The sequence below is a fragment of the Rhipicephalus microplus genome, chromosome 7 (assembly GCF_043290135.1).
Source record: "Rhipicephalus microplus isolate Deutch F79 chromosome 7, USDA_Rmic, whole genome shotgun sequence".
In the NCBI taxonomy this organism is placed as follows: domain Eukaryota; kingdom Metazoa; phylum Arthropoda; class Arachnida; order Ixodida; family Ixodidae; genus Rhipicephalus; species Rhipicephalus microplus.
In genome coordinates, this window is record NC_134706.1 from 140,506,197 (window position 1) to 140,578,285 (window position 72,089).

At 44.9% G+C, this 72,089-nt stretch overlaps 1 protein-coding gene and 1 long non-coding RNA gene across 5 annotated transcripts; one reads left to right on the top strand and one right to left on the bottom strand.

Moving 5' to 3' along the window:
• The first annotated feature begins 2,121 nt into the window (after positions 1-2,121).
• On the top strand, positions 2,122-55,239 carry LOC119179480 (uncharacterized). 2 transcript variants are annotated; one of them, XM_075869800.1, is made up of 15 exons: positions 2,122-2,302; positions 3,410-3,541; positions 5,415-5,533; positions 16,283-16,387; positions 19,195-19,290; positions 25,038-25,118; positions 25,297-25,389; positions 27,269-27,331; positions 38,271-38,394; positions 39,519-39,592; positions 41,271-41,453; positions 41,537-41,624; positions 42,082-42,158; positions 45,296-45,449; positions 55,113-55,239. In XM_075869800.1, the coding sequence occupies exons 1-12, from the start codon at positions 2,260-2,262 to the stop codon at positions 41,543-41,545; spliced, it is 1,122 nt and encodes a 373-aa protein (XP_075725915.1). In that variant the 5' UTR covers positions 2,122-2,259; the 3' UTR covers positions 41,546-41,624; positions 42,082-42,158; positions 45,296-45,449; positions 55,113-55,239. The 2 variants fall into 2 exon arrangements, with proteins under 2 accessions (XP_075725915.1, XP_075725914.1); XM_075869799.1 differs by lacking the exon at positions 41,537-41,624 and having other exon boundaries at positions 2,123-2,302.
• An 8,150-nt stretch (positions 55,240-63,389) lies between these two features.
• LOC142767656 (uncharacterized) lies at positions 63,390-65,816 on the bottom strand. Of its 3 annotated transcripts, none has more exons than XR_012885079.1 (4): positions 65,562-65,816; positions 64,747-64,973; positions 64,578-64,691; positions 63,390-64,279 (listed from the first exon to the last, which is right to left on the bottom strand). It is a non-coding gene; the product is annotated as an uncharacterized LOC142767656 (long non-coding RNA). The 3 variants fall into 3 exon arrangements; XR_012885078.1 differs by lacking the exon at positions 63,390-64,279 and having other exon boundaries at positions 64,425-64,691; positions 64,747-64,851; positions 64,914-64,973; XR_012885077.1 differs by lacking the exon at positions 63,390-64,279 and having other exon boundaries at positions 64,425-64,691.
• Positions 65,817-72,089: the final 6,273 nt, after the last annotated feature.

Sequence of the window (72,089 nt, forward strand, 5' to 3'; positions counted from 1 at the left end):
TTACTTATGTGATTCTTAAAGAGAAAATAAGAGAAAAATGAGCCCCGTAACTGTCCGCATCAGAGTGTGAGACCTCAACAGTAGCTCACAAGGGATGGGGGTGAGGAGGGATTAAAAGGATAATATTAAAAGTTATATATAGAGAGGGGAAGGAGAGAGTGAGGCGCAGGGACAGCGAGCAACGGAAGCAAAAAGGAGATAGGAAAGATGGACACAGTCGCAGGAGTCCGAGGACGGGGCACCACTCGGCGAGAGCTCATGTCGGTGGCAGGAGATTACGTAGGGGGAGCCCAGTCGGCCAGAACTGCGCTGTCGTCGGAGATCGTGGGGGCACAGCCAGTCGGCACGCAATCTAGAGAGCAAGTCTTACATCTCGCTATACATACGATTATTCATGTTACTTACCTCTGTAGAAGAGATTGCCTGAATTCGCGGAGCTCGAGTGAAGCGACCTGAATCTTTCGCGTGACTCTCTTCTTCTTCTTCGTCCAACGTGCAACTCATTTACGCATTCATGACGATGACGATGATGACTCGTTGTTCATAAATTCAGTATGTATGATCCGCCCGACTCATGGCCGATCCCCCAGATTGGGTAGGTGCCATTGATCCTAGGGGCATCATCATCGTCATCATCATGGGCTGAGTATTGGCGAGGTGAAGATGTCTTACGGAAAAGACATAAAATCTAAATTACAATAAAATATCAAATAGACGAACATAGAGTTACGTAGTGAAGCGGGTATGCAGTCAAGAGATTACAAGTTGCAAGAAATGGTAACCACATGGATGATAATTCAAATAAAGATCATCAGTTTTTCCATGATAAATGTTGCGAAAATGAATGAAGTAAAATATCATAGCCAGCCGACATTGTAACGTTTTTTTTTCACAAATACGGTACAAAAGAAGAAAGCAATAGCGAGTAGTGATAGGGCGAGTGCAGAGATCTCTTGTTGTAGGCGTTACGTATCATGTGATAATATTACGAGCTGGCAGCTGACAATCATTCCTCGCGTACTACCTGAAGTCAGAAAGTTTGCCTGAACGACACAATCGCAAAGAAATGAAAAAAAAAAGCTAAGGGCTTGTTTTCTTTTTGTTACACACAATATTATTGAGTGCTAATGGTCAATGACGCTAAGAAATTTATAGAGGATGTTAACAGTCAGTGGTAATTGTAGTGTAAAGAAAAAAAAAAAAGGACGACAAGATAACTTGCCGCTAGCAGAAACCGAATCTTCGATCTTCGAATGTAATAATATTGGTCAGCTACTAGATAGCTGTAAGATTACGTGATACGTGACGGCAACAGGCAGAAACAGTGTTCCACACTCGCCGTCATAGGTACTAGAGGCGCTGACCAACATTTAAGGGGTTTCGGAGGCGCTTTCTACAGCAAATGCGAGCCAGTGTCTACCAGTGTCTCGGGAAAAGAATTATTTTGTTATGCTCTATTGCACAGATAGCAGCCAAACTTGGTGAGCATATTTTTAATGAACAAGTAATCCAAAACAACTCAAATGTGAAAATGGGTACCCCCCCCCCCCCCCCCCCCGAGTATGGCTATTTTATTCCCGCATATTACTTCTAAACCTCGGTGCATTTCCCTCACATTTCATTCTCCTTCTTAAAGGTTGTAGGTACAACACAATACGTTTCTTGCTTGTCAGAAAGTGATTGATACGTCAAAGTGCGGAGTGCGGGAACCATTTACATCCGCTTGATATCGGAATGATTCTCGAAGCGTCGAACATAGCGGCATAGGTCTTTCCGCAGGGGGATGACATGGAGCAAAATTAGCTAACAACTTTTAGAACTAAGTATGAGTATAATGGTCAGACATAAATAAAGCAGAATGGATCATTTAGTCTCATATTTCTTCAATTTCAGTATTCCGCATGCACTCGTATATGTTCAAAATTCGCGCGGTCTAAAACAATAAACTTTTCTGGTTAAAACCAAGCAAACACTGCGTTCAAGCACAACCTATTTTAACAATATTTAACGTATTTAAAAAATTTTTTGCATTGTGAGAGCTTTACGCCTATGTTTACTTTCGTGGTAAAAACGTTGTTGGTAAATATGGCTGATAAAGCAACGGCGTTGGATAATGCCATTTTCCCATCAACATCGTCATCAAACGCGTGTTTGCACAGTAGTTTTGCATGTTCAAAACTCTATGCGCGAGCGTCAAGCAGTTTGTTTTCATTGCCTAGTTTGTTCTATGCGCAACTTTTCAAGCAGCAATCGGGGACAATGACAGCTCGAGCTGAGAAAGCCGTACGTTTCCTCGTGTCTGGTAAGTGGAGCCCGAACCATGTAATCTAGAAGAGTGTTTCGTGCTGAGGGATACAAGAAGCTGTGAGACTTGGCGAGCGATCGAGTGGCGTCCCTGCCAGCTTAATTATTACGTTGAAAACGGTGCTCGTCATTTAGTGAATGATAGGCGTTTATTGCATACGTGTTCGATGTTTATCCTGGCCCCGGTACTTCTCGCAAAGTACGCTACGCACGTGGTTTGGGTTAACGAGGTCCGGCGCAAGCGTCGAACGTTGGAACGCGTGCTCAAGCACTTTCCGTGGCCGTGTCACGACGTGGAATCTACCCTTTTTGGCAAGGGATCTTAGCTTCCATCTAATACTCTGTTGATCGCCCCGTGACGTTGAACTGTCATTTGTTGACAATATATCTCTAATTCCATCACAGATATCTGGACGAGAGAGGGCTCTTTTCACCGCCTTCCTTACAAAATTGAGTGGCTTGTTTATTGCGCGGGCTGGTGCACGTGGCATGGTATGCACCAAGCGTGCGTTTCATTCTTACTTCCTTCTAGTTATTAACAGCAACACGTCTAGTTCCTGGTTTCTCTTTAATTAAATCGATTGGCTTACTTTCACGTTCACAACTGTGATATCTCGCATTGATTATTTTGACAACTAGTCAGAAGTTGTGCGTTATGCTTTTGCGTATTGCTGCCATTTGTGTGCTGGAACATAGTTCGTATTGTTTTGCCAGGCCTTTCCTTGCAGGCTTTATTTGAAAGCATCGCTATTTTTATTTATTGATTATCTATTGAATATTCTGAAGCATACATAATCATTTTGCATGTGTCATAGCATGCTAATGCAAGAATTTCAAAGTACTATAGTGATGTATTATATGTTGTCATTTCTTTTTTTTTTTTGGTACTTGTGGAGGAGAGAGCTTTCAATCCTTTGTTCTAGATAAGACTTGCTAAATTGGTTTTTCATAGATGCAGTAACACTTGACTTCGTATCTGCAGAGCATCTTTTTAATTTAAGGCATATTACAGCAACGCATTGTATCTATGACTTGTGACTTCTGATTTGAGATGTAAAGAGTTTGTAAAAACTTAGCTAAAACGTACTGTCATCTGACATTGAAGGAAATGGGAAGCTTGAGAGTTCGGGGCAAACGATGGAGCACATTCGCAAACTGCGGGCACTTGCCAAAGAAGCTGGTCTCTCGGCAGATCACATGCTGCAGCTGAGCACAATCATCACTGCACCTGACACTCGTAAGTTTTCTGCATCTTCTCATTGCTGAGCAAAACAAACAAAGTTGCGTGAGTTCGAGATCATGTGCTTTGTTGGGAATTTGAGTATCTGCCCGAATGTGCCAGAGTCTCGACACTGTGCGTTGGCAGAGTCCTGCTATTTGTATGGCAGTTTTTAAGGGCACTCTCTTGTCACTGCTGTGTATGTCACGGGCATTTTTTTCCACCATAGTTACTTGTGATTTTCAAATCGACAATGCATCAGATTACCTTCTTTCACAGAAAATTTTTGTTTTGCTAACATGCAGACAGACTGATTTGTGGAAGGGCTTACCTGTCTCAGTATCTTCACACACGTCATAATTGCACAATTCGTTCAGCATGTAAGACTATAAAGTAGAAATATTTCAATCATTTAAGAATAGTAGACGATGGGAAGCCTTTGTCGAAAACCAGCGTACTATCAGGGGAAACGTCTATTTCCTTATAAAAACAATGCCTTTGTAAAAATGTTGACTCACCCTTGATTCAGCTCTGCGGCTCTTGGCGTCCAACTGCTGCTACTCCATCATTGCCATACACCTGATGACCGCAGAAAAATGAATAGTAACCAAGAAATTTTTAATGAAAAAAGGTAGAATACATAACTACCTAACCACAATGTGTATGTGAGGAAGGTCACTGCACATAGAGCTAATCGCTTCCGCACAGTGGGATCAGATATCTTTGAGACAGGTTCGTGCTTGGCATGCAATTTATCCGGTCACCTGACTCGATTGCTTTGCCTGTTCGACACTTACCACAGACAGAAGGACAACTACTACTATGTCTGCCAGTGCTTACCATTTTATGAGGTCTTGTTTCTTGACAGCATTGAACAATGCATTTGGCACTATTTCATTTATTATTATTAGAGAAAAATCTTAGAGGCCCTGTTGAGCATTGAGTAATGGGTTCATTATTTAAATAACAGGTGAAATACAGTGGAATCAGCTCAAAAATACATATAAAGCAAATGTACAATGAAAACAAACAACAAAAAACATGGTGAGTAAGCAGAACAGCAAAAGAAATTGAGGCAGATTAAGTAGGACCTGTGCACAGATAAGGAGTGTGCACTTATCATGACAATTTGGTCAGGAAGATCATTCCAGTGAAGTATAGCTGATAAATTGAAGCACGAGATACAGCTAACAAATTGAAGGCAGTAGTTTTGCTGAAAATGCGTTTGAAGCTAAGATGAATAATTATTCTGGATGACATGTGTGTCGGTTTCTTGTGTGTTCTGTATGATTTTTGAGTCATCTTCAGCAACAAAACCTTATTGTGTCTTTACTGCACAGTACTAGTTTGGTAATGGCCTGCACTTGATTGAGTGATTTTTCTTTATATTTGCTGAAGGACATCTGTGGCACAGTGTGCACTGCATAAAAACCCGCCATTATTGTAAGCCTGTGTGGTCAAAATCCGGTGGCCAATTTTCTTGTACAATGTGCTGTAATTGTCCGACAGTTTCCTAATTCGTTACATCAGCTTTAGTAATTGGTGTTAGTGTGGTTGCTGGCTATAGCAGCCATACTTCAAAGGGGTGGGAATGAAAAATAAAAAACAATCTCATGTACTCAGATTTAGGTGCATGTTAAAGAACACCAGGGAGTATCCATTAATACGAAATTGTTCGTTACACCATCGTTGGTTGTAGTCATGGTTCCGGTAGCTTGCGTAAAGAGTCTCACGTGTGTATTGAAAAATTTTAGAGCCTTGAGATTGTTGGAAAACTCTTCACTAACATTCCACTTGTTATATCTGTAGTCCATGAAACGATGGCATGGGTAATTGGACCACCTGAACTTGGGAGTTGTTCTCAGGGTCTGAATTGCAATGCGATTTCCAGGATCCTCCTTGGCAAAGCCCCTTCTCCAGTGCTTGGTGCCAGTCGAGAATGTCACCAAGCAACTCATTCTTGCTTTCTCCGGGGCTCTCTGCAGTGATTCGTTGTCCCCTGCTGTCAAGGTGAAAACCACTTTTTTTCTCTTAGCTTATATGCAGGCTGTGCCATAAAGCTAGCACCTTCATTGATGCATGCAATTGCTTGAGAGGGCTTGTGCAGATATTGTAGTAGCTTTAGCAGGCACAGACTGTAGTGATTGTCATGACTGCAAAGTTAGGTTTCATGTGTGATGTAGACAGCAGCTTGACCATTATAAAAAGTGTTATCAAAAGTTATTTTTGATGGGGCTTCCATGACACTCTTAAAAGTGGAGGCTAATTATTACGCAAACCAGGCTGGTAAAGTACTACTACAGTTGATAAAGTATTACAGTATTGCCAGACTGCCTTGATGCCCTTGATACCTTTTCTTTGCCCCACAAAGCTTCCTGCATAATTTCTGATCAGCTTAGTTATCGACCTTACAAGGTTGACATAAGCACAGGAAACATGATGCGGCATCCATAGACACATTTTGATATGCTTGAGTGAATCTTTAAATGCTTAAAGATTCACTCAAGCCATATTTCACGTAAACATGCGCATTGTGTACAGAATATCATCGTGGTCAGTGATTCTACACATGACAGGGCTACAAGTCGCAAGCGCGCCACAACTTCTAAAAACAATTTCGCCTCTTTTCCGGGCCTTGCAGTCCTCTACGTGGCGTTGAGAAGTTGAATCTCTAACGCACAGCGCAAATGGGCTGTGATTGGTAGAGCAGTCCAGTTAGGTTGCATGCAGCTGTCTGCGCTGCTTGTTGTTGTTCGTCCTGTTGCCCGCGTAAGTGCGCGCACTTACGAATCAGCTACTGCGGCCCATAACGCAGGGTTCATACTGGCACGATTCGTACAAGCATTGCTAGGCATGGCAGCAGCGGTTTGCCAACAAGCACGCATTCTCCGGAGGGACAGGGTCACGGCAATCAGAAGTAGATGGCATTTCGAGCAGCGCGTCGGTGATGACGAATGCCGCGTGATTGAAAGGGAACACTCGGTGGGAGGGCGGGGTGGCTTTGGGAGTGAAGGGCAACTAAGGGCAGTGAAGGAAAAAGCGAAAGGAAAGTAATTGCCACATTTCGAAAATCAAATGCACCTGACTTCGTTATTACTGCATTGATTGAAGAAACTTGAATTCTCATGGCTCAGTGGGGGGCGCTGCTGAGCGCCCACGATGGCAGACGTGCCTGACCTCGGCTCCTTGTTTTCTTGTCAGTTTGACAAGTTTTTTCGCCTGATAGACCACGGTTCGTTGCCGCAGAAGTGAACGTCAGTTACACGGTGAGCCTGTGTCGCACAGACAGCGTTTTTGGAGAACCTTTTCCCCTTTTTCTCTGTGTTTTGTGAACTGACCATCCTAAGCCTAGTGAGCAGCTTCGGACTGGCCTAGGGCACAGCTGCCAGCGGCCGCGTTCACACCGCGTCCGTGCGGCCGTGCCGTGCCTGATGAACCTGTTACGCCTGGCGCGTTTCACTCCGAATCTCAAGACGCCTACTATGAAAACGACCGCGGCATGCACAAGCGTTTCAGTGAACTCAAGTGATTTTCCAACGCTATCTGACGAAAACGAGACGATGGATGCAAAGCAGTCTATGTTGTCATCAGAATCGTCTACCGAACCACGTGTCCATGACACGGCAGCGGGCTCTTCTACCGGCACCACCGAATTTCTCGACAATGGGGTACAAAAGAATAACGCCGTGTACTACCGACACCAAGTGTCGCCGAACAGACTGCACACCGAATGGGTGAGTCGGCCCCGCTATACTGTTTTGATCAGGCCGCTAAACAAAGGGCATGTGACAGACATTCCGAAACAAGCCCTTACAGACACCATAGAGCAAAGCGCTCCGTCAACCTTTATTGTAGAAATTTCAATTCTCCGCTTTGACATAACCAGTAACTGCGTACGGATCACACTTCGTGGCGAAGGTCATTTTCGCAAACTATGTACACTCTCGCGCTTAGTGGCAACAGTCAATGGTAGCGTGCAAGTGATTGATGTCAACACATTGCCTCTTCAGCCACACGCAGTCGGCAGCTCTCGTGGGGTAATAAAGATCAGACCTGGCCTAACAATTCAGTACATCTAAGCGCATCTGCGCTGTGAACAGGCAACAATCACCGATGTGCGTAAAACACAGCTGCTGCTTTTGACACTTGATACAGACTCCTTACCAAAACGCTTGGTGTTTGAATATGAGGTCATCCGTGTTCACGAATATCGGCCTCGCCCGGTCGCATGCTACAACTGTCACCGGTTGGGACATGTTGCCAAATACTGTACCTTCCCATCAGTATGCCGGGACTCTGGCAAAGCTCCGCATGAGGTCGACCCAAACTAAGCAGTTTCCTCATTGCGGGGCTTGTGGAGCGTCCACACACATTTCACTCAGCCCTCATTGTCCTGAATGCAATATATCTGAATCAGCCCTTCCCCGCAACACTAATTATTCATCATCTACGACATCTGCCACACAGCCCACCACTACGACGCCTCGGAAAGTAACCCGGGCTCAAACAGCCGCTTCTTCCGATTTGACTCAGCTTATCAACAGGCTCCGCCAAGAAGTACAGGAATTACGGCAGGAAAATCAGAGACTTCGCGACCTCATGCCGGACCAAAAGAAACGGAATCGGTCCCCAACGCCAAGCCGCAGTCGGTCTCGAAATAAAAGAAAGAGCCGTTCTCCGACACGTCGTTCTAAACTGGTCACAGACAAGGACTCCGCCTATTCTCACATTATTGGGCTCCTGCGACAGAAACGGGCTCAAGAATCTAGTAAGCTGGAGCATGCGATTCGGTCGGAGATGGTTAACACTCCAACACAAGCCCTTGATACCATGCAAACTCGGTTTCAAAATATGTTTGATGAACTGCAGCGCAATGTCCTCGCTGATGACAATAAGCGCCGCAAACCAGGGCCTTCCTCATGAGCTCTTTCGCTCAGGGGGTGCAGTGGAATTGTCGTAGTTTTAATCATACGTGCTCCACTATCCGTAATTATGTTCAAAGGCATCGCCCCTTATTCCTTCTTCTCCAGGAGACACGCAGCACATGCTCGCTTCTTGGTTACCGTGCTTTTCAGACACCAACCGTAAAACATAAGCCGCAGCTTCCCAAAGGCCAGGCAGCGCTTCTGGTGCGTAATGACTGCCCGGCCACTCAATTAGACATTCCTGATCTCAGTTCTAATGCTCGCGAAATAGTAGCTGTTAAAATTTGTCCTCCTGGCCAAAAGACCTTCGTGGCCGTGTCTGCGTATTTTCGCCCAGGGAATATGTCAGTTGAACCATACACATGGCTGGAGACGCTTAAGCAAATCTGGTGATCGGAATCTTCCGGACAGCTACAGACCAATATCTGTTCTGAGTAGTATTAACACTACGCTTGAAAAACTAATTTCGTCGCAATTAAGGCGCTTCCTGGGTGAACAGAATGTACTTTGTCCCCAGCAACACGGCTTTGTTGCAAACAGGTCCACTTCAACTGCTGTTTCGATGCTTACGCAATATATTAATTCCGCGCTACATGAAAACAACATAGCAATAGCAGTATTTTTAGACATACGAAAGGCATTTGATGCTATTAGTCATTCCATTTTACTGGAAAAAATGCATTCTTATGGGATAAAAGGTAACTCGCTTGATTTTTTTTCTAGTTATCTATCGGCACGCAAACAAAAGGTAGTCATTGGTGACATCAAATCATCCTACGGTTATATTAAATGCGGGGTGCCACAGGGTTCAGTTTTGGGCCCTATATTGTTCTCTCTTTATATTAATGATGTCCCGCGATCCCTACAAAGGTCAAGGGCACTGATGTACGCGGACGACACTGTTTTAGTTTTCACAGGACACTCCTTAGCAGATTTACAAAATGACGCGATGACCGATTTATCGAACATTTCGGAATGGTTTGCCAGGAATCAGCTGACTGTTAACTGTACTAAAACAAAGTATATGGTGTTTCACTCTCGTAGGAAACATATTGATGCTGAATCTCTTAACCTAACAATAAACAACACTCCTATTCAACAAGTTCCTTGTTTTAAATATTTAGGCGTCACTTTTGATGAACACTTACACTGGCATGAGCAAGTACAAAGTGTGTGCGCAAAGCTAGCCTATGGCTGCTATTCTCTAATAAAAGCTCGCCAATATTTTCCACAAGCTATACTCCGCACACTCTACTTTTCATTGTGTCATTGTCACATAGGTTACTGTCTGGAATCGTGGGGTGTGACGTACAACAGTTATCTAAAAACTCTTGAACGACTTCAAAAGCGTACACTGAAAATCATAAGCCAAGGTGAATCAGTAAGTAATATTTTCCAATCACAACGCATTCTCTCGGTTCCGATGTTGCGTGACTACAAAATTGCTGTTTCAGTAAATAACATAATTAATAGAAATTCACCTTTGCCTGCTGATCTTTTTTCAATTCCTAAACGCAATACGCGACATGCTTCGAATGGTAATTTCAATCTGCCCAAATGTTTTAATGTTTACGGAGAAAGACTGATACAGTTTAGTGGAACAAAAATATGGAACACGGTCCCCCTAGAGATTAAAACGGCACGTAATTTCAGCATGGCATGTAAATCATTTTTTCTGTGGAGTCAAGACATGTAAGCATGTGTGTGTGATTCGATTTTCATTGTATTTCTTTAATAAGTGCCTATGTATAGAAACTAGCTGCAAGCTAATAAGTATGCATATCTGCAAGAAAAAATGTATTACTGTGTTATCTGTATCACATGATTGTTTTTTTTATGTTGTTACCTCAGAGCTGACCTGTACACTTTTTTATGTTGCACATTGTATTGGACCGTCCACTAGCCACTTTAGGCTATCGGTCCAAATAATCCCTGTAATTGCATATATCTATTTATGAAAATAAAGCTTCATTGATTGATTGATTGATTGATTGAAAGCAAGCATCTAAGAACCTTCCTCTGCTTGTTGGAGGTGATTTTAATGCTCATCACCCTGCCTGGGGTGCCCGAAAGGCGAATAAACGCGGAAAATATCTTTATGACGCTATTGAACTCTCTTCTGTAGAAATTTGTAACGCCCCCGACACCCCTACAAGAATAAGACATCAAGCGCAGAGAGACACGGCCCTAGATCTTACGCTCGCCAGCCCCCAATTTATACGGCACTGGACAGTCTCCAGCCAGTCATGGGGCAGTGATCATCTCCCGATATTCATGGCACTTACTAATAGAAAACACCGCCGGATCAAAACAACAACAACGATGACTAATTGGAATACTTTTCGTAGTAATGTTACTTGATCATTCTCGACAGTTGAGGGCCTTCTGGACATTGTTCAACAGGCCTGTGAGCTGGCACACGAAACAGTGCCATGGGAAGACCATACTCAGCCGATAGATAACCATTTAGGCAATTTATGAAAAACAGCAGACTATTTAGTGAGAAGATACCACTCGCACGGCAAACGACACTCTGACTTTATGAAAATTATGCGCCAATTTAAGCTTATCAATGCATATCTGCTCCAACTTCAAAGTGAAGCCTGGCAATCCACTTGCGAACGCCTTGGCCGTGTACTGGGCCTCCAAGGTCTATGGCGCATTTTTCGTGGCCTCAGTGGGAAAGGAAAAGGCAACTCTCCTTTGGTCGAGCTGTTCCTCAAAGCAGATCTGTCCGTTGTGCAAGACGAAGTTATTACCACTTTCTTTCCTCACGCTTCACTCACTCTGCCTACATCTCCAAAAGCCTGCACCATAATGTCACCCGATCCAAATCTTGATCACCCATTTAGCGTGGGAGAAATGCTAGCAGCCATCAAACACGGGCGTCCTCGATCGGCGCCTGGCCACGACCAAATCACATGGCAAGAACTCCGCAGCCTCGGAGATGAAGCCCAGGACGCACTTTTGGCGGTAATCAATGACCTCTGGGCCTCAGGAAATGTTCCGGAGAACCTTAACCTGTCTCTCAAATATCCTATTCCGAAACATGGAAAAGAGAAGACCCTCTGCAAGAACCTTTGGCCAATATCTTTAACGTCTACTTTATGTAAGCTCATTGAACGCGTGATTCACAGACGCATCTCCCATTACCTCGAGATAACCTGGCCGGGATACCATCCAGCCCAGGCGGGTTTTTGCCCCAACCTCGGCACCCATGACTGTCTTCAGCTGCTACGGGGTGTTATCAATCCTACTTCAAGAAAATGTTACCTGACTACTTGCTGGCCGTCGATATGCAGAAAGTGTTCGATAATGTTCACCATAACGCTATTTTTGAAGAACTAGCTAAGCGCTACCCAAGTCAGCGTGTGCAGACGTTGATTTGAAATTTCCTTGCCGCTCGGCCCATTCGTTTAAGCAGTGCATCACCTGGATGGAGCCCGAAGGCTTACTACATAAACAGAGGTGTTCCACAGGGATCTATTTTAGGACCGACGCTGTTTAATCTGGCCATGAGCAGGGTAGCAGAAAACCTTGAACGGGACACCACAGCAAGATTTGCCATCTACGCCGATGATATTACTATATGGATAGAGGCAGTGGATTATTCTGACAAAGAATCAATGCAGACTGAGCTGCAGGCAGCCCTCCTTAGTTTAGAGTCCACTCATAAGGAAGTAGGCCTGCAGCTGGCCCCACATAAGACAGAACTTATAGGCATAGACAGCAAGGATCGCACCAACCAGAAAATGTGTATCTCACTCCATATTGGATCACACACTATACAATCAAAAAACGGACAAATCAAAGTTTTAGGTATACCTATAGCCAGCTGCAACAGCTCACAAAAGTGGGTACGTGGACTGCGGCAGGCATGGCCAGCCACGTTATATATGATACGTCGTCTGTCCAACAAATACGGAGGTGCACGACAACAAGCCTGTCGCACTCTAGCAAGAGCTGCAGCTGTTGGAAAGATTTTGTACGGTGCACCCATATACACGTTCTCTCCAACGGAAATTCTAAATTTGGAACGCCTTCATCGGGCTACTCTCCGTACCATCACGGGGCTCCCTAAACACACTAAGATATCCGCCCTTGAAAGCGCTTGGGGCTTGCCCCCTCTGCAAGACGTCATCCGTGAAGCCTACACTCGACACCACATCCGCCTGGAAAACACGCCACAAGGTCATTGCCTTCTGGCCTGGGATTGTCAGCGGCATGATGATGCACTGCTTAATCAGTCCTTACCCCCATGAGAAACTCCAATAGCCTCTCAACTGTTCCGTCGCCTCATATCTAGTCACAATAATACTGCCTGCCAGTTTCTTGCCACCCGACAACTAAGGGAAGCGAGCTTAGATACCATCGACATATACACGGACGCTGCCATTACCGATGACGAAGCTTGTGTAGCATAGATCTGCACGCAGACCTCCGATTACACTGGGGCCTACTGGTGCCATCTACCGAACGGTACCCCTATGCATGCCAAACTACTTGCCATATGGGGAGCGACTGCAAGCCTCCCATACTTCATACAGAAACCCCTTCATGTCTTTACCATCTCGCATGCTGCCTACTCGGAAATATTTCGCCCAGCGTCCGAGGATGCTACAGCTGCTGCTATTCAAAGCATCATTCGTAGGCATGAAAAAGCCGATAGGCCAATAGAAATTTCTGAACGCCGGGGCATACGGGTGTGCCCGAGGGCAATACGGCGGCGCACGCCGCTGCTGCTTCAGCAGGTGGGTCAACCAATCTTTCTCTGCCCCCACCTCTCAGGGTGAACCTGTATGAGCTCTTAAGTCAAATGGCTCCCTCAGTAGTCACAATGCACTGCGTACGCAGGTCCCTGCGTCATGCTAGTCAAAAACGCATTGCGCAGGTTACCCCACTAGTCCTATTTTCCAGCAAATGTAAGCTTTCACGCTCCCAAGAGGTCTTCATTATTCATCATCATCATCATCAGCCTGACTACGTCCACTGCAGGACAAAGGCCTCTCCCATGTTCCGCCAGTTAACCCGGTTCTGCTCTTGCTGCTGCCAATTTATACCCGCAAACTTCTTTATCTCATCTGCCCACCTAACCTTCTGTCTCCCCCTAACCCGCTTGCCTTCTCTGGGAATCCAGTTAGTTACCCTTAATGACCAGCGGTTATCCTGTCTACGTGCTACATGCCCGGCCCATGTCCATTTCTTCTTTTTGATTTCAGCTATGATATCCTTAACACCCGTTTGGTTCCTAATCCACTCTGCTCTCTTCTTGTCTCTTAAAGTTACACCTACCATTTTTCTTTCCATTGCTCACTGCGTCGTCCTCAATTTAAGCTGAACCCTCTTTGTAAGTCTCCAGGTTTCTGCTCCGTAGCTAAGTACTGGCAAGATACAGCTGTTATATACCTTCCTCTTGAGGGATAGTGGCAATCTACCTGTCATAATTTGAGAGTGCTTGCCAAATGTGCTCCACCCCATTCTTATTCTTCTAGTTACTTTGATCTCGTGGTTCGGCTCCGCGGTTATTACCTGCCCTAAGTAGACATAGTCTTTTACAACTTGAAGTGCACTATTACCTATCTCGAAGCGCTGCTCTTTTCCAAGGTTGTTGTACATTACTTTCGTTTTCTGCAGATTCATTTTAAGACCCACCTTTCTGCTCTCCTTGTCTAACTACTTAATCATGAGTTGCAATTCGTCCCCTGAGTTACTAAGCAATGCAATGTCATCGGCGAAGCGCAGGTTACTAAGGTACTCTCCATTAACTCTTACCCCTAACTGTTCCCATTCTAGGCATCTGAAAACCTCCTGTAAGCACGCGGTAAATAGCATTGGGGAGATTGTGTCCCCCTGCCTAACACCCTTCTTGATTGGTATTCTGTTGCTTCTTTATGAAGCACTATGGTAGCAGTTGATCCCCTGTAGATTTCTTCCAGGATGTTTATATATACTTCATCGACGCCCTGATTCCGCAGTGTCTGCATGACGGCTGATATTTCTACTGAATCAAATGCCTTCTCGTAATCTATGAAGGCTATGTATAGTGGTCAATTATATTCTGTGCATTTCTCTATTACCTGATTGATAGCATGAATGTGGTCGATTGTTGAGTAGCCTGTTCGAAATCCTGCTTGTTCCTCTGGTTGATTGAATTCTAATGTTTTCTTTATTCTGTTAGCAATTACCTTTGTAAATAGCTTGTATACTACAGAGAGCAAGCTAATCGGCCTGTAATTCTTCAAGTCCTTGTCATCTGCTTTCTTATGTATTAGGATGTTAGCGTTCTTCCAAGACTCTGGTACTTTTCCCGTCAAGTGACACCTCGTAAACAGGGTGGCTAGTTTTTTCATTAATAAGGTCTACGCAAATTCTGCATACACACCATACTCTTTAGCAAAATGGCGAAAACCGGACATTGCGACAGTGACGTGCAATCACTGCGGGCTGCGTTGCCGCGCAGACCTTCACCACATACTGTGGCAGTGTTTCGCATTTGAAAAAGGGCGAATGGCCATACAAGCTTTGCAAACCACAAATTATCGTGAAGCGCTCCTTACGAACCCGGACACGCAGTGATTATTTGCCCAATATGGAAGTCAGAGCGGCCTGATCAGAGTGGTTTAGGGGGTCCGACAAACCACACTACTGACCCTATACCGCCTAAGTACCAGTGATGGTGAATACAATAAGTGTAAAACCCGTGACACTGTGAACTAGTAGTGTAGTTAGAAATTCCTGCTTATTGCCGAAGAGGTCCTGTGCCTCCCCCTTTTTTCTTTCAATAAAAGACTTTCCATCCATCCATCCATCATGGCTCAGTGGATGCTTTACACACATGCACAACTTCCCCACCACCACTGAATTTCGAAGTCTGGATGTTTCAAGGTGCCCTTTAATGGAAACAAACAAACAAGATGTTGGAAGCTCTCATGATTTGGAATGGTATTTGATATCTGTGGACCTGAAAGACATGGGTCTGATCCTGGCTGTGGTGGTTGCATTTCAATACTGGTGAAATGCAAGAGGCCTGTGTACTTTAAGATTTGGGGCACATTAAAACATCCGAAGTGGTCAGAATTATCCAAAGATCCACACTGCAGTATCTTCCATAGCCTGGTTTACATTAGGACGTTAAACCCCATGAACCAAACAGCCATTCATTTTCATTTAGTGTTAGATCGTCTAATGCATTCTTTTGTTTTTTTCATAAACTCTAGTAAAAATAGGTTTGATTAAATTTTCTACATAGGCATTCAGTGGTAGTATATCCCGCTGCAACATGTGCGCTCTTTGCCATTTTTTTACACTAAAATGTTTGCTATAGATCTTATCAGTTATGCGCATCCTTAAAAGTTTGAATTTTTCATCTGTTGTGACAAAAAACATTATTTCACATTATCTGTAGGCGAACCACTTCTCCATTCTACTTATCAGGTGTGTAATTTCCTGCATTTTTATATGGCCGCTTCGTTGAGCAGAACTCTTGACCAAGGATTCATTATAAAACAAGTTCTTGTTTTAGTTTCAAATTCACATCTCTCTTAACTTGTTGAAGAGTCACTCTTTTTTTTTTTTTCATTTGGCTGAAATAACTTGATACAATGATTCATTGCTTCATAATTTGCGACATTTAATGGGCAGCTTGTTTTAGTGCTATCCACTGAAAACATTTTTGTGTGAAGGTGTTTGTGCACGGTGAAAGCTCTTCTTGACAATATTAACTTGGACTCCCCCACTAGGGTGTGCCTCATATACAGATCACTTATAGACCATGACACCGTGACCTAATGAAGTTTAATTGGTTTACTTCATTTCTTTCCTTTTTTGCATATAGAGGGACATCATGCAGTGGATGGTTGCAGTACACCACTTGTTTGGCAGCAGCTGCAATTTGGTGCTGCTCTGCAGGTCTCTACTAAAGCTTCTTGACACATCTCTGGTATGCTGCTTACAACTTGCTGGTCTTAGTGAGCATACTTTGTGGCAGCAAATAATAGAAAAAAAAAAAACAGGTGGCGCAGTGTCATAACCCACAGTTGAACTTTATTTGTAGTGACTGGCTAACCTCCCTGTCCTTCCTCATTTATTCCTCCTCCTTATTTGTAGTGAACAGTGTCCGTATAATAGAAGCGACAAACGTTAACGCAATATCGTAAGATCGCGAGCGAGTACCCTGATGCGAGCAAGAGGCGTCTTCTTCCATTTTTTAGGAGATTTGAAACATGTGCCAATGCCTGAGCAAACACCCCTCCTTCCCCTCTCGCCATATTTTGCCTACCTGTTCTTTGCTACAGAATCGTTCAACATTAGTTCCTAGGAACCCAAGGTGCGAGCATCTTTAAATATGTAAACAATTTCTTACTACCTATTAGAAATTTGGTAAGCTTGTATAAGCCCGCATAATGTGGTTGTGAATTTAAAATAAAAGAAGTAATGGGATCGAGGTGCTAATAACATGTACATACTCTAAACCTCGAAGTATGGCTTCACAGAAACGTGGATTTTTATGATGCAGGGGTATTATTACAACATAGTGGCGCAGTGCTGCAGCAAAATTACCTTTTTAGCTGGGTCATGCGTCACGTGGTAAAACACATCTAACCATTCGATTTAAATACTTAAAAATTTAGGAAGTTGCGAATTCGTGTTGAAGCGAATTCATATAGTGTACCATTCATTCCAATATTCTAAGTTCTCGAAAGTTTGCTCAAGCCAACCGAAAATGATTGTCTGGCAATACTGTTCTCGTACTACAGGCCTCATTGTAAGAACACTTCAATGAAGCAGCTGTTAACTGGAAGTGTGATAGATACTGGCATATGTTGCAAAGTGTCTGGTGTTCAGCTGTTTGATGCAGCTGTTCAATAGGAATTGAAGCAAGTTGTAATATTTTGTTTTTGTTCAAGTTATTTTATGCCAGCGTGCACTTGATTCTAGCAACTGCTGTCATATGGGCAAATCAAATGGTTGTCCCGCATCTTGTGCGAAATCTGTGATGCATGGAGAAAATCTAGATCAGTAGGGTTGAGAGCTGGGCTAGTTGGCGAGACATCATTTAACCATATGGTGTAGTAGCACAAATTCGACAGGGACGAAGAGGACAAGAAAACACGACACTCGCTACACTCGCAACTAATTTTCATTTCAGAAGCAGCACTTCATATATAACCCATAATCCTAGCGACACAGAAAAGAACTACGAACACTGAATCATTGCCAACAGAAGCTTTTGCGCAGACTCAAGCGATAGTACACGGCAGTTAAGCTTAGACACTTTTAGATGACATAACTAAAAACAGCCCTGGGTAACATCAAATCAATTAAAACAAAAAAATTTTGCGGGAATTCACACGTGTTTGAAACAAAATTTTGAAACGACAAGAAGGAGAGTATGACACATGCAAACACTGATCTCAATTAAGTCCTTCGAGGTAGCTGGCTTCTCGGTTACTTAACGAAACCGATGACTGACTAATGCATCCTTCTTTTCTTTTTTTAATGTGAAAGGCTTCGACAATTTCTCTGGTTAGTTGGTTTGCATGCCAGTGTGGCTGCTCACCACTGTACAGTGACACAACCGTAGTCTTCCGTCATGCAAACCAACTAACCGGAGAAATTGTCGAAGCCTTTCACATTAAAAAAAGAAAAGAAGGATGCATTAGTCAGTCATCGGTTTCGTTAAGTAACCGAGAAGCCAGCTACCTCGAAGGACTTAATTGAGATCAGTGTTTGCATGTGTCCTACTCTCCTTCTTGTCGTTTCAAAATTTTGTTTCAAACACGTGTGAATTCCCGCAAAATTTATTTGTTTTTATTGATTTGATGTTACCCTGGGCTGTTTTTAGTTATGTCATCTAAAAGTGTCTAAGCTTAACTGCCGTGTACTATCGCTTGAGTCTGCGCAAAAGCTTCTGTTGGCAATGATTCAGTGTTCGTAGTTCTTTTCTGTGTCGCTAGGGTTATGGGTTATATATGAAGTGCTGCTTCTGAAATAAAAATTAGTTGCGAGTGTAGCGAGTGTCGTGTTTTCTTGTCCTCTTCGTCCCCGTCGAATTTGCGCTACTACACCATATGGTTAAATGAAGAAAATCTAGACATTACTAAGCCGCCTACCCCCTCCCTCCCTCACTGTACCCACTTGGACTGAAGAAGAGAGTGAGAGAATACAATGAGAGAAAGGCATGGAGTTGAACCAGGATTGTAGCATCTGCTTTGCTACCCTGTTTTAAGGGGAGGAGGAAAGAAAAGGGGAAAGCAAAAGACATTCGGGGAACAGGAGCGGAGATGCTAGTATAGCCTATTCAATGAACCACTACCACTCAAAAATTTCAATAAGGCCCCAACTGATTTTCTGTGTGAAGACAGACCCAGTTAAGCTATACTGATATACCCTTAATGGAAAGGAACAAGATATTGGAACTTCTCATGATGTGAAATGGTGTTTGAGATTTACGAATCTAAAAGCCACGGAATCCAGCCTACTGTTTGATTAGCAAAGTGTCAGCGCCTGTCATATTTCCAGTATCTCAGAAAACGAAAAATATCTAGGAGCTGCGGATCTGTACTTGTGTCGGTGCTTTCAGAGTGGAACACAGTGAATAGATGTTCTTTCACCTTCATCTGCTTGTCGTAGTTCATGCATGTGAAGGCCTCGTGTCTGTGGCCTTTTCCTCCCCAGCACAAGGCCACACGTTGGCGCTGTTGCCCTTTTTTTCAATTGTACTCACATGGTCCTGTCCTTCTGCAGTCTGGTGATGCCGTAACCTTGCTGCTTCTTTTGGCCTCGGAGGGCACTGCGACGTCACTCACAAGGTCCGCGGTTTCCAAGGCGATGCAGAGAAAGGTGACTGTTCAGACTTTTGACATTAGGAAAGCCTGTTTGAATAGTGTGTGCTAGCGCGCAAAGCTGAATGTTCACCTCGCTGTGTTCAGATAGAAGCTCGCTCTCTCGCTCCCCTATCTCACCCGCCTTCAAGCTTGTGCACCTCTAGGTTAAAGTAAAACTTTCTAATGACAGCAATGGTCGATATTTTCTCACTTGTGACTGCATGCAGTGTTTTTAAGAGTCGCGAAGCACAAGGGTGGAACAGCGGCGCCACCTGTGCCTTTGTGCGCCAAACCTGTTTACCTGCGCCATCCTGCGGTGAACAACTCCTGTTGCGCCAAACTCGTTTATCAGTGCTGTACTGTGCCGCAGCACCCACATTTAGTCGCACCCACTACAAGGTGTGACAGCCATCAAGCCCTGTGCTTGAAAATGTGGTTAAAACACTGTGTTTCATCAAAACAGTAATAGTTTCAGTTTCGTCAAGGCTGTAATCGCTCGAGCTGTGAAGTTCGATTCCAAGCACGCGGTCGCAAGCGCTGACGTGCGTGCTATCTCGACTGACATCAGCGCAAATGGCTCCTGAACCCTTCTACGTGCTGCGCTCTCAGCCCTAAGAAACTGTGTGAAAAGGACATGTCTCCCTTAAGCTGCTGGCGCGGCCGTATTCTCTTACATCGGCTTTTTATTAGAGTTACATGATAGTATTGGATGCAAAGAACTTGACTGGCAGCCTGATCTCGTGTAACCATACAATTTGTTGTTATCACATTCAGTGAAACTAATTTCTTATAACTTGATTGCAGCTTACAGAAAAAGAAAAAAGGATGACGGTAATGGTGCTCAGAATAAATCGAGGCGGTTCCCAAAACAGCCTAGCAAAGACAGGTGCAGAGAGGACAGCCCTTGAGCGCGAGTGTGTATATTATCATTCATGTCACCACTTTGCTCGGTTATATGGTGCTTATCCGCTCGCTTGTTCACGCTCGCGTATTCTATTAAAAAAAAAAAGGGGCGACTGTACAAAGCTAAAAAGTCGCAGTTTCACCACAAGGGCGAAGCAATGATTGAAAATGAAACAAATTGAAATGTTATACGAAGTGATGCTAGCAGCTAACTCTTTTAGTTTCGATCTAGATCTACAAGATACTAAAGTAAGAGAATACACCCACTCTAGGGAGAGTAACGCTTTTCGCAGTCTCTTCGCGAAGTGTGTGCAAGCCGCCCGCGGCTGGTTGCCGAGCAAGCGTGCGCGCCAGCGATCGCGACCGCCCCCTTAGATGTTAAGTTCACAGTTGCTGCTTGAGCGAACCCCTCTCTCATGTCTTTTTCGCCTTATTAAAGGCTAAAATGTTTCCTCTGTGCTCCGATGACAGGCCTCCCAAACGGAGTGATGTTATCACATGAGCCAAACCCATAGCCAATTGAGGGGTGCCTAGGCGCCTGCCCCCTCCCCAAAATTTGGAGTGGGGGGTGGGGGCGGGGTGTTTCACTGAGGAAAAATAATGAAAATAAGTTTTTCAAGAGCTTCAAAAAAACGACCCCCTCCTCCCCAAAATATTTCTGGCTATGGGCATGAGTCCTCTGAAAGACTGAGATAAACCAGTTCTTTTGATATGTGCTTCCCTGCGGGTCGAACATACGGTGCAATTTGCACATTATACGTGATTTGACGGAAATAGCAAAAGACCTCTATAGCTGTCTTTCATTTATAATATCAAAACTGCCTTACACTATCCTTGCAGTGTCAATTTCAATAATAGGGCTGTTGCACAATTAAGCTTAGTGCTTAAAAAATGTAGCAATGGGCAAGTGTTGCTTAACAAGTGCTGTGTAACGGGGCTACATTTTTTCTGATTGTTTTCCCAGTTCCAAACGTGATCGAAAAGGCTATTCTGGCTGCTACAAGCTCATTTTAAAATCTCTTTTTTTGGATGCTCCAAGCCTGCTACCAAAGGCGCTCTTGCCAGCCTCTGTGACTACTCCAAAACTCAAGTACCTTTTTCCATAGAGTTTGCTAAAATTAACTAGAGGGGACTCTGGTGCTGCGATCGTTCAGCGACCATAGGAATGATGGGTAGTACACGGATTTGCCTACTCTTTGTACATGCGGGCAGGGAATCGTACTTGTGGCTTTGTTCATTGCTGTGTTTCGGTTTCGTTTCGAAAGAAGGAATGAACCCTTTCGAACTTCGTGACCCGATTTTAAATGTTAAGCATAAGAGAATGAGGTGGTGAAGCGCAGCTGCTGAACTCTTGCTGATTTTTGCTTCGTGAGAAAACAGCTCCAAGCCACACGAATATACACAGAGCCAGAAGTACGAAGATTAGACAAATCTGCGTACGTACTACCTATCATTGCAATGCTCGGTGAAGCGCCGTGCATTGCAGCTCCCATAGACACTAGCGCCAGAGTTCGCTTTATTGTATATTTAGGAAACTCTATGACCTGTTTCCCTCCTAGCAGCAATTGAAAAACTCTCCTGTATCTGTACGAATGCTGTTCATGTTGTAACAGTGCTGAGACAAGGAAAAGGTCTTCTCTATGCAGTTTTCTGTTCAAAAGTTGTAGCAAACAAACCAAGCTGACTAAGAAAATATCGCCTCTTTGTGAATGATAGTTTTAACACAACGGGAGGAGAGCAAAAGAAAGTTTGTTTAGAGGCATGCCACATTTCGTGAACTTATACAACTGCTTCTAATATGATTCGTTTCATATTTTGATTCAACACTGATATTCATCTCTCAGTAGATAGAATGCCTCTTAAGCGGAACATGTTTTTTCGGTCCCTCCAGGTAACCTTTAATGAAGATCTGCTGCATTATACTCGGCAAGAACTTTGCTTGACAGCACTGTGAAAGTTACAGAACCAAAGTGCATGCCTTCTGTCGCACGAAAAAATAGTACTTAAGTTAACGTATAATTTTCTATTTGTAATTGGCAAGTACTTAACCTATAATTTGCTCATTTTGCTTTGCAGAAATGAATGCTGCTTTACTTCTTATGAGAGTCAAACAGTTACGGGAAGTCGTAGATAAAATACAGTTACTGTTTGCTTTGCAAAAACGCCTTCCTTATTTATTTAATTTTTTTAGACAGTGCCACCTCCTCGACACACCCGTTTTCTGAAGTATACATGGCATCCATGATGTAGTAGCTCAGTGTACGGCCTCGAATGTGCTGTTTAGTACTCTAAGAAGAACATGCTTGTCACATATGGCACTAAAATGTACACCGAACCATTGCAGTGTCTCTTCCATTCACATTTTAGTATACTATAATATATAGAATTTTCTGAACGCGCTAACGATGCGAGCGAGCAAAACTGAAGGCGACCACAAGTTGCTATGCTACTTGTGAAGAGACTCGAATGTGGGGAAGCTCGAACGTCAAGATAAGTATTAGCAGAGTATAGCTGCCACACAATGTGTAGAGAGCTGCCTTGGCACATATATGTCATGTACGACACCATGTTAACTCTGGTGCACCTTTATTCTCGCACCAGTACTGTTGAACTTCGATAATACGTCCTTTGTTTTCGCGATGATCCGCATTCTACGACGAACAGTTTGGTCCCCTCAAAATCCCCATGGAAGTAATGTATGGTTAAAAACCTTGGTTATACGATGCAGTTTTATGCCAATCCTGCATCTTACGATGACTTTGAGATTACGTTCGAAAGAAATAACCCCCTTTACTCGAATCAAATGTTTAAATATTCATGAGGGCGAAACATGAACTTGCGTTCATTCCCTTATCTTCACGATTAGAAAAGTAGAGAGACAGGATGTCTTCTTAAAAAGTAAAATTAAATTTTTTTGGAAGTTCGTGCGATTCTATTTATGCCACGATCGCATGTGTAGGTATATGGGTTTGTTACCTAGTCGAGCTCTATCCACACAGAGTAGCTTCAGCTGGCCAATAAGCTGATATTTTCACATTTTCAGTTCGTGGAATTTTTTTCCAGGCCGACATACAACTGATCTCCTTCTTTGGTCACACTCGCAGTCACAGGCTTGCGCATGCATAAGGGTGCGATGCAGCTGTTTTCATCATGCAAAATTACTTTCACTTGATTTCAACGTTCATAATAACAGCGGGACATCAGTACTAGTTGCAATTCACAAGCCAACAAATTACAATGCGCACAGCTCAGTCGCGCACGAAAGCGTTCTACGCAAACTCGTGGTCTGTTGCCATTATGTGATAGCGATGACACTGTGTCTGACTCTTACGTGAGGCTGTTGGCAACACGATTTAAATTTTGTTTGCACACGCTGGCAATCTTTGGTCTGTTTATTGGTAGAAAGTTGCACGTTGGATTCAATTTTTGAGTTGAGAATAAAAATTCACTTGCACCTCCTCCAACTAAGTAATGCTGCCATATTAGTTGCCACTGGCTAGAATAATTTAATTTATTTTCCTTGCAGAGGCTCAAGGTCGTGCCATGGGCTTATTCAGGTAGTCTGTACCCATTATTTTGGGCATGGCTGATAATGTTAGTTTTTTTATTGTATGTCACCCGGACCATACGGCGGTTTTTTGTGGCCCCTTGAATGTCATATAATTGGGGTTTCACTGTACTTATCAGATGATGAAACTTGGGCTGCTTCATTGACAATGTAGAATTATACTTCTCAATGATGCAGGTAAAGCTTGCATAAAAGAGAGCTTTAGCAAGTTGTAGAAATATGGTATGCAAACACTGTAGGGCATTCCTCCTTCTTGCTCGGTTTGCTTTTGGGCTCGTTCCAGTGACAGTGAGTTGCCCTAATGACATGTGTCTCATCAACAATGCTTAGGTTGACAGGCAGCAATGAAGTGAGACGACCCCACCCCACAGTACTTTTTGAAAAAGCTTTTATGGTATAGGGGTGCCTTCACCAGCATAATATCAATGACCAGGAAAGTAGAAATGGTACCGTCATATGGTGGCATATGTGCGTACCGTACTTCCGTAACTCGCTAAAACTCTCTAATGGCACTGTGAGTGGAGTTATATATGCAGGGTACACGAACTGGGTATATTGACACGGGCGTGTGACAGTAATATTCTAATGTGCACGTTGATTTACTTTAGAGGTTGCATTCATAATCAGCTCGACTTTTTTTCTTGTTTTATTCGATGGCTGCTGGGGACATGCTTAGCTTTTTTCTAGTGTTTATGGTTTTGTGTTTTGTTTATGTTTTTGTATTTGTGTTATTTATGCTGTCTAGTGTTTATGTTTTTGTCACACTGTTCTTGCATAGTACATTGAGAGTTTGCTGTACCTTTAGCTGTGATTTTTGCTGACTGTGCACGTAGCTCGCTATGATAATGACTGCATTCCTGCCACAAGACTGCTTCAGTCTAATCATTTCTTCGTGTGTACGTGTGTGTGTGTCTGTTCAAAGATTTTTCTGCATGTTTACGCATGCTTACTGTAGTATGGGATGATGAAGTGAGTATTGAAAATAGGTTTGTGTCCTGTATTACAGTGTTGAAAAGGAGTGAAAAGAGACTGCAAGCAAACAAACTGTCTTCAGTTAATGTTATGAGCTGCATCGCAACAGTAAGGGGCAAAATATGACACATTTTAAAATTTGCCATACATAGCCAACTTGTGTTCATAAAAAAAAGTTGCATTTGTATAATTACAATAAGAACCTTCTTTCTCACAGGCTATGTGGCCGAGGATATGACAGCTTTTATTATTGAATTCTGGATTGTTGTGCAGTGCTTTGTACCTGTCAAAGCTTGAATGCCAGTGTTGTGGCCTTTCAGCCTTCCGATGAGCTCCTTTATCTTACCTATGTTCTCGAGAGGTGCCGGTTTCCAGGAAGCCGCAAGGATATCAAAGATGAGGTGAGTATTTTCCTGTAATTTACTTTTAAGCAGATCACACAGCTGGCATTAAAATCAAGAATTGACAAGTGCATCTTTTCATTCTATGCTTATAGCAAACTGTGCTTGTTTCTATAGCGAAGGGCTATCATGTGCCCATAACTGATTACAGTTTGCTTGTTTGCTGTTGTCCATTCAGAAAATGGATGCCGTTGGCTCACTGTGGGAAGTACACGTGCATCAGTTGCAACAGGAGCTGTTTGGAAAAGTCAAGCATCGCTACAATTCAAAGGTTTCATTTTTACGCAACACTTTTTCCCTTTTTCCACGATCCTTCATGAACTTTGTGCTTGTTCAACAATCTTTGACAATGAAATGGGGCACAATACTTCGTATGTACCTGAACGTGAAAACAAAATTGATGTGTCACAATCGGTTATGTTTATGCTATCATTAGGCAATACTTCGTGCATGAAAGTTTGTTTGCAACAGATGAAAAAAAAAAACCTTTCAGGCATAGGCTTTCAGCTCTGTTTCGTAATGTTTCCGGTGGTTCTGGAATGTCTATAGTACATCCGGTTGGGTCACTCTGACTTTTGGTTTTTGCAAATACTGATTCCTTGGACAGAAATTGTGAAAGTAGTAAACATAATTTTTCTGTGTTGTACAGAGTGTACTGTAAAAGCAATTCACCACTTGTATGACCTTATATAGAAAGCGCAATTTGGTCATTTTTTTAAAGTAGTGGCAACTTACCGTAATTACTGGAATCTAACGCACACCCTTTTTACGGTTAAGCGAGTTCATAAATCGCATGCGCGTTAGAATCGAGTACGAAAAAAAATGAATGCGGTTATTCTATTGCCGTCGGCATTTTCAAAATGGCCGCCCACTACGTGCGTCGGCATGGCGCATTGGCCATTTCTGCCTATGTGTTTCCCATGTGCGGCACTTCGTACGTGTGCTGAGGAGTTCGTCATCTTGTAGTGCATTTGCATCGACGGCATGGAAGGGCCGACTCCAAAGATTCGAGTGCACCACGATGCCGCTTTTAAAAGAAAAGTCATCGCGTGTGCAGAAACGGACGGAAATCAAGCCGCATTGCGGTCGTTCGGAGTTCCTGAAACGTGCGTGCAGGACTGGCGGAAACAAAAGCAGAAGATTGTCGACAGCAAAGCTTCACGCAAAAGCTTCAATGGGCCACAGCAGGGTCGGTTTTCGCAAATTGAAGAGCTGCTCGGCGAGTATGTGCTTGAGCTGCAAGCGGCACAGAGGCCCGTGACGACAAAACTGTTCCAAGTGTGGGCTATGCAGTTAGCCTTAGAAAAAGGGCTAATGCGAAGCCAGTTTAAAGCGAGCAGGTGCTGGCTAACTAACTTTATGAAGAGGAAAGGCTTTTCCCTCCGAAGGTGAACGGGCATATGTGAAAAGTTTTGCGGAGGAGTACGATGAAAAGCTTCACAGTTTTCAAAGGTTCGTCCTAAACTTGCGGCAAAACGGCTACCTGCTTGGGCAAATCGGAAATGCCGATCAGACGCCTCTTTACATCGACATGCCTGGCACCACAACCGTTGAGAAGAAGGGAGCGAAGCAAGTTCGTGTGCTGACATCAGTCCACGGTAAAACTACAGTGAAGGCAATTATCTGTTACACGTCAGATGGGCACACGCTTCCCCCGTACCTTTTAATTAAATGGAAGACGCTTCCGAAAAGAGTTAATTCTTCGAATGGTGTGATCGTGCGGGTCAGGGAGAAAAATGGGTGCGCGTTGCAATCGATGTCTTACCTTTTTTTTGTCGTGGAAATCGGGTGCGCGTTACAATCGAGGGCGTGGTAGAATCGAGTAAACACGGTATCTCTCTGATAACCTTCAGTGGTCATGGTCATGAGGTTCAGTGGTATGATTGGTATGTACATATTATTGCACTTGTCTCATAGGCAGAGCATGACAGAGGGCGTCTTGAATGCTGAGGGTGTCTTGATGAAATGATACTTTGCTTATATAATCACAGACCACGAACGCTCTCTTACCTTTTACGAAGAATGTCACAGTAGCACACTGTGAATTTATATTGTGGGTAAGTGTGTCATGCAAAAAGTTATTGTTTTCAGCTATTAACTGAATGGAGACAGGACGCGTAAGTTTCATTTGCCTCATCTTTATTTTATAGGATTTGGGACTGCAGTGTGGTAGCATCAACACCGACAGCAGCCAACTCTTGGAAGCCTTAGAGGTATGCCTATTGAAGATATTGATTGTATTTTGATCAATGAGTGGCAAAATGCAATGTAAATTTACTTGTCAATACCATTGTTATACAGTTTAGGAATTTGTGATTAGTAATTCACTTGTATGATACAGCTATGACATGTTTTAAGGAAAACACCTAGTTGCTAATTTGTATTCAGTGTTCATAGCGCAACAATTACTAAAACCATGGTGACATCACAGTTGCCTTAAACTCAGTGAGTGTATCTTAACGTGCAGTCTATGTATAACAGATGCTGTTTTGATGTCACAGAAAGACCTAAATAAGTAGGTTAATGTGATTTTATTGCAGGTCTGGCTTTTTCTTGCTGTCGAGGGGTCAGCAACTTTTTGAAGCTAAGGGCCAAGTTGAATTAATTTGACACTGCAGGGGCTGGACCGCAAATCTAGAGTGAAGTAATGAAGGGGCTTTGCAGACCGAAAAAAAAATACGGCAAATCGACAATTGTGTAAAAAAAAAAGTGGATCGATGTCACGTTTATTTTCAGCGTGCCTCAAGAAGGTTGCAGTAAACATAGGTTGCAAGCAAAAACCCAATTTTCGGTCAACGGTGCCACGTCGACGTTCAAATGAAAAGTGATCAAGGGAGGGGGAGAGGGTTTCAACATCGTGCCAGGAGTCGCGAAATGGGGTCCTGTGGATCGCAGGTCGCTGACCATTCAGTCAGCCTCAAATAGATAGGAGCCTTAGATTGATAGGAAAGAGAAGAAATGACTGCACACCACTCATGGTATCTTCTCATGCTGTGTGCAACCCTGTCCACTTATGCAAACAGCTTGTTTTGCTGCTAGTATTGTAATGTACATGTACCCCGTAGGCCCTGCAAATGGTGTGAACTTCTTAATTCATCAAGGCTTGATACCATTTTCACAGTGCCATATGGGCAAACTTGATGTCATTTGCTACTTACTGCATTCACCAGAACACATTTGATTGCTAAATGTGTACTCTCAATGCCATAACTTGGACTGTGGAGCAACTATAAAGAATTAGAAATAGAACTTATCGTGTAAAAATTACGGTGATTAGCCACTGTCATGTTATTCCGTAAATGCACTTGATGAGATTCAGTTTAACTTTGCAATGGCTTCAACATTGCATCTGCCACGATGCTTCTGGTCTTCAGATACGGTATGCAATGGCTGAATCTCTGATGGTCAGTTGCTACATTGTAAAAAGCAGTGACAAGCTGAAGCTAATGAAGCCCTAGCTTGCTTATTTCTGATTTTATTAGCCTCAAGTGCAGATTAGGCTTGTCACAAATGCATTCAAAAGTGTTGTGACTAGGGTGAGTTGGTTATCCATGAACTTAGCCTGTATTAGTGCGGCACCAAAGAAATGCAAAAAAGGAACAGACGACACCAACGTCAAGAAAAGAGGCCCTAAACTTCCAACTGTTTATTTCATGCCCTTCACATCCATCTTATACATGCCTTATACATTCCTTTTTTTTTGGTTTCTTATACCGGTGACACATGGGCACTTTTAATAGCGATCAGGGCGATACGGATCAGTTTTCTTGATCGCAATCAACTTTATGACCGCTGCCACACGGCCCAAGCTAATACTGTTCAAGCTTGGGTCAGATGAAATGCCCCAGGTGGCATTTGCGTGCCGTAAAACATGCCACTGACAAAACTCGGCGTACAATATATCTATAGAGCCCTTTATCAGCAAAGTTATTTGTGCAAAAACTGCTAGTACGTCAAAAACTTTGAGTGCCACTACAATAGCAATTTCATAAATCCATCATTCCATAAAATTTTTCTTGCACTTACCTGTATTGCTGTGTGAGATTCTTAACCTTCGCTTTTATTTCTAATGGCCCCCGTCCATAGACGTGTAGTCGCAGCGAAGGTCAATCTCGTTGTACGCGCCAGTGTTTCACTTCTGATGCCTTAAGTCTGTTCCAGTCGCTCCTGCCAGGGGTCAATTACTGTAAAGATCTCTTTGTTCGACCACAAAGTGCGCGTATATTGCGACGTTCTCGAAAGGCTTGTGACACTCATCCCCGCAGGGGTGCCTGCGCAAGTAGGCGTTTGGTGTGTAGCGACACCACGGACCCGAGCTAACGGGGGAGTTTCTACTCCCTCCCACGCCTAGCCGTGCGTCGCTTTGCCGTGTCCGGGGAAAAGGGGATCCTGGCGGTTGAGCCGACGCTGGGTGATTGGACCGTTAAGGCCCCCCGGCAGAGGCAACACACCCCTTTGGCCCCGGCTTCACGTAGACGGCACCCCTGGGCTGACCCACCCAGGGGAAATCGGCAGTCGCCTTTTCCTATCTCTCTCTCTCTACATCTTCGTCTTTATCTCTTACTATTTATCTGTCCTGTCTTCTACTCTCTTCCGTTTACTTCCAAACTTCCTGGTGGCTAGGGTTAACCCTGTGCAAATAGCCTACCTTAGTCTAGGCGCATTGGGTCATAGTGGCGTTGTACGGCTGGCGTCTGCAGGTTTCAGCATCCGCAAACTTGCAGCGTCACCTCGTTGGGCTCTGTGGTGGGTGGCCGCCAACGCTGCTGAACAAAAAATAAGACAGGCATGCATAGAGCATTCCCCCTACTGTCTGATCGTACCGGCTTAAAGCGGGTACGCACCGATGATATAAACTTTTTTAACCAGCCCAAAGAAACATATCCTCACTATCATGTTATCCACTGTGAAAAAACTGAAAAGCAAGCCAGAACCGTCTCTCCTTTCCTGGTTTCTAGATGTCTTACCGAAACTCTTGGCACAGGATACAAGGTAACCAAAATGGCTAGTGGAGACCTTCTTCTCGAAATCCGTGACAAAGAACAATTTTAAAAGCTAGACCGTCTTTCAGATTTCGGTGGCATACCAATAACCATAACACCACATAGATCAATGAACACAACTCGCGGAGTGGTATCTGACATGGACTTACTTGACTTGACTGAGACTGAACTTTTGGAGGGGTGGAGAGCCAAACTGTCACTAATGTACAGAGAATCATCATTAGAAGAGATAATAAGGAAACACCGACGAAACACCTAATAGTCACATTTGCATCCAGTAAACTACCGGAATCTATTCAAACAGGGTACACAAAGACATCTATCAGGCCGTACATACCAAACCCTCGTCGTTGCTTCCAATGCCAGAGGTATGGCCATGGCTCTAAAACCTGTCATGGTCGCCAGACTTGTGCACAATGTGGAGTCCTAGGCCACGTGTCTGAGAACTACAAACAACCGCCACACTGTGTAAACTGCGAAGGAAACCATGCTGCATATTCACGCTCCTGCACATACTGGAAAACAGAAAAAAAAAATAATTACGTTGAAGGTGAAGGAGAACATTACATTTGAGGAAGCACGGCGAAGAGTCGCTCCATTCTATGGACCTACATACGCTGATGCGGCGCGTGAGGGGGCACCGCCGCACCAGCCCTCGCCACTCCTTCGGCCCGGGCATACCGAGCCGGTGGTTGTGGCACCTGCCCCCAAGGCGGCTGTAGCCCAGGCTACACCGCCTACTCCCAAACAGAGGCCGGAGACTCCAGAGTCCTCCGATCTCAAGGCTTCACCTCACCAGGCGAGGCCCGAAATTCGAATTAACAGCCCGCACGTGCGGGCATCCAGTGCCTCCGAGGAGGCAATGGATACGTTGGCACCCTTGGTGCCGAAAGAGCGGCGTGGCTCCCTGGAGCACGTCAAGAAAACAAAAAAGCAGATAACAGGGCCTGGTGATGGCCCTGTTAAGTGAACTCAAACTCCCTGTCTAAACAGCCACTCGCTTTTCGTACACACAGCACTATTTCACATTCACCATGAACACTCAAATTATACAACGGAACGTCAGGGGCCTTCTCAGAAACCTTGACAACATCCAAGAACTTTTACATGAACACTCACCAAAAGTGCTGTGTGTACAAGAAACACACCTTAATTTAAAACACACAAATTTTCTTCGTAAATACGTTATTTTCCGAAAAGACCGTGCTGATGCCATGACATCATCCGGAGGTGTTGCTATCATAGTGAATCAAGGAATAGCATGCACACACTTACAACTCCAAACATCCCTTGAGGCAGTGGCGGTTAGAGCGGTTCTTTTTGATAAACTGATCACAATCTGCACTATTTACATTCCTCCTAGCTATCAGCTGCAAAAACGCGATTTACACTCTCTAATTGATGAACTTCCGGAGCCTTATGTTCTCCTTGGAGACTTTAATGCGCATAGCAGGCTATGGGGTGACTCTCGGTATGACGCGCGTGGTCGACTGATCGAACAGTTCCTTATCTCTTGGAGCGCATGTCTCCTAAATCGAAAAGAACCAATTTATTATAACCTCACTAATAACACCTACTCCTCCATAGACCTGAGCATAGTATCTCCATCTCTTGTGCCTCTACTCCAGTGGAAAGTCGTGAGTAATCTGTACGGAAGTGACCACTTCCCCGTAGTTTTGAGCACAACGACAGTAACTGAGTGTCCACTACGTGTTCCCAAGTGGCTCATAAACAGAGCCGACTGGGAACAGTTTTATACTATCGCTTGTCTAGGTTGGAATGACATCTGTACTTTGAACATTGATGTTGCTGTGAACTACTTCACAGCATTTTTGATTGATGCTGCAACAAAATGCATCCCACAAACAAATGGACACCCTGGAAAACGACGTGTGCCATGGTGGAACTCTGAATGTCGAAACGCGCGCAAACAGCAAAACAAAGCTTGGAGGCTGCTTCGGAACTCACCGACAGCCGAAAATCTTGAAACCTTCAAGAAAATAAAGTCTCAAGGCAGGAGAACGCGTCGGCAGGCCAGAAGAGAAAGCTGGCGGAAGTTTTTGTCAGGGGTTAATTCATACACACAGGAGGTTAAAGTCTGGAACATGGTCGGTAGGATAGCAGGAAAACAAGTACACACACTTCCACTCGTAAACACTCTGGGTGATACCTTGGAAGATCAGGCAAACTTCCTCGGTGCACACTTCGAACAGGTATCCAGCTTGTCCCACTATACTGACACTTTCCAAAAATACAGAACAAGAATAGAAAAGCAGAAGCTCGAACACAAATCCACTAGATATGAGGCATATAACCAAGCTTTCGGTCTAGCTGAGCTCCGAACATCTCTAAACTCCTGCAGTACTTCTGCCCCAGGTTCTGACCGTGTGATGTATGAAATGTTAAAAAACCTAGCAAATGAAACCCGAAAAACCTTACTTTGTACTATGCTATTTGGTCTTCTGGCACTATTCCTACCTCCTGGAAAGAGGCTATTGTTATTCTTATTTTGAAAGAGGGCAAGGACCCTTCTTTAGCTTCGAGTTATAGGCTTATTGCACTTACAAGCTGCTTGTGCAAAGTCTTCGAAAAAATGATAAACTGCCGACTTGTACACTTTCTTGAAACAAACAATTTGCTCGACCCATTTCAGTGCGGGTTTCGGGAGAGTAGATCTACGACAGACCACCTTGTTCGTATCGAGGCACAGATCAGAGACGCCTTCGTCCATAAACAATATTTTCTCTCTGTGTTCCTCGATATCGAAAAGGCTTATGATACAACATGGCGTTTTGGAATTCTAAGAGACCTGTCCCACCTTGGCGTGCGCAGAAGAATGTTTCGCATAATCAAAAGTTACCTGTCAAACCGGACATTCCGTGTCCGAGTGGGCACGGTTCTTTCCCAAACATTTGTCCAGGAAACAGGCGTGCCACAAGGTGGTGTACTTAGCTGCACACTTCTTCTCATAAAATTGAATTCCTTGCGCTTGACCATCCCTCGCAATATGTTTTATTGTACATATGTCGATGACGTCCAGCTTGGCTTTAGGTCTTGCAAGTGTGAGGGGCAGGTTCAGTTAGGTTTAAACAAGGTCTCCAAATGGGCAGAGGAAAATGGATTCCGACTGAACCCACAAAAAAGCACGTGTGTCTTGTTCTCCAGAAAGAGAGGCATGCACTCAGAACCCGACATTGAACTGAACGGTCAACGTCTGTCTGTTAATACGGAGCATAAATTCTTATGATTAATCTTGGACAACAAGTTGACCTTCGTACTGCATATCAAGTATCTAAAAACAATATGTTTAAAAGCCATGAATGTTTTAAAAGTGTTGTCACGTACTAGGTGGGGTAGTGACAGGCAATGTCTCATGAACTTATATAGAAGCCTCATTCGCACCCGCTTTGATTATGGGGCCGTTGTTTATCAGTCTGCGACTCAAAGTGCTTTGAAGATGCTGGACCCCGTGCACCATTTGGGCATCCGCCTTTCTACGGGTGCTTTTCTCACCAGCCCTGTAGAAAGCCTTTATGTTGAGTCAAATGAGTGGTCGCTTCATCTGCAGAGAACTTACATGTGCTTTGTTTATTTCCTTAAGGTGAAAGCAGATAAGAAGCACCCCTCATACTCTACTATTAATGATTTGTCGAGCTCAATTTTGTTTCAAAACAGGCCTTCAATGAGGCAGCCCTTCTCAATTCGCCTGAAGAGTCTAGCTGAGGAAACTGGAGTCTCACTAGAACACAGTTTAATGGCTCCTGTAGCATACCCGCCACCACGGCAGTGGCAGACTATAGACTGCGATGTGTCTTTTCTAGAAGTTACAAAACATGCGCCTATTGCCCATATCCGAACATACTTCGGGGAACTTTAACACAAGTACACACGTCCTGAGTTCTCTACAGATGCCTATAACTTCTCTGTGTCCTACGCTGCTGTCAACCCATCCATCTCGGATTCTGGCCCTCTATGTCCAGACACAAGTATCTTCACAGTGGTAGCTTACGCGATACTTGTGGTCGCTAAACACATCAAACAACTACAAATACATAAAGCAGTAATTTATACGGACTCCCTCAGTGTGGTAACGGCTCTGCACAGTTTTAAAAAACAAAAAAAAGCCCGGTCCTTGTCTCACTTTACTCCATTTTGTACACACTCTACACACTCAAACAACATGTTGTAGTGTGCTGGGTGCCAGGGCACCGTGAGATCCAAGGCAACGTGAGGGCGGATCAGCTCGCTGCATCCGTCCACAAAAGCACTGCCCCTACACCCATATCAACTCAGCCCTTGATCTTAAGCAGTCTCTCAAACGAAACCTCAGAGTATACTGGCAGAGCAAGTGGGATACACACACACAGAACAAACTACACGCTATTAAGCCACACCTTGGTCATTGGCTGCCCGTATCGAAATCGCGTCATGCAGAGGTAATACTAACGAGACTCAGGATAGGACACACTTACACGACACAGACATATCTTTTGTCTGGTGACGATCCACCATTGTGTGACAGATGTGGTGAAGCATTAACAGTCCTTCATATGTTAATTCAGTGCAAACACTTAGAAACTAAGAAAACAACATTTTACATTACCCTACCGACAGCATATACCTTTACACCCTGCAATGTTCGTCGGTAGGGAACCGCTTCTTAGTCATAAATTATTGTTAGCGTTTTTAAAAGAAATTCATAGTTTTCATATCATATACCCGGGCATCCCGTAGCATGACCTCTCCAGAGAGGTTTTTGCTGTGGTGGTTACACAAGAAGGCACTTGCCTCACGGCCCTTGGACGCAAGGGTATGAACGAGTGAGGCACTTGTGCTAATGCCATACATATCCACCACCGTCTTTTATTATCACCAACTTTTGTCATCTATTCACACCACACACACCTTTCACGGCATGGTCATGATTTTATTACCTGTATGTTTTTACCCGCCTTACCGTGAGGAATTTTATGGCCCTTATACAGCCGCTTATCACAATTATTGTCCATATTTTTAGTAAGATGAACTGGCGCTCTTTGGCCGTGAAATGGCCCTTGCGCAACAAAACATCAAACATCATGATCATTGTGACACTCATATCCAGATTGCTTTGAGGTGCTCCAGCAGCTCCGACGGGGTGAGAGTTGAACTAAGCGCTGAAGGCAACGGTCAACTGCTTGTCGTTTGCTTCTCTCATAACTACATGCGGTCGATGCGAATCTTAATATACTCAATAATTCAGATATTGTTCCAATTTAAACAGTTTAGAATTAGCTTTTTTATAAACATCTAGCTGTTTTTATTGAACTATGCTCGATTTTCTTGTTTATTCTGCTTTCAACAAGCTCGGCTAGGGGGTGCAGACAACAGCGAAATCGTGATCTCTTAGGCAGATCGTGATGCGCAGATCGCAATAGTCTTAATGCCGATCGCGCCTCATCGTGAATAAAAGTGACCGTGTAGCAGCACTTAATCTGGATCGTGGTTAATCCGGATCGACACAAATTGTGATTAAAAGTGCCCATGTGACACTGGTATTATGTGCGGTGCTGATACAAGTTAAGTTCACAAATGCATGTTTATTTCTATTATTACCGTAAAAATGCTCACCTCGGAATTTGCTGTTATCGAAATAATGAGGTCAAATGCCATTAAACTCTTATGTGTGGCAGCTTAAAATACACACAAAAAACAGGGGGTTAAGCCAGTTTCATGCCGTTAAAGCTGTCGAAGCAGTGGTCTTATGGCTCTTGTGCTAACTCCTGTTGACGTTTGCATCGAGTGGCTTGTTCCTTGGGTGGGCATACAGTCTTGCTCTTCTTCAGAAAAAGTGCAAAAAGGGTACATTCTAAGACGTTGCATGCAGTGTTGGTCAGATTCTGCAGTGCAGCAAAGGGGTGCTCTTGAACGTGTCGCACGAATTGTAGGCCATCGCTGCACAAAGTTGGCTCACAGGACGGAGGCATTCAAAGTCGTAAGAGCGCCGATAATGCAGTTGTAGTTTAACTGCAATGAGATCACACAATTGCGCCAAAGAAGGCACTCAATGGTGGGCAACCAATGAGCTTGATCTGCCAGCCAAAATTCTACGTGCTTCATGGTTGCAACATCTGGGGCGTCAGAAAAAACTGTGGCGTCTTCTGGATGGGGCATAACTTGACTCTATGAATGAAAAACGTTGCAGGGGAATCGAAGTTCACAGTGCAGTTGTGTGGCAGGTTGTAGTTTGAAAGTGTCCGATGTCACCCCTTGTAGGTGATTGTAGGTAATTGAGTCAGACAGACAAATCGCAGTATATTAAAGACGATAGTCTTTCTTGGGGACCTTAGACAAAAAAGTTTTGGTCTGTCTGAACATTTGTCTGTTTGTCTGCCCTTAACGATACCTCAAACGGGCTGACTTCATTTGCAGCGCCCACCAATATTGCTCAAGATCCGGCGTTCATACTTGTGCGATTGTCAATTAAAAAGCAATCATTGCACATATCTGAGGTATCATAGCAACACGTCGATGTTTTGTATGTGTGCCTTTATAATAGAGAAGGCACACACAAGTAATTCTAAGGACCGTAGAGTTAAACACGCTGCACTGCCAGTTTTGCTAAAACGACACGGCGGTGGCACCTGCCCGTCGCTTTGCGTTCTACACCTTATCGCCTCCGAGAATGGCACGCATCTTTCTTCGACGGCACACACGCCTTCCTTCGTTTTCGAAGATAACTGCCACATGGAGCTCGTGTCTAACAAGCCTCGATGCGCTCGTTCACCTCCGCTGCTCGCTCGAGGCACTCTAACGCAGTGCCTCCAGAATACCGTTCACCGATTTTTTTGCGCAGAACATCAAATAGATGTTTTGTTCACTTTCTCCAGACGCAAGACTATTGTCTTTCGACGGCATTTGCAATGTAACATGCAGATCCGGGGCCAATTTTTTTCTTCTCTCTCACTTGTGACAACATGGCGGTCGATGTGAACGGCACCCTTTGCATGCACTTGACTTTGTTGTCCTCCTCTTCGAGTCCACACACAGAAACAAGTAAACGCTATACAGCCATAGCCAGTTGCTTCGTCTCCACTGAACCTCTCTTCCTCATGCTCAGCCTCGCATGGATTGCCACATATGTGGCCAACATCACCTTCATTTGCAACTGAAGCAGATTTGCCATTTATGGGTGCACTGTTTGGGAATTAGAGCGTTAGAGCTGCTTACATTGCTCTGTCACCATGTCTGGGCCTAGAAGAGCTAAGCTGTGAAGAATTCACCGAAAGTTACAATACGGCCTAAAGCAATTCTGAGTGCAGCTGTATAGGTGTCGTGATTTTGTAATAAGTTGAGGCAAGACATTTTGAGAGAGACATGTACTATTGTGACGACGCGGGGTCGACGAGCACACAAAGCGCTTCATACAAATACGCTTTATCGATCGCAGGAAAAAGACTGCGACGACTTCTTCGTCTTTTGCCCTCGGCCAAGGATACTCGTGCTGCTTCGTTCTGGCCGCCACTGGCGCACACGCGCGTCATTATGTATGTGTACAAGTGTAACTGGCATGAACACTTTCATGCAGTACATTTTATATGGACTGCCTCAGATGGAGCGTAGCGCGACTGTCTCACTAACCGGGAGACCACCAAATGTAGCCTGTGGGCGCATTCCACAACAGCTGCCGCATACAGGCATCCGTTCAAGCAGCACTTTATTTTTGTGCATGGTATTGTTTGACGCCGTTGCCGCATACCTTAGTGAAGATGTCGGCGACCGTACGACAGCGCACACTACTGTGGTGCCGCGGTGGCAGCTGCAGAACCCATTGTATCACCACTGTCGTTTCCTTCTCCCGCCCTGTCCTCGCTATCGCCATCTATTATCCTTCACAGCGCTCCAAATTCTCTCCCTTTCGTCCTCGCTCGCTAAGCCACTTATGCCACCACCAACGCAGCTTAGTGCAGGAAGGGACGGTCCAAGATCTGCGCTCTAACATTATTCAGGAACTGAAGATTTTAACGGGTGAACGTCTTTTCTTGTGTCCAATTCCTGGTGCGTTGTGTGTGACACACTACACCTGCAGCCAAATTTGCTTACTTTCACATTGCTTGTAGTCTTCTGCTGTTGTGTCACCATGTAAAAATGTGTGTTTTTTGTTCTCAAGAGGCATCCCCTCGACTTGATGAAAGTGCTTTTGAACCCGGAAATATTGAAGGCCATGGTCAGTGAGGGAAAGCATCGCCAGCTGGCCTACTTTCAGGGACAGTTGCGAATCACACTCAATGATGGTGAGTTGTTTGGGTACCTTATTTGTTTCTCCCCCTACACTTGCCACTTGCACTCTAAATATCTCATTGGGCTGGTACGCAGCATGTCAATAATGCCAAATATTACATGCATACATCAATCCTCGTAAGCCAAGATGTACTTGAATATTGAAGGCAACAAGCGAAACCATCTGAATGCTCCCACACCATCTTTGAATGTGTTATAAAGTTTAATTACACCTCTTCTGAGTGCTTCTAATAATATATTAGCTGAAAACAATAACTGCACTTGAAACAGTAGGTTCGTTTCAGTAGATCAGGTATGCCATGCCCTCAGTCTGTGCTGGTGTACCAAAAGAGGCAATTCATCTAAGTGATCTGTCATTTCTGGTAGAATAGAGCTTTGTGTCATCTTCGGAGGAGCCTGATTTGAAGCAGGAAGACCCTATGTGAGCAAAACGCCTGGCAAAATCATTTGTGAGTTGTCTGTGGGCAATAGCATGGCCACTTGATCTAAATAATGGAATTTGGAAAGAAAGCATTGCAAGAAAAAAACATTTCCATTGGTTTCAAATGCAGTACCTCTAACACAGAAACTTAACATTGTAATCATTATGTCTTGGAAGCATGCATAGACAAAGGAAGCAGGTAGGTCGGAGAATTTTCAGTGGGCAAGTCGTTTAACGCACTTTGATATTGCCATGGATGCAATGGCCTCACCAGCTTGATGCTATGTCTGCACCCATTTTGAAAGTGCATCCTTACATTGTGTTGGAATTCTTTCACACCTGTAGAGGTGTCTAAGGTCAGTTATTGCCTACTAGCACAAATTTTTTCCTTGTATTGTCTGTATCTCGGGCTGGAATCAGTTGTCCAGTGTTTTACCAGTTGATGGGGCATTCAGTAGATGGTGCATTATTGAAATTTGGCTTCATTATTTAACATTTCAACTTATTTAACTCGTGGAGACACCGTAAGTTTTCCATCATGTTCGTGCATTCTGCTGGCATCATTGACTAATAAAAGCTGCTGTACCTCTCCGCCATCTGATGCCGCTGACATTGTTTTGGTGATAATGTTCTTGGTGATAATGATTTGTGCTTGCAAAGCTGCTCTTGCTACATTGCTGTACTTTGGCTGCCCAGTGTTCAGGAGTCCAGAAAATGTTCAAGGAAAGAAGTTCCTCACATCACTGGCAACAATGGTCAGCATACTCCAGGTGAGAACACAGGCTCCTGCATCGTTAAAGCAAACGTAAAAGTGAATCAGTTATCTTTTTATTCGGCACTTTGGCTTCTTTGGACACCACGTAGGCTTTTTTTGGTAGCCATTCACATCTCAGGAGGTATATTGACAAATAATTTAAATAATTCGAGCACGGGGAATCAGCCCAAGTGCTCGTCGCACTTGATCACCCTTTCCCCATTACCGCTGGCATCCTCGACCATGATGGATGTCTAACTTACACTGTAAACTCTATATAACCGCTAATAATGAGCTGGTCATCAGCTCCATTCTATGTGAAATCATGCTGACAAATGGCCAATGTTACTTAAAATATATCCCCTATGAGATTTGCCTTCATGCACATCATTCCTTTAATGTTGTCGATAGCTTTGTACAAGCTTTGCTGTTCACCTTATCTGTTTTATTTGTCATTCACATAAACAGTCCTTCATCCCAGATTTGGCAGATTCTCGATTATTCGCACTTTCAATTTGAAGATACCAGAGTTTAGCTTGAATTATCGGAACACTGAATTAATAATTGCAAGAAGGAGCATAACTGTGTGTAAAATACCAGTAAAAGCACAGGTGGCTGATTATTACATCTATTTTCTGCAGTCCTTGTGTATATTTTTTGCTACTTTTTTTTCTCATGGCTTTGACCACTGGGAATTGCAGGCAGGGAATTGGCTTTTTTTGCGGCTTTTTGAATAATAGAGTGTTCTCTCAGTAAATTTATATCCTATAAATGGAACTGCTACTATAATGAAATGACTGCTATCATAATGATTGTTTTCATGCTCGCAGTCAGTACACTTCCACGTTGATGTAAAAGACAAATGATTATAATAGACACCAGTGTGCCTACATTCAAATAGGTGTTGATCAGATTATTTGTATGTAATACCCTGGTTATAAGAGACACTTCACATGAAAGACAGGAATTGCTGTATGGTGCATGGCTCTTATAGAATGGTTAAACTGTACCTCTGTTTGCCTCTTGGTAAATGGAGCTTCTGTAAAATGAAATGGATTTTCTTGGTTCCTTCAAAGTTCCTTATAATGAGTGTCCACTGTATATGAGCTTAAATGCTCAGTTGAAAGGAACAAAGGCAGCTAAAGTTTCCAGCAAGGATAAGTAAGGATAAACAAAAAGTTAAATAAGCAGAATGGGCCAGTTGGTGATTGTTGAATGAATACCTTTTAAACTTGTTAAAAATTTAGCAGGCCAACCAAAAGTTTGAAATTCATTGGAATTAACCGAGAGTACAAAATAGCATCAGAGTTTGAATTGTAGTATGTCCATTATATTATAATTATGAATAAGTTGTAGTATGAATAAGTTGTAGTTGTGTAATTATGAATAAGTTGTTTTCTTCAACTGATTTTTGCTTCTTGTGAAGCTGAGATTCATGTCAAATGCGCAGTTACAGTACTCAGTTGCTTTAACTGATCTTTGTCATTTGTGTATATAAAAAGGTATGTCATATAAAGTTTGAAATTGGTTGTAGAAAGTATGATCTGAACGTTGTCTTGGAGAACCTCTTTCTAGAAGTATATTAATATTTGAAGTCGAGATGAGATTGATGTCGTGTGCATAGTTATAGTGCCAAACCATGTGTCGTGTGGTAATCCATAAATGCTGGTGGTTTTCTGTTTTTTTTTGTTCAGGAGAATCCACCTGCAGTAGATAAGTGGCTTATGAACTGTGTGGCAACGTGGGATGGTGATCATTACTGGGAGCAGATCCTGGCTCTTGTGTCCAACTTTTCACTGACCCCTCCTGACCACTTTTTCTCTTGCATCTGGGAGCCACTCATGCAGCTGTTCTTCTTCCAGAGCCTTGAAAAGCAGGTGGGGCAGTGGTTCTTGTTTGTAAGCTATTTAAGAAAGCTGTATTCAAGGCTCACTAAGCACGGTTCGCTTTTAACTTTCAGAGCAAATAAAACGAGAACACTGTAAAAGCTCACATCGATGTGGCGATGCCTTACTGAATCTTTATTGCACAAGGTGTCATCATCCAAGGTAAATAGACATGTGCAATGGGGAATACAAAATGTGAAAGGAATGATAAGCTATTAAACCCATCACATGGGGTAACATCACATCAGCATCACATCAGGTGGTGAAAAGTTAATCTGAAGCCCACAACAAGAGTATCTCTCTTAGGCCTGGCGCTGCTTTGGGAGGTTGGAACATTGCTAATGAAAGTATTAATCATTTGTACTCCCATAATTAAAGGGTCATAATATTGTGTTGTTTATTTGTTTCCATGAGGCTTTTGTAAACGAATTATATCGCCTTAATAAGATGCAGGCAAGACTTTGCATAATGTCGGGAAACACTACCTGGTGGCTCAGAGATGTCTGGCTGAAAGTTCTTTGCTTTGCAAGTGTACTTTAACATGTGGCCATTACATAAGTTCTAGATAAAGTATATCAGTGACTTAATAGCACTTGCCACGTATTGTGCTATCTTGCAGGTTAGCATATTTTGATGCCTTACCGAGCTGTGTCGTTTCTGGTGTCTGGTGGAAGTGCCCCGCTCTCAAGGGTGCAGGTCTGTGCTCTCTTTGGTTCTGAAGCTTTCAAGGCATGCTTGTACAGCTATGCAGTGATTCTCTCTTTCATTTCGTGCATAGTACTACCGTATTTACTCGCATAATCCTCGCACTCGCATAATTCTCGCACCCCCCACATCGCCCAAGAAAATACGATTTTTTTTTTCCTCGAGTAATTATCGCACCCCCGAAAACTCCTGCAATAATGTTGTCTGCTCGTTCCAGCCACTGCTGATGATAGGCGCTATCAGGCGCCCTTTTTTAAGCATCGAGCGTACTATTGCACGGAGATTCAATTCAATCCAAGCCAAGCCGAAGTGGCCAGTGCGCGTTGCGGCTTGTTTTGTACGTTGTCTCGGTAATCTTGGCATCTTATGGCGCGATACTGAAGCCACACGGCTGCTTCAAGTTGAAAGTGATAGATCATGCGCTAAACAACAGCAACAGGGCCGCCGGTAGGCACTTCGGAGCCTACGAGTTTTGTGTTCGCTACTGGTCACGGCAGCTGAAAGCCACCAAGACGCATTGGGCCTGTTGTGTGCCTAAAACTGGGATTGATGGTAAACTTTATTTCTTCAGAAGGAAACTGCGGACGATTCTGTTAAATAGCCATTAGTCCAATACTGACGTCCTACCTTTTGACGCTTACCTTTGAATGGTCCTGTTGAGCGGCGACCGCTACCGCAACGCCCGCAAGGCCCACAAGCTTCTCGTATGGTATTCTAATTCTCGACTATTTGCTTCCACTTTTTGTGTCTCAAATAAACCTTGCCTTGTGTTGAACCTCTGCTTTTATTGTTGAGGTCAGCTCTAATTAGTACTTCCTAAAGCTTGCTGTATGTTGCTGGCGTGAGAATTCCGATTTACAGCCACTTCGTTTTCGTTTTCGCTCTCTGCGTTTTCTTGGAAACTTATCCCCGCGTAATTCTCGCACCCCCCAACTTTGCATCAGTTTTCCGGCAAAAAAAGGGCGAGGATTATGCGAGTGAATACGGTATCTCATTTTACCACCAAACAGTGGATCTCGCGAATGCATAGGACCACTTTTAGATTACGGCAAACTACCGGTCGTGCTCAGGGTGTCATTTCTTTGACGTAGCTTCTTTGTTGTGAGGTGTAGCTAGGAAACAGTCATAGGGCGAACAGCACAGAAAAGTCTTTAAGAAGTGCAGCCAACAAACATTTTTTACTCTGTAGCACTAGTCTCACACCTCGATATAACAAACCCGGTTATAACAAAATATTGGTTATAGTGAAGTAAATGAAAAATAGTCTCGCAATAATTATAGTGTCTGAAATATACATTTATAACGAAGTTCCGGCTATACCAAACTTTTTTTTTTGTATAAGATGCAACTTTGTTATAATGAGGTTTGAGTGTATTCACACTAATTCACGAGATGTAGCATGCAATAGCTTTAGACTTTTTGTATTGCACTTCACATTTCATATCCCCTAATAGTTCTCTGTGATTGGAGAAAATCTTTCGGGTCATGCTATTTACACTTAGTTGTCATGCGATGCAATGAATGCCACAAAAATGCACTATTGTATTACTATGCCAAATAAATCTGAAACACTTTAATAACTAGATGGTACATCATTCGAAACAGGATAGTAGAAGGTCGTTCACAGGCTAAGGTCTCAGCTGGCACCCATACATTTCTATCCACGAAGGCCATTGCAAACAAGCCAAGAGGTGGAAGAAACCACACAACACAGGTGCTCTTAGTGCCTGTGTTGTCATGCACTTCTTGCTGTCTCGTCTGGTTTGCACTGGCCATAGTGGTTATGGTTAGTTATCCCGATTCGCTACAATACATTTCTCGGGCAGCCAGACTTTCATTATTTCAATACTGCAATTTGCCTAATCCAATAATTAAAACTTGGCTGGTCCATCTTGCACTTGCCTGACACCATTGTTTAGTGCAGTAATGGTTACCATAGCAGCTGCAGCATCCAACTTAACTGCACTCGAGGCACACTGAATGTCATCTCTAATCGAAATGTTCTATTTTCGACCCAGCCCAGGAAAATTTTAATTTGAGGAGAGGGGATCACAGTGAGTTCTTTCAGCATACAGCCCAGGAAAATTTTAATTTGAGGAGAGGGGATCACAGTGAGTTCTTTCAGCATTCATCCGATCCTATCGCTTGCATTTCTGTCTGTTGTGTTTTTCTATGAAATTCATCAAAAAAAGATTTAAAAATTTATCTGAAGGGGTGGTCCAGACGAAAACGAAAACTGTATTCCTAACAGCTTAGTTGGAGCCAGCAGCATCACAACAAGGCCACCGTGGATGACACATTGTAAGAAACTCCACGGCACATGCCAAGTTGCGAACTTAAGGGTAGCATGTGAATAATGACAGTGCCTTAAGCCAGATTATGACTGCACTTTCAGATAATCAGTCATCAACCATTCAGCAAGCGGCAACAAGCTAATTGTGTGTCGTGTTCTTTGTATATTCAAAAAAGTTAGCGCATTGCAGGATGGACTAGTAAAGTGGCCTGGCATGGACTACTATTTTGTTATTTCACTTTGAGGTATCATGTGATAGATGCAGGACAGCAAATGCACTGTAGGCCATCCAGACAACTGTGCATCTTGTTTGTCATAGTGATAATAGCAATGATTGTCGATATTAGGTAAACACACTTTCGTTTCACTAAACTTAATTTTCCATCATTATGAAATGTAGATGGAAAACTGATTTAATGAAAACACGCTTCACTTTCATGCTATGGCCAGTTCCTCTCAAAGGAAAATCGATCAATTTTTTGCTAAGTTCCTGCTTGGGACTCTTAAGGCGTGGGTCCATGTTTCATTCAAGGTCGTCTCAAAAACGAAGCCAATCTTTAGTAACAGGTAAGGCAAGTATCTGGCAGGCAGTGGGTAAGATTAAAGTCTGAAATCCTATATTTCACTGTGTTTTAATGCTATGGCTGTCTGGCTGTATGTGTTACAGTGCAACACTAAAACTACCTATTGATTATATTGCCGTGCTTGAATTCTCTTTAGATTCCATGTTTTGATGAAATAATTTGACAGGCATTTGTAGTGTAATGAGTGCTGCATGGTCATTTATCATTTCTTCTGGTAAGCTTGTCTGTAAAACTCTGTTGATCTCTTGCAGGGGTTTTGTGTTTGACAGGACCTACGGCGAGGGAACCGTGAAGGCATTAACACACCTTGTATCGGAACTTAACCGGATCGGCATGGCACTAGTAGAATTTCACCCGGACAGGCTCGTCGAGATTATGATGCCCATCTTCGAGCTTTACCACATGGTGAGCCTGTGATCTGAGATATCACTGCTCCTACACGAGGTCAAATCGTGTCCTATAGCTGACGGTATGCGACTGAGCAGTGCACGTAGTTGCAGTCGACTTCCGCAGTACAAACACAATTTCTTCCACGTGTTTTATTAAGCCTTCTAATGACTGCTGCTACGTAAAAACTTGGTCTTTATTGTCAAGAGTACTGTAGCCTGTCAATGATTGTACATAGGGGTGACAATGGCAGGGTAGAAACGACAGTCTACCAGAAGCAATCTGACATTGGGAATTTTCGTCCTTTCAATCTCGTCACGTGGCTGAACACAAACAGTTTGTCGTCAGCACGATCGTGTCACTTTGTGATGTGGTGTTCTCTAATCATAGTTGCGGTGACATGAAGCATTATTCCAGGACGTTTATTGATGACACCCAGGAGAGCATGCGAAAAGGAAGAAGGAGCATGTCGCGAAGAAAGAAGGCACCCATTGGGTCTATTCCTTACGTTCGAGGTGTATCAGGCTCTGTTAGGATAGCCTTGCATCTGCTGGCCATAGAAACTATTTTCAAGCCTTATTGTATGTACCTTGGGACACAAGTCCGCTAAGCCCAAAGACTATACACCTGCGAACAATCTAAGCGGGGTCATTTACAATGTACAATTTAAGGATTGCAGCGATACTTACATAGGCAAGACAGGGTAGAAAAGAATAACAACACTCAAATAACACAGAGGGGACATTGCTAATGCCACCCATGTCATGCATTCCAAGACAGAGCTTGTTGAACGTTGCTGGACAACAGGGTATACCTTGGACTTAACAATGTGACGATGCTTGTTTAGAAACAAAAGTCAGGAAAAAATTCCTGGAATTGTTGTTCATCCGTTGCGATAAATGGGCTTGCAGCAACAACCGTGGCCTCCTACCAGTAATTAACATAGGTACTTATGTAACTGGTAGTGGAGTGGGTGACCTTCGCTCGTTTGTTGTCGGTGTATGCCATGTGTCACTGCCACGTGGTCGGGATGTTCAGGAAGGCAGCAGACGGTATGTCGAATATGAAACTTTTTATATGGCCAAACTTGTGGCCAGGAAACAGAAAGTCAGTTTACAGCAACACACTGGCACTGATAGCAGCGAACAGAGCATCGGCTTTCTATCGAGTGACAGGTCGTTACGCACGTCGGCATTTAGTATACATGTGCCATCAAATATACCAGCGTTATCGCTAGCGGCCATGTAAATTTCAGATTAATCTGTAATGTTCGTGTTGTGCACGTAATCTTAACAAAACGATTCTCTAAAACACTGAGCTTCTACAACACTGAGTTGCAGTTTGCGCTGACCGTCGCTGACAGTCTTTGTGGGCGTAAACCAAATACAGCAAGAGCGAAAACAAGAAGTGTGTGTGGCACTAGGGATGCTAACTGCATAGGTTGCAAAACATCTATGTAACTTTTGTATATTTTTGTGGAGTTTGTGTTGCAGTAAATCTTTTAGAATTACTGTACATGCTTGTGGTGTACCTGATTCTGCCTTCATAGCAACGTATATGGCTATGTGATACTTTCTTTCTCTTACCCTCTGGTTCCTTCTCTTTCTCACTTCTCTTTCTCGCAACCTTACTATGCCACACTTATATGGCTGTGCTGCAGAAGGTACTGCCTGCGTGATGCTATACATGGCTATGCTATGCCTTACCTTTTCATTCCTTGTCCACTGCCCCACTGCTATGGGAAACGTGCACCGAGCCTGTGGTGCCACGGTGCGGGAGTGAACGAAAGGAATTGGCGTGCTCCGTGCAGCAGCTAACCCATGAGCACAGCCACATCAAATTGTTAGCAATGCTTCACAATGGCGTATATGAATTTAATCTGTGTTGTAAACTGTGCCAATAACTATAAGAACTACGCACTTGGAGCAAAGTTGTTCAGTTATCCGCCGTGACTATGCTTGAGAAACCGGCATGAAGGCTAGTTATTGTATGCCACAGGAAGCAAGTGATCCTACGGGCACTTCTGTGAAGTTCATGCTGTAGCTAGATTTGCTGTGAATTTACTGTCCTCACAGGTTAACTGATATTCTTTTTTATAGCGCTGAAGGAACGTAAGGGCATCTGGCAAAGTTATCTTGAGTCTGCAGTCCACTATTTCTTGGCAGAAAGCTCGGACGCTGCTGCTGTTTTTCCACTGTATCGCAGTTCGTTTAGCAGTGCAGTTTGTAAACAGTACGCTAAGGAAGAAGTCGTGCATACCAGGCAAAATGCGTTGTGGACTGTGAGATTTTAAGGGGGGGCGCGGCAAGTAAAGTGCCGATTTTGGTCAAAATATGCGATTTTCTGATTTATTTTTTTCGTAATCTTCAGACCTTCAACTTCCTTGTTCTAAAATATTACAGCGAAACGTGCGCTACAAATCCCGCAAATAGTGTTTTTGCCGAGGCTAGTCGCCGAAAAGTGCGAAAAAAAAGCCCCTGAAACGGTGTTGTTCACGCCGCACAAACGCGCCAAGTTGTTGACTGTGGGCCGCCATTTTGGTAGCTTTGGAAAGAGGAGAAAGCCGGCTTCCCGATGGTCGCGGTCTCGTATTTCGCCGAGTGAAAATAAAAGCGCGAGGAGCAAGTAAAAAAACGAAAACGAAGAACGGCAATTGGCTGCGCGGGTCACGTGGTAGCAGGCGCGACCTCTTACTGGTCAAAGCTGCACCGCGCACCTTGGCAACCTTGGAAGCGCGAGCGCATCTGCGGCCGCCGTGTCGAGAATCATCCGGCGTGCGCTTCGGTTTTTGCCAGTTTGCTGTTTTTGTGATAGTTCGCGTGCTTTTTTTACAAAGCTTTGTTTACATCGGTGGTCTCTTCTGAGTGCTTGCTCATACTGCGGTGCTATGTTGTCGCAAAAAAAGTTCCGGAGCGTCCACAAGTACGGCAAGCGTCGGAAAGCTTGGAACAAAGGGCAGACGACTGCGGCTGCCGTCCCAGTCGCAGTTCCGGACGGAGCATGCTCTTCAAGCGTCACGGAGCCTCTACTCAGACCCTTCGCTGATTGTTGTGAGGCCGAGAGTGTGGAAAGTGCCACATCGTCGTATGTCAGACCGCCGGATGCCGTCGACCGTGATGGACGCTCTCGCGAACCCGATTGCGGTGGCACCGCGTCGGCAGCCGTTGCAACCCCGGGCGTGCGCGCGTCGAACATTCTATCGCGAGTTTCGGCCCAGATTCCGAGCAGTGAAGAAATCGCGCAGCGGGCGCAGACAAGGCGGGATGTTTTGGATGCCGTAGCATCGAAGTCCGCTTCAAAGCGGAAGCTCGAGCTTCTGAACGAAGGCTGCGACGAAAATGACGGCGGTAAGGACTCCACATTCTTCATTGTAAATAAGAAGATGCTGAACGGTCTGCTTTCGTCAGTAAAGTGCAACAAGTGCGACGAAGGGTCGATACGCCTCGAGACTACGCACTGCCTTGGACTCGCGGCGAGGATGGGACTTTTTTGTGACAATTGTGGCATAGTGAACAGTGCGTGGTCGTCCCCGAGGTGCTCCGGGCAACAAAAAACGAACCCCTTTGAGGTAAACGTGCGTGCTTTGAGGGCTGTGCAGTCAGTTGGCAGAAAACAATCTGCCATAAATGACATTTTTTCTGCGATGGACATTTCGCATCGAGCACTGCACCACAAGTCCTACCAGAGACTGCAAAGGAAGTACAGCCACCCTGCCACCACATCAGCTGCCACCCGCATTGAAGCTGAAAGTGCACAGAAGGTGCATGACATTTACAAGGACCTAGGAGGAGTGCCAGGCAACATTGACGTCATTTACGACGGCACGTGGATGACGAGGGGGCACAGAAGTCATATTGGCGTGGGCTGTGTAATCGAGCTGTACACAGGCTTGGTCTTGGACCACTGTGTCCTGTCCAACTACTGCCAAGGCTGTGCTGTTGGCCCCAAGCCAGGTGACGACAACTATGAGGAGTGGCTTGAGAAACACAAGCCACAGTGCCAAAAGAACACCGATGCTAATGCAGGCCAAATGGAAGTAGAAGCAGCTAGGATCATGTTTGAAAGATCGTTTACCAAGCACAAGCTTCGATACATCAATGTGCTCTGCGACGGTGACAGCCGTACGTACCTTGCCCTCACGCAAGACAAGGTGTATGGCTACATGATGATTAAGAAACAGGAGTGTGTGAACCATGTGAAAAAAAGAATGGGCACTTCCTTGCGCAACCTTCTTGATGAGCACAAATCCAAAGGCCGAGGACTGAGCATGGGTGGCAAAGGCCGGCTGACGCAGGGCCTGATAAAGAAGTTGACGAATTATTATGGCTGGGCCATTAAGAGCCACCCCAACGATGTTCCTGGCATGGAGAGGGCCATCATGGCCACTTATTACCATGTAACATCCACAGACCAGGATCCACACCACGACCTGTGCCCAAGTGGGACTGACTCCTGGTGCCCGCACAATCAGGCATTGGCCAAGGGAGAGCCGCTGCCGCCTCACAAACATAAACTGCCCCCTCACGTGCGAGTGGCACTGCTGCCAATCTACAAGCGCCTCTCGAACAAAGAGCTCCTTGAAAGGTGTGCGCAGGGAAAAACCCAGAACGCTGTGGAGAGTATGAACAGCCTCATTTGGTCACTCCAGTCCAAGAGCCAGTTCGCGTCCCTTCGAAGTGTGGAAAGTGCAGTTGCAGATGCAGTCTGCCGTTTCAATGGTGGCTGCAAGAGTGCGCTGCAAGAGATCACTGCTCAACTGGGCTTCAATCCAGGAGACTGCTCTTTGCGGCGAGCAGCCGAAAAGGATGCCAAAAGGGTAAAGAGGGCTCAAAAGGCGCATTGTTCCACGACAAAGAAGCGCAAAACTGGGTTGCGCTCTACAGAGGCCAAGGCCACAGCATCTCAGGATTACTGCCCAGGAGGATTCTGAGTGTTTTAGGCATGTTGTGAACTTCCAAACAAGAGTGAACTTTCAAAGTCAGTTTTCTCAACTCTTGATTTTCGCCTATGTGCCTTCGCTAGAACATCTGTCATTTTCTAACAAAGACTGATAGAGTCGTTCCGTTTTTTGCACTAGGCTCAGGAGGCCTTTAGCAGTGCAATAAAGCTTTATCTCTCTTCTTACTCATCATTTAAAATTTTTAGAACACATTTTATAATTACTGCGATGTGTGCGCAAAACAACATCCATGTTTTGGAAATTTTATTTATGGTTACAAGAACTAGAAAAATCAACTAATAGCTTCCTTGCACAAGTTGATGCTTTGGGAACATAATAATATGAAAAAATAATTTCATTTAGCAATAATTATCTCTTTAAGTGTGAAGAGCATTAATTAGTATAATTATGCTTGTAACTCAAAAAGTACAAGAGGTATTTGAAAACGGTTTTCATATTTGGAATCCTCACAATCATCCACATACACACACCAAATTTCATCACAAACAGTACATTAATAAAAAAATTAGTTTTACTTGCCACGTCCCCCCTTAAGATTTATTGCCCATGTACTTAACAGCACAGTAAGGGCACGCCAGGCTGTGCCACGCTGTTCTATTGTACTGCGTGACAGCTGAGTTACTATGTGCAACGCTGGCGCGTGACAAACTTGCTGGAGGACTAATGCGGCTCGAATAACGTTTACGAACGGAGCTGAACTGCTGCACAGAGAACTTCGCGGTAATTCCACACATTACTAAATGCAATAGGTGCAGTACCGCGACTGTGCGTTTCACTTGCGCTCATCGCAAGTGGTTGTCCGGCACGTCAGACACAACTGCCATCGTTTACTCAGCCATAAGTAAGTAAAATGACAAGAAATAATGTTTACAAACATGATGGTGACGGCCTATGCTTCGAGCTTTACGCTGACCAGCCGTTCGAATCTTGCTTTCAAAACACTCTGTCAACTTTTGCCTTCTGTCTTTTCCTCTTACCATGCTACTATAGAGACTGGATATGTTCAGGAAATCGGGAGTCGCACTCATGGGCCTGCCCGAGTGGCAGTTTATAATGCTTCCAGTCCTCTCGCGCAATTCGCTTCTCATCGATGGACTCAGCAGAACCTGCTTAAGGTGAGTAGTTAGAAAGAGCCTGAAAAAAAAGTAATCTGCAATGTAACAAGGCCGTGTTGTATTCGTAGAAACATAACTGTACTTAGGCACAACAAAGCCGTGCTGCATTCAAGAAGCATAAGTGTACTTTGACACACTCTTCATTGGCGAAAGGGCGGAATTTTCGTTTACACGAAAAGTAGCAAGAGGTGGCAGCGTTACCACTTAGCCGTATTCTCTTCCTCAGGTGTTTGACAGCTTTTCACTTACATGAGACTATCACCAGGTTGTGGTTGTTTACAGAGCTCACTGTGAATTCAGTGTTCGCTACAATAAATGTTCTGTTGTATTCTCATTGATTGATATTGCCAGTAGCTCAACCAACGAATTGCAGTACGTAAGCTATGAAGTCTGAAAGAAAGAGAAGCCCTTTGCATTCTCACAACATAGTTGAAAGTTGGTGGTGCCACTCGTAATCATGTCGTAATGTAGAACATGTCATGGCAGCAGGTAAGATGCTTGAAAAACCTAGAATAACCTGTGATTGCATCTACAGTCTACAAGGAAGAGATAATATAGGTAAGTCGAGCCCGCTTATAACGAACCTGAGCATGATGCGGCATCCGTTCGCAGTATCCCGAAGTTCGTAGTAAATGAAACACAGCTTTTAAAAGAATTTGAGAGTGAAAACAGAAACTTATTTTGCCCCAAATAGTCCGTGATGCATGTGTTTCGAAGTGCAGAAGCGATAAGGGCGGTCTCGAGCTGATTTAAAACGACAGGGTGCTCGTTCGCTGAGGCCTGTGGCATGAGCTGCATGAGACACTGGCTCCAAAGTTTCGTCGTTCTCGCAATCCGATTCCTCCAAATCGCTCTCGCCACGCACTTCATTCACAATACCCTAATCCGTCCACGGTTCCGCAGTGTCAGCATCATCATCAGCCGTAATTAAACCATCGCAACAGATGTCCCACCCGCTCTCCCAGGTCGGAGTCGACGACGCGCTGCCACAAATTGCCACGCCGCAGTGGTCCTTAAAATAACCTATGTATGCCTTTTTTTGTAAAAGACGCACATGCAGAATACATGCGTATTGTTATGGTGCCCCAGACATGTGCTATAATTGCTTTTTAATTGATAATTGCACTAGTATGAAGGCTAAACCTTGAGCAACATTGGTGGGCGCTGCGTATGGGGTCGGCCGTTCAAGTATCCGGTGCCGTTAGGAGTGAACAAACAGACAAATTTACAGACAGACAGACCAAAATTTTTGTGTCGCAGGTCCCCAAGAAAGACTATCGTCTTTAAATCTTGGAAAGAGTGCATGGCCGCCTGTATCGGTGCACGCGGCGGTGTTCGAAGAATCGGCGGCTATGTTCAAAAAATGGTTTTGTTGCACCGGCAGGTTTTCGTGGCCTCACGAACTTTATACTTCGCGATTCGTTCCGCGCAAATTAACAGTCGTTTTCGCCCTTCCGCGCTTGCTGAGTTGAGTGCAAAGTGAGCGAAAACAAGTCCTAAACACAAAACGCATCGCAAATTATCAGAGTTGGTGGGGTAACGTACGCGTGTGCACTAGGCGCAGACTAGTGGACACAGTCGGTGGCCGACGATGTTGGCAAATGGTCTGGTCACTCCAGGCTGGCGACGCCAACGACAGTACTAGCGATCGAAAACAAGGTAGATGGCCCACCGGTCTTCAAAACATCGGTGGCAGTGTGAAAACGCGGGCCTCGTCTGGCGATGCGGGGTGCTCAGAGTAGTGCGGGAACAAAGGACGAAGGGTTGCGTAACAAAAAGTGGTCGGGGAGAGCGGCAACTAGAGGGGCGCGGAGGCATGGTCGGCGCTTAACAATAAGGATGTATGGGCACCTCGCTGATGCCTGATCCGTGGTCGAAATTGGTTTCCCGGAAGTTAGCAGACCGCCGATTCCGTTCGCTGTAACCGATCAGCGGCGCTTGGAGACATTTGTTGTAAGTGCGATTTTGTGCCATTGAACCAATATATATTTTCTAGGTCACGCGAACATTGTTCGTTTTAACCGAAAGTTTGTTTTAAGTGGGGCTGTTATATGTGGGCTCGACTGTAATAATTTTTGTGCCCCAAACAATTGCTGTTGACACAAATGCCAACTTTTAATATTCTTTTCAAATGTCACCATTTTTAGAGCTCACATATAAAATCTTCTTTGTTATTGCCGGTAGCTTTTATGTCAAGTTCAGTTCCGCTTTAGGAAAAGACTGATTTTGGAAAGATACAATTATGGATTATAGTGACGAATTCTAAAAGAGCCTAAGTTTTCAGGCCAGTTCAGTTGAATGAGCCTGCGCGCAGCAGTGAACCCGTTTGTGATTGGAATGTATCACAGCAACTGAAGTATTTTAGGGGCGAAGCTCCTTAAGGCATGGGCTAAGCGTCCCCTGTATGTAGCCATCTCTTCTTTAGTTCTTGCAGTGTTCACTAGATGGCGGTACTTGTAGCTGATGATGAAAAGATGCAAGATGTTATAAACTAGACGGCGGTACTTGTAGTTGATGACGAAAGATGGAAGATTTCATAAAACAGGAATGATGTGACATATGGCGCGTGTCATTGGTGGAAGGCAATAGTTCGATTTAGTGCGACGATGTACGCTAGAGGGAGCGTTGTAATAAAATCGAGTGGGCAAAATGTACGGAGGATTCATGGTTTACCAAGTTTACCTTCGGAGGTTTGCCCACTCATCATCATTCAATTCGTGGATATTGCAGCACATTTTTTCTCCTTACTTGGACACTTAGAGAACGAACTTCATGAACCTGCACATTAGTGGTTTGCTGATAATTCGAACAAGTCGGCCGGCATCCATGACAGATAATTTAAATCGGGAACCCCCGGTTTTCATCGCTTCACACAGAAGTCTGCCCAGAGTGATCACAAAGTATTGTAAAATCAACCAAACTAAATTTATTAAGATGCAAAACAAAGAAAGAGCAGTATTTCTCAACAGATTAGATTTGGAATGCTGTGCTGGAGCTCTTGGGCAAGTTACAAATGATGCTCATTGGGTCACAATGGAAGAAAGGAAAGCATATGAAAACTATTGATTGTTCGTGTTAAATTAACCTTAGTCTCGCACAAAGAACACATCAAGGGAGACCCTGATCACTTTCAATTTTAATTGTGTTAAATTAACTATGTAAATAAGCATGTTTTGGAGCATAAATAGCATTATGTATTTTGGCATTAGGTTTCACTGCTCACATGAATGCATGCTGGTGTTTGTTTCTGGCGTATCATTGACTGATGAATTAGTTTTATTCACTGTTAAAAGCTCCATGAACTTAATCAACAAAATCACCTGCCACAAACTTGTTGTAGCACTTAATTTGTGATTATGAGTCCAGAGGTGACTTCTTTAGGTTCTGCCTGCACAGTGGTAAATACATTTGTACATTGTAGAGCCCGACAATCAATTCGAACTCCGCTTAATTTTAACAATTTCATAGCCCACCTCATGTTTGAATTAACCCGCTTTTACTGTATACTTAGTCCATTGCTCATTTATATATAGTAATTTACAACTTTGCAAATTGGCAGGTCTATGTTAATCTCCTATTTCTTTTGTTTTCATGTTTTCCTGGCAGCCTGCTGGAGTTTATGGAAGACGCAAGAGAGTGTTTTGAGCAGCCTTGGTTGAAGGCAATGACCAACGAGTTCCACGACCAAGTGAGCTGGCTCGGCTTGGCACTCGCTGGTGAATGGAAGCGTGCATGTGCCGTTGGCCCGAAGTTACCACCAAAACTCTTGGAAGCATTGGGTGTTTCTCTGAGCGACACTTACTGTCCCGTGGCGTTATGGTGGCAACCTGCTGTCAAGGACGCTGTTGCAAAACTTTGTCAAGCTCACAACATCGAGCCTCACGAGATTGCCCAGGTAGGTGACATAGCCAGCCCATGTGCTGCATTAACAACTGCTCGTGAACACCCCTGGACATCATTATGGCGATTCCGGGGACAAGGTAAGCCCAGCTAGCCACTTGACCATGCGAAACTGTGTTGTGGGCGCCGTGTGCGGGAGCGGGCGCATCACTGATAGCTCGCACACATGAAGTCGTAGGCACGGAGGAGAAAATCAAAGGTAGCGCAAGTGCAAGGCATGCTCCAACAACCAGCCAACACAAACTCGTCACGTACGTTTGTTTGCATAGATGTCGGTGTCGCGAGGGGCTCCACATCTTGCTCAGTCATGCGGTTTGCATTTTAAAATTGATTTTAAATACGTTCTAGGCTATATCTGACTTTTTATTGTGTGCATGTGTGCATGCACTTGACAAGAGCACATTATCATACCACACTATTGAAAGATTAACCGCAGCAGCTCAAGGTTGATAAACACAACTATGTAGTACATAATGCCTTCTTCGTTTGCCTGCGCTTAATCCCTATCACACTTGCCACTGTTTATGGCATGTGTTGCATGTATGGCCTCTATAGCACTGTTCATTCTAAAAAAATATCCTTGTAAAAATATTTCACGGCGTTTTCTGTGTTACCATTTCATAATTCTCTGATTGGCGAGATTCTAAACATTCTTTGTTGCCCTGAAGAAAATGGGTATCATAAACATTTGTTTTCAATCACTTCGAGTGTTACATTCTTCACGTTGTCCGTCTTAATTTGTTACAGAGTGCTGACACATGGTCCGCCTTTCTCATCATCTTGGCTGCCAGCCAACCACACACGACAGGGCTTATGCGGCAAACAGCCGTGCTGACTGAACCATCTAGGTTTTCCACGGTGTCGAGGACATTCACAGCCTGATTTGATCTCTTCAAGTTTTAGTATTTATTGTACATTTCAGAAGTGAACAAAGACAGTTTTGTTCCATCATTAAAATTTCCAGTTGATAGTTGGCACTGGCCTTCCCTTGGCATCATTCATGGTGTTCTGTTATTACTGACAAATATTTTTCAATGCACTGATGGATTACGTGAATTACACCGCTGTAGGCGTGATCGTTGGGCGTCCTCAATATTGGAGTGGATTGCCTCACGAATTGATTGAGAAAATTTGTTGAGTCTGTCGAGGCAAGCCCTTGACGTCCCCTCATGGGAGGCCTAGACCCGACCAAATAAACCTGCTAGTTTCTTATAATAAAGTTTATTCCTCCTCCTGTCGAAACCTGGTGGTGTTACAGGAGCCTGTCGTGTGCTATATGTGCTTTCTTTCGACCCAATGAGCACTCTGGGAACTACACTGGGAGGGATGGCATGTGTGAAATGAGTTAAGTCAGCACACATAGGCCTGTGCAGGATTCCCCTCCGGGGGGGGGGGGGGGGTAAATGCTTTTTGCAATGTTCTCACCCTGAAATATGAGTAAAAGACTTTGGGCCCTCCTCTTTAGAGTGACTAAGGAGGGCAGTCACCCGCCGTGCCCTCCACCGTGTGCACGCCCATGTCAGCACTTGTCATCAGCTCGAACACTTGTGATGAAACGCAATCGCTTTCCCCCGTTGGTTACGGTTGCACGAGTGTGGGTCATTGTGTAATGCTAGGCTCAAGGGAGGGCGGGACCGGTACGTGGTGACCCCACGTGGCAAGATGCGCATCTGATTCAAACGCCGCTCTTGATTTCTGTCGGCTATTGGACAATAGCATGCTGTCTGTTCGACCTCGAACAGAGGTTGCCGGCCGCTCCGAAGAAAGTGGGCACCGGAATCTGTATGAAAAAAGGGCGCCTGAGAAAATGACCTTGGGCTTCGCTTCAAAACTCCATCTGCCGGGCACGGCTGCCAATGTTATTTGACTGAGATAGGCATAACAGTATCTGCTATCCGCAAGATGTGTTTTCTCATGAAGCACAAGTTGTGGCTCATGAGTCATAAACCTATATTAAATGAGTAAACCTCGTCACTATGCGTCTGTTGGAAAAGCGGCATAACACTACAAACTCAACAAGTACACCGTAGGCACCAAGTTCTAATCTCGCGATGCCAATGAACATTTTGAAACTATGACAGGGAACACACAGCTGCCAACACTCACGGCGGCAGATTAAACGAATTATTCGTCCAAGTGTTTATCGACGTATACATGGACATCTACGAATCGATCTGCTTCTGAGCAATAGCAAGTGCACACAGCTACACTGACACATGGCTTCTGCTGCCGCGTGGAGCCGATCTCTATATAGGTGCGCAGCTACTGGCATAATGCGCTCAGGCTGTCTTCGCTGTCTGCATGGACGTTTGCTCTACTGTCTGCGTGAGTTTTCCCGCGGTTTGTTTCTTTTTTCCACATTCTTCCAAACAGCAGAAGTTAACTAAGGGCGCGTGCGCCCCCTCAAGACCAAGCATATTGAAAACAGCGCATCTGTTCCAAGCCTACCTGCCCACCTTAAGGAACTCACTTGTCATCCCCCTCTCGATGAACATATTCTCGCGCTACCCCTGCTTCTTCGGCCACTTCGAGCTTTCGTCTCTACTTGACTTCTTCTTCATGCGTCGTTCCCACCTCTCCACCGATGGCGCTGAGTCATGCTGAGTCGGGCAACCGCAGGAGTTGCAGGAGATAGCACCATTTTTTTTTATTCTCCGCCGCCATTTTTTTGCGCTAACCGCACACCTTAGGCGGCACATGCAGTGCCGCACGACGAGGTGGATGTGAACGGCGGCGTAGTTGATTTGGGTTGTCATCTGAAAAGCATGCAGTACGCTTTCAAAAGAGTAACGCCACATGTTCTGTGTGTGCTGCTAAGCTGAACGTCAGGGGGCGCAATCTGAAGTTCTTGGGGGAGGCAGAGGGGGAAAATGCTGGACATCGTTTATGAATGTTTGCGCATGTGATTTCATATGTCCACGTGTGTGTGCACACCTAAAAAAAAATTGGTCAGAATCCCCATACCAGTCCCCTGGCGATGCCGCTACTTGCTGACGATGCTTATTGTCATGGAGTTGTCGGAGGTAAGTGTGGTGCGCTCAACGCGGATTGAGTAGCGGCAGACACCATCCGAGCCTTCGTGCTTTTCGGATGCTAATGTGTAAATGTATCAAATGCGAAGCATTTCTCACTGAACTTCGGTGGCTTTGATTCTATCTATCTATCTATCTATCTGTCTGTCTGTCTGTCTGTCTGTCTGTCTGTCTGTCTGTCTGTCATCTATCTGCCTCCGGCTTTTAGCTCTCCTGGCCGTGTTCATAATGGTATCGATAAGAAACTTGGTATGGCATAACGTGACTGTATGAAGAAAATATCTGACTAGTCATAACATGAAAATCATGACATGTATATCATGGATGTCATGATTTACATTTCATGATCCTGCAGTTATAGGTGTACCAGCCGGGGGGGGGGGGGGGGGCAAGTGGGGCGCGAGCCCCCCACTGAGAAAAAATGGGGGGCTGAGCCCCACCACTTTCGACAGTGGTCACTCTTGGCTGCACGTTGGGGAAACCAAGAAATAAAGTGTAGTTTTTCAATCCAGCAATAATTACTCAATTATGTTTCTACGGGAGAATGAAATTGTTACGAGGCTGTGTTACAACATAGGGACATTTTGCCGATATTCCCGCGTTGGTTTTTTCACACACACACAAACACATTATATATATATATATAAGCTTGATATATAAGCTTGCCCCCCCCCCCCCCCCCAACTTCCACTTGCGAAAAAGTTGGTAGGCCACTCTTGCCGTGGTTTCGTTCACATGGCATGTTGGAAAACTGGTATTGTATGACATTGCATGGTGAACACAAGGGACAGGTCCCGACCTGAAAATGATGACATGTGTGTCATGTAACAACATGACTACGTTCCACGCTCATGATGCGCTCGCGGCCGTTTCACTAGCGTCACATATACCAAATTCGGTATTAGGTACATGAATGGATGACGAAGGCATGCGGTTGGTGCAAACATGAAAACCATGAGATGCGTGTCATGTAATAACATGGCTACATGCCACGCTCGTGTTGCGCTAGCGGCCGTTTCGCTAACTTCACTTATACCAAATTTGGTATTACGGGACATGAATAGATGGCGAAGGTATGATACTGGTGCAAACATGATAAACATGAGATGTGTGTCATTTAGCAGCATGGCTACATGATGCGCTCATGTCCGTTTCGCTAGCTTGACATGTACCAAAGTCGGTATTACGCGACGCCAATGGATGACCAAGGTATGTGGCTAGTGCAAACATGACAATCATGAGATGCGTGTCATGTGAGAACATGACTGCACGCCTCAGTCAAGATGCCAATACATTTCGACGTGACGCGGCACGCCTGCTCGCCGACGTTCATTTCGTCCCGTCACGCCGGCGTTGCCACACCAGGCGCCGGTCCTGCCATACATAGAGTTTCCCAAAATTAACTAGAGGGCACTCTGGCGCTGCGATCATTCAGCGTCCTTGGAAATGATGGGTAGTACACACATTTGCCTAAGCTTCGTACTTGCGGGTGGCGAATCGTACTTGCGGCTTCGTTTATTGCTGTGTTTCAGTTTTGTTTTGAAAGAAAAAAACAAACCCTTTCAACTTAGTGACTTGATTCGAAATGGTAAGCCTAAAAGAATAAGGTTGTGAAGCGCAAACGGTGAACGTTTACCAATTTATGTTTTCATGAAAAAACAGCTTCAAGCCACACGGACACACACGGAGCCAGAAGCAGGCCAGAAGTACGAAAATTAGACAAATGTGTGTACTACCCATTATTCCCATTCTCGCTGAAGCGCCGTGTGTTGCAGCTCCCATAGACACTAGCGCCAGAGTTCCCTCTAGTGTATATTGAGAAACTCTATGCTGCCATATACTCGCAGGCGCGCGCCGCGCTGCGTTGCTTTGACGCTTGCGCATTTCAGCGCGTCTGGCGTCCCTCCGCCACGGAAAGAGGGAGACGCAGTGTTGTCTGGGTAACGCATCGGCGCGAAATGCAGCATGTCGCATTTCGCGCCGGTTGCCGTCGGACGCTGGTCGAGCCTGGCGTCAGTGCTCGCGTTTTGCTAACGTAGCGTCGCTGCGCCCAGTGTACGCGGGCGTCAACGCTACATCGGAGTATATTGGGCTCTTCATGATGTGCTCACGGCCGTTTCGCTAGCTGCACATATACCAAATTTGGTGTTACGTGACGTAAATGGATGACGAAATATATGATTGGTGAAAATATGATAATCCTGACAAGCTTGTCATGTAGGAGCATGACAACATACCACGATCATAGCGTGCTCGCGGCCGTTTCCCTAGCTCCACATATACTAAATTTGGTATCACGTGACATAAATAGATGACGAGGGTAACCGACACATAAAAACATGATAATCATGACACGGAAGTCATGTATGGCATCATTTACCTCCACCTCGTAACGTTGTGCTGATTTTAAAGTGACATATCAACATTTCTCACTCGTGCTTCGCATATCATCGATTCTCACTGTACGTACGTGGGATCTGCCATTTTTTAGGGGCGAAGCTCCTTATAGCGGCACCCGTTCGTCCCTCGTAGCCGTTGTAGTGTGTAACAAGTATAACATTTTGACCTCTAAGGTGGTGGTGGTGAGAGATTTCGTCTGTGCGTTGTTGAACAATAAAAAATAGTGCTCAATGTACATGCCAATGGCTGCTAATGGGGAATGAGGGACAGGAGCATCGATTGAGAAAATTAGCGGCAGTGCCATGAATACAGTGAACTAGTATATATCATGAACTCGAGGTGGTTAAAGGTGGGAAGTAGACCCGAAGCGCAAGCCGTAAGAAAGTGTGCGTGTGCCACCTCTCGTTTAGTCCTTGGAATGTCCGCTGGATGGCGGTGCTTCTATATGGGGAATATATGATGAAAAGATGCGAGATTGTGGTACTTGGAGTGTTGAATAGATGGACAAACGGTCACACAGGCAGATGCATGGATGAACGCATGAACGGATGCATGGACGAACGCAGGGACGGACGCACGAACAGACGCATGCACGGACGGGTGGATGACCGCATGAACGGTCACACAGACGGACGCATGGACGGACGGAAGCAAGAACGAATGGACGGACGAGTGCTTCGCCCCAGTCTCCATCATTCACTCCGTGGATATGCTGCCAATTTTTTTCAAATTGCACTCGCGTTGAAGTCGCAGTAATTGGTTGGCAGATCTCGGAACGTAGATATTGAAAGGCTTCATTTTTGATCACCTCATTGTGGTGTCGGAGACACCGCTAGTTCACTTTTGCGCAAAGAAAGATCGTGAAATGCTGTCGGCATAGTTAGATTCGCGTGACGCGTTCACATACTGCCTCTGTGGCAGGGTCACCTACTTGCGCACCCCATCTCGCGATTCCATTCAAACAGTTGTCAATGACACGTATAACTACGACGAAGATTATCGTATTTGTGAGTCGTGACTTTTGCTTCCAACTTTTCAGCTGCACGGTGCTCAAACAGTAGTTCTTTTTACGCTAGAGACTGAATGCAGCAAACTTACCATCTTAGAAGCAGTGCAACGTTGATATCATTGCTACTGATGATCTATCCTGGAATGCAATAAAATTTCTCAGCCGAAGCCCCCCCGGCCGTCGTCTTCTCCCTCTTTTTAACCATGCCCGTTTGATTCTGTCTGCGCTGTTTGTAGCTCTAAAACATGCTAAAAGGATAAATGTCGTGGCGAATTCTGCTTATCACCTTGGCACCATGGAGAAATAAAGGTTAAGAGTGGACACTCCCGTAGACCCCAGCGGCCCAATCGACCCTAGCACACCTAGTGGTTGGTGAGAGCAAGTGGCGTGCGCTTCCTGTTTCGGTTTCACTGGCGCAAATTTTGAATTACTTTGCATAACCGACGTTTGGCGATGACGAAAGTTCATGATTTCAGACCACTATTCATCGCCCAAATGGATAGTTTTTGTAGGTCGTTTTGATTTAGCGATTCCCTGTTTTGTTTTGTTCAGTGGTTCGTGCGAATCAGTCGTGACGTAATTTTTATTTCGATTAAGTTATAATAAAAAGAGATGCAGGTAATGATAATTCACTACGGTTTCATTCATCGCACTTGTGTTTGTCTTTTGGAACGAGTGATCAATGTATATATCAGTCAAGGAGACAGAGTATCCGTAATGTTTTATTCAAAGGCAAGGTAGAGTCTGAGAATATAAAAAGCACAATATGACAAAGGTAGACAACAAATGCATCTCGCCTTACAAATAAATTGTAACAAATACAAAGAGAACACAGACAACGCACACATCACTAGAGTTGGCAGAAGCCGAGAAGCTGGTGAAGTATGACACACCGAGCCAGTGGGTAAGTAAGGATCTATGGCAAAAACACAGCGCACAATGCTGATGAAGAAGGAAGAAGTGACATATACACAGCAATGAAGTCGCGAATCACGCCTGGGGCTAACCGAAATAATGCATATAAAAAAAGAGCACACAGAAACCACACGACACAATATAGCAGAAAGGCAAAGGTGCAGTGTGCTGGCTGTGCTTAAGAACAGCTAGTCCAAAATGAAAAAAAAAGCAGACTTGATGCCTGCTTGTCCTCAGAAAGGTAGGGCTTTGCAGCTTGCTCACTACGTGAAAGACAAACTTTATGCTACAACACTGGCAGGTTTTGTGGCTTTTGTTATGCGTCGCCTTCATCAAAAACTTAAGATCTCAAGTGATTTGCGTCTGGGTGTTGCTGTGACGCTTGCGAGCTAAAATAGATTGTAGTCATCACTTATCCAGAATGGTGGACCTTAATTGGTGCTACGAGAGCGGTATTACAGGGCTAATAAATAGCAGAAGGAAACCACTTTGGCTCATTATTTTTCACAAAGGCTCTACATCGTACGTTATCACTCACAAGCTATATAAAAATAAAATGGCAGCGTCCGCAGCCCTATCAAACGCTACAAGTTTGAGCATTCTTTTCAAAATTTTGATGGGCGAGATGAGGAGGTTGATGAGAAGCTAAAATACGAAAAGCGTGATAACGTGAACCGTGTCCACTTCATACTGTGTTCCTTACCCGCTCGAAGACATTTCAACAAGCGGTTTTGTTATCGATATATTACTTGAGCTGGAGAGATAAAGCATACACAGTGACCAAGCGAGCCACAGTAAAGTGTACAAATCGCCCGCATTTGCTACAAAAATACAGACAGGATACCCAACATTCTTTTTAAGGTTATGCAAATCACTTCGAGCGAATACACAGTGTCCCTACTCCTCATAGCGGGTAACCTAAACAATGTATGCAACGAAGGAGTGGCTAGTCCAGTTGAGCTGAATATAAGCATATAAGACCATAATGAAGTCTGCTGTAACGAAGTAATAACATAACAAAGCTATTGCAGGATTCGACTCAACTCGAATACTTTAGTGTAAACCCGCCGCTAATTGCTAACCTTTGAACTTGTCAAGCTGTATGCCTGAGATTGAAGACTGGAACCTAACCCTATCTAAGTTTAGGTTCACAAAACGCACATGCCAACATAAACGAACCCGGCAAAACATTTTCAGAAACTTCGCGCGACACCCAGCAGAGCAGAAATGAAAATCGCCAACACTTGACAGATGGTGATACAAAACATCGCACACTTTCAGGTGATGTGCAGTGGCCTCAATCATGGCAAGAAAGTGAGATTCAAGTTGTTGTACGTATGCAAAAGCTGCTTCTGATGGCACAGTGAGATTCCCAAAAAGTTTGCTGGGGACGTGGTATGCTTTGAGCATTGCGAAATACTGGTGGGTCCGCTGTGCTGCTACTTTGTCTTGCAGGTGTCTAATGGTTTGCTTGTACTTCATTGATGGAGACATTGTCGCTGACACACAGGAACGCACTGCAATAAACAAAAAAATGGATGTAAAAGCGAAGAACAACTAATCCCATACGAGCACTTTCCTCGCTCTTTCAGACCCAAGGTGCACAACTTTCTGTGGTGCAAAGTTTTTGATTCCACTACCTAAAAACAATCCATTCACAATGTTGACAATGCACAAAAAAAAAATAAAAATCACTGAGAGCCCACCCTTACATTTTGTAAGTGCACACGTAGTGTCCTTTTGAGGATAGTTTCCTCAGAATGTCCTAAACATAAAATAGCACATTAAAAACAGCTGCAATAAAAGCATAGTCACCATTTTCTCTAGGGCACTCAGGCGTGGAGCTGTTGGCGGAGACGTCTTCTGGAGGGTTTTGTGAAGCTTGTTCAGTGCCTCGGACAGTGCTGTCGGAACAATCTTGCGAGCGGCCTGCGGAAGTCTCTATATCAATCCACTCTGGTGTTGAAGTGATCATACAACTTGCCGGTCACACAAGTTCCTTTTGTGACAGCTGAATCACTGGTTAAGGTTTTCTCAGGCAAGACAAAGTCAGCGGAAATTCTTTCACCAGCTACAAGGGAGCTGCCACCTGCAGAGGTTTGGTCAACAGTCAATTTCGGTAAAAAAAAGAAATCGCGACACTGAACGCACCCTGTTCATCGGGGCACCTCAATGTGTGGGAGCCGCTTTTTGAAGCCTCTACCGCAGGTCCTGAAGAAATAAAATTACGACAATGTATCAGTAAGAGGCTTAAAATAACACAAACTGAAGCTCATCCACACCTTGCAGTGCAGCTTCTGCAGCCATGTCACAGTCACTACTTGAAGGGACGCTCAGAGAACCTGCATATATGTGCAGTTGGTACAAGTTACGAAGCTTGTAGCATGGGGAAACTTAAACAGCTCTTTCAAACACATAAATTGGTCGAACGTGGAAGAAAAGAGAAGGCACCAACTAGGAAACAAGTAATTTGTGATTTTTGGAATTATCAACAGTGGCAGCTTTCACTGATGAAAGGTATACGTACATGTGCACTCAGGCTTGAAGATAACGTGAAATAGCCCTTTAAAGTCTTTTAAAACAAGTTGCGCAGGTCAAGAGCATCAAAAAACGACAGAAATGTAAAGCTGCTGTTAGGAAGGTAATAGCCCACAATTCACAAAATTTAAGACTTTCCAAGTGTTACTTCTATAGTGAGGCTTCTCCATCGGCTACAAAGATCTTCACGGTTAACTGTCGCCACTGATTCAATACAAGTGGCTGCTATTGCACATATTTGAGTTTCAGTCAATCACTTACATGGTGCAGCTGGTTGCACACTGGGAACAGCCATTCTTGTAAGCCTTGTGTGCCCAGGGTCCATGAAACTTTGAGCAGTAAAATGGTCGCTACAAACCCTGTACGTTGCGTACAATAGGCTGGCCGGCTTACTAAGGAGATCATCGCGTCCAGCATACTGCATCCATGCTTTCATCCTGCATTGGCAATGAACTATCAGCTGAAAGGGGAAGTGCTTGAATAGTGATTTTTTATTGTTACCCTCACTGAGCAAGTACGAACAGTTAGCCTAAAGACATGCAAACCATACAAAAGCTTTAACACACCTGCCGTCCCGCGGTATGAGAAAGAAACTCGTCCCAGGCTTCTTGTGGGTTCTGACATTGTTGAAGCACCACGATACACAGCAGTAGCTGCCGTAGCTTGGACCGCCGGACGGCATGGCATCAGCGCGGTCTGAAAATGTTAGTAAGTGGATGCTTCACTGTCAAATTACGAAAAAGATATGTGCACGTCATAAGTGTACCAACAAACCCCTTTGAATGATTACCTAATCGATGCACAATACAAAACCAGTGATACATCTCTGACCCATAAAACTCTGACTTGCAAAGATATACGTCAAGACCACGTACAAAGATCTTCAGAAGTTTCCAGGCCGCTATCCCTTGTAATGCAATGGTATCGCGGCCTGCGAACTTTAGAACACTTTTGTACGTACGCAGTATCAGCAGTACCTTGGGAAGAAAAATCGTAGTTGAAATTTATGCGGTAAAATTATATTGGAAACGTCAAAAAGTTTGTGAGCAGCTTGCACTAGTGGCACAAGGCTAGCGAAAAAACGAAGATGATGGCCACTTGGCTAGTCCAGATTTGCCTCCGGCACACCAAGAATTATTCGTGTTCCGAGCCTTCGGGAAACGCGTCGTGAAGCATGCGAGGCCCAGCGAGTGCTTCTCAATATTTTGCACCGAGCCTATGACCTAGCTGCCCAGCTACGCTCAGCGCACAGACGCTCGCTACCGTGGCAGACGCAGCACGCGTCGCCTCGGCTTGACGCCGTGCCGCCTTTGCTATACTGCATACGTTGCACAATGTTCCCGTCTAGCCGCCGAATAGAGCCACAAACTTTCTTTTTAGCGAACCTCCCAGTCCTTACAAGCTTCAGAAAAAGGTTACAACTGCGTGAATGAGACGCCACGTAAGAAACCAACTTGCACACTCGAAGCGCAACGAGTGTGTGTGCATCTTTCTATGTTTGTTGCATGGTGTCTTATTCGCGCAGGTGTAACCGTTTTCTGAAAAAATGACCCAACAAGACCAACAACATGTCATTCAACAAGCTTCGCTTGAAAACGTGCCTCACCTGTTATCTGACGCACGAAAACGCCGACACAGCCGACGTTGACGAAAGCTTCTCGCTGTCAGTCATGCATGGGCTTGTCGCTGGGTAGATGGTGTTTATGACAGTACGGCTGAAGAAAAATAATCGCGTAAAGTGTGTTGAATAAATTGTTTTTATGCATAAATAACATACCAAATTTCGGCGTATAATTATTATTTTGTAAAAACAATTCTGTTGCATTGATTATAACTGTTTTTTTTTTTGCGCTTGCGCTTTTTGACGTTTGGTGAGAGCACTAGTTCGTTAGGTAGTCGTGACGCACTTCCTAAGGCCAGGTTTCGCGGAGTGTCCGCTCTTGTCTTCTTCTTTCTCTATGTTGGCACGCCATTTCGTCCAATCGTCACAGCGCCGGGGTCATCTGCCGAACTCGAACCCCCGTATTCACTAACTCTGCTCGACTCGAATTTCGTGCTTCACTGCGTGTTACAATGACGTGTTACAATGACGTGTTACTTTCGTGTTACAATGACGCGGCACTTCCCAAGAATCGCTGCAGATTATCGCTCCATGGCCTCCGGTATGGCCGATACGTAGTGACTGGCTGTGCTAAGAGACGGCGCTCTTATCGACTTTTTTAATTCAAAGTTATACGCGTTCGCGGAAGGGACGTCTAGTATACGGGGCTAAGATATGCTATAATTGACGACACAAAGTAAGCTCGCCTTCATGCTTTGCCTGCGACGCTCAAGAATATCGCCTGATGCGACCACACGAGAGACGAGCGCTGGACCTAGCAGGACAAAGCCAGTTCATAGCAGTTCTTTCGCTGACGTTAACGAGGGCAGTTTTCAGAAGGTAACGCTTGGCTCTCTGGCGACGTCTGACTACTATCAGTGCGGGGGCCTCTCATTTAATTGTGAGTATTCTTTACACTTAATTCGACTTTTCAAGTCGTTGATTACGCAGTCGTACTGTTAAGTATAGGAAACGCCGTTACTCGACTGACATCTTAGTTGTGCGAGTTATTGGAAATGATACTCTTCCGATTAATCACGGTGGTCAAGGTGAACTTCACAGGAAGTCACCGTAAGCTTCGTGTGTAGCGCTTTTGCAGCAATTAGACTGTGCGGTTCCCCGCAGAAAAAGCCAGGCTTACGTGGCGAGAAGACGTTGTCCAAAAAATGCCTTATAATAATTGACGGTTAGGGTGTTGTACAGCCGGAGGGTCTATAGCCTTAGATTTGCAGGCAATTGCCCCGCCCTGTTTCCTCTTTGCTAGATGTATTGAAGTAACGCATTTTTTTTGCTTTTAATGATATGAAAGCTACGTTTCGACGGAAGCCCGGCGAAACGTGGAACACGGTGTGTCCGTGTATTCCTGGCGCCTGAGACGCGTTTTTATGGCCTGGGGATCCGGCGTCAAGCTTTAAGTATGATCAACATTTGGAAGTGGACTAAACGTTTGTGTCTGCATACGTGTCTACGAAGAAATACCGGGCGTTAACGTGAGCAGATAAAACTTGACTAACCACGTGCGCGCGCCCACACACTATAAAGAAGTTTTCTAAAGGAACTGCGCAGTTACCCCTAAAAGGGCTCTTCGCTCCTCCGAAAGCCGAAATGTGCGCAAAATACTGCTTACGGCACGCCAAAAAGGGGCACTTTACTCCTTGTGAAGTAAAAAGACCGTTTTCTATGGTAACTGCAGGATTGTTCACGCCGTGTGCAAACGACCCATCAGTGCCTACAGATGCCTGTTTCCTTTCAGGCGGTGCCGTAGTGCATTGTGGTGTAGTGGCTATAGTGTACGTGCATGCCAACGGAGAGGTTGTGAGTTCGAATCCAGTGTGCTTGCTGTAAATTTCCCGAAATGTATTTCTGAATGTGGGGATCGCACATCGATTGTACAACTAATCAAATGCCTGCACGCTCTTCGAAAGGCTGGTTAAGTCAATATAAACTGAGTTTTTTTTGCGCAAAAAAAAAAAAAACTGTTGCTCCTTTGCGGGGTAACTGCGATAGCGCGGTTACTCCGTCGCTCCCAAAATGGTGCAATGGCTGTGGCTGGTTAGTTACTACTCTAAAGGAGCAACCTCGATAACCCTCCTTCTCCTTTACTGTTTAGCGTGCACGCGCGCATACATTTAATATATGCCGTTCAGACAAAAACGGCTGGCTTACCCGAGCTCAAGTTATCGGCTACACGCTTCAAGCATTTACGATTCACCGATGTTCTTCACAGACCTGCAGTAATAGCTTGAAAATGACTCCGGCTACACATGTACAATGTTCAAGAGATGTTTAACCGTGGAATAAAAGTGAATAGGATGATCAATTTTTCTGACACTGGCACGAACCCACTGCAGGTAATAATAAGCCGCGAGATCTCGCGCCACGCGACCTTAGAAGAAGTAGAAGGTCCCTGGAATGCTACAGTGTTTCAACGTGCTGCAGACTCCTGTTCATTGAAGGCCTGAACCACCTCACAAAATTGTCCTTGCGGTCTGAAAGGTTCCTCAATGGGCGGACATCGAAAGAAGCATGGCACCCGCCCTCGTTCACAGGCTTCACGTGGTTCTGTGCCCGAAGACGAGGTGCAAACAGCAGGTACGGTGGCTGAAGCGACAACTTTGACAAAGAAATCGTCCGTGCCAAGAGAACGGTCTTCTAAAGGGCGAATAGCTAAGCCTTCGCAAGACCATCGACCGGTTGAACCTCCGACAGTCGTTGCCGATGCGCAGGTTCAGAAGCTGACTGAGGTGCCGCCCCACGCCCTGCTTGCTGTAGCCAAGTTTAAGGCGGGGACAGGCAGCAAAGGGGAGACACGTTTTCCGTTGCCATTGGGATCGTCAACAAATGTGGCTGGGACACAAGCGGCATCAGAGCAAGCAGCGCAGCGTACTGCCCATGAAAGTCGCCCTTCAGGGCTGCAAGAGGTCAACACGAAAAAGACAGACGGATTGGGAGCTGCGCCAGCCATTGTGTGCTCTGCTGTCCTCGTCATATCCGCGTTTGTGACTTTCCTGACCATTAGCGAAGTGATACACTTACCCGGTCACGAAGGCCGCTCCGCCTTTTGCTGTCCGAGCGGTGTTCAGACTCTCGCGCTCTACGCCAATGCCAGCGTCGACCCGTGCCAAAGCTTCTTCGACTTTGTCTGCTCCAACATCGTAGCGCAGCGAAGCCGGACGACCCGACCGACAGCGTCCTACAGCACTTCAGCTCTTCCGTTTCGATTGAATCCGAACTTCGAGCTTGATGTGCTGATGGCGGCCAACGGCTCCAGAAGCGAGGTGAGCACGTTCTTGAGGTCCTTCTTCGACTCGTGTTTGAATATGGACACCAATGCCCAAAGTATTATAAACGAGGTCGGAGAAGCCCTCGTCCAAATCGCTGGAGATCACCTGCGAGACATGAGGCCCGTGAGTGCTGTCGCGTACCTGCTGCTGACGAACATAAAGTACGGTATTCCATCGGTTCTTTTGGTTGTATTCAAAGAGCTAGACGAAATTTTATTTGCGCAGAATCGGCGCGAGGGATGCCAGACATCCGACAACACGCTGGAAGCATGCGTAAACTTCTCCGTGGCGAAGCTTAATCAAATGTTTAAGAAAGCAACTAAGCCTAATGAAGTCGCTGCTTATGCCACTTCGGCGGAGAAAGTTTACCAAAAAGATGCTGTGCTGGAGAGCTACGCAGGCGTGAACGCTACCGAGCTTTTGAAACGATGGCACGTGACGACGGCGCTGAAGGCGATATCAATAGGCCTCAATGAAATTACGCGCGTCGACATCATCGGTACACGCGGGATCGACGCCCTGTTTGGAATGTTAAGCACGTCTAGTGGTGACCCGGCGGCAGGGTACTTCCTCGCATCGAGCACGTGCAACCTCATTATGGACCTACAGTGGGATTCGGCGCTGTCGAGCAAGAAAGATTTCTGCGTGAACTTGGTAGATCTCACGCCAAACGTGCGGAACGCAATGTACGCGGTAGAATTTATCACTCCCAAACGAAGTCAGCAGGTCACCCGTGTTGTCAACGCCATCATCAAGACGATCAAGTCGGAGTGCACGTTGAGCTCGATATTTCGCGCCGAAGACGTGTCACTCTTGAAGACGTTCTTTGACAGCATGACCCTCGTGTTGCCCCAGATGTCCAGTTCCTCGAGCATCGCGGGCATCCACTTCGCGCAGAGCTTCGTGCAAAAACTTCTCAGAGGCCGCGCGTCGGAACACGAGACTCGTCTGGGCTTGGCTCAGCGTGGCTTGCCCTTCGAAAGCGTGGGAGCTCCCGGGCGTGATTATAACTATGTGGCGCTCCAGAACGGAGACACAATTGTAATCTCGCCAGTGCTTTATTCTTTCATGCGACTTGATCCGACGCACACCGACATCTTCAACACTCCGGTTATCGCTCAAGCCTTGGCCGAATCCATCTGGACGTTTGTTTTACGAGATTCCGAGCTGTTGTGGTCTCGCGCTGCGAGGGCTGGCATCGAAGGCCTCGTGAACTGCTTTCAGGACAGATACTTGACGGCAGTCAAGACGTTGGGCACTCGGGAGGACGAACTCGAGGTTGTCGCTGCGTCGTTGGCTCTCTCATCCGTCGGGAAGAGTTTCGAGGAACGTGACTGGTACAAGGTGGAGCCGGCGTGGCCACATTGGAGCATGTCGCACAGTCGGTTCTTTTACATGCGCGAGGCGTTTTACCGGTGCCCGATGTATTCGAGGCCCGCGGGGAAAGATATCGTGGACGTACCTCTGATGTACGACCAGACCTTTTCCAGAGCATTTCAGTGTCAGGGAAATGATCGAATGGCAAAAATACGCGGGTGTGCGTTGACTCAAACGTAACATCGTTTTCAATATAATGACGTTATTTTCTTCTGTAGCCTTGCAGTACTTTTTATGCATTAGGTTGCCATGATGTACCGTGGACGTGAACGTTTGCATTATAGCTGCTGCATATGCAACATGCACCTTGAGTGCCGTTGACTGACAGTGGCTTGCCACGATTGTGATGCCTTTTTTTTGCGCAGAGAAGCAAGGTTTTTCGAAAGTGTCTTACATCGTTAGTGCACTGGGCAGTGCGCGTATTATGGGAAGTTATGAGCGCTGTGTCTCCACCGCGCTATCTCGTAAATTTAGTTTATGTGTTTGGGACATCAGTCCCACGCCTTCTGAGCAAATGCGCATTAGTTC

Excerpts from the sequence above, each read along its gene's own strand:
- LOC119179480 (XM_075869799.1), top strand. The coding sequence starts at position 2,260 with ATGACAGCTCGAGCTGAGAAAGCCGTACGTTTCCTCGTGTCTG. Across the intron at positions 2,303-3,409 it reads CGTACGTTTCCTCGTGTCTG|GAAATGGGAAGCTTGAGAGT; the intron begins GTAAGTGGAGCC and ends CTGACATTGAAG. Across the intron at positions 27,332-38,270 it reads AACTCTTGGAAGCCTTAGAG|AGGCATCCCCTCGACTTGAT; the intron begins GTATGCCTATTG and ends TTTGTTCTCAAG.